The 72,089-nt window shown below is 42.6% G+C and overlaps 2 protein-coding genes across 3 annotated transcripts in view; both read right to left on the bottom strand.

Moving 5' to 3' along the window:
• Nucleotides 1-2,301, bottom strand: part of LOC111952286 (interleukin-34) — a 9,448-nt gene extending 7,147 nt beyond the window's left edge. Inside the window, exons 1-2 of one of the 2 annotated variants that reach the window (XM_023970844.3) lie at nt 2,175-2,301; nt 609-746 (exon numbers count right to left, since the gene is read on the bottom strand). In XM_023970844.3, the coding sequence (XP_023826612.1) occupies nt 609-648 (40 nt within the window). In that variant the 5' untranslated portion in view covers nt 649-746; nt 2,175-2,301. Of the gene's footprint in view, nt 1-608 lie in introns of both variants that reach the window. The other variant, XM_070435182.1, reaches the window with a different exon arrangement.
• Nucleotides 2,302-11,614: 9,313 nt separating this feature from the next.
• On the bottom strand, nt 11,615-55,448 carry LOC111952725 (splicing factor 3B subunit 3). The gene is given in 31 exon segments (XM_070435018.1): nt 11,615-12,917; nt 13,304-13,408; nt 16,401-16,544; nt 16,951-17,049; nt 17,235-17,376; nt 17,378-17,442; nt 17,988-18,113; nt 21,554-21,660; nt 21,663-21,700; nt 23,172-23,351; nt 23,693-23,847; nt 25,337-25,459; nt 25,747-25,890; nt 26,117-26,272; nt 26,468-26,573; nt 26,575-26,615; nt 26,902-27,023; nt 27,026-27,052; nt 44,086-44,188; nt 47,784-47,946; nt 48,071-48,174; nt 48,370-48,507; nt 48,663-48,713; nt 48,715-48,776; nt 51,486-51,618; nt 51,926-52,098; nt 52,638-52,802; nt 52,988-53,099; nt 53,101-53,144; nt 54,652-54,766; nt 55,086-55,448. Coding segments are annotated over 30 exon segments (3,339 nt in total). The 5' UTR covers nt 54,722-54,766; nt 55,086-55,448; the 3' UTR covers nt 11,615-12,776.
• Between the last annotated feature and the right edge of the window lie 16,641 nt (nt 55,449-72,089).

Raw genomic sequence — 72,089 nt, forward strand, 5'->3', positions numbered from 1 at the left:
ATGTGTGTCTCTCTCTCTGTTACAGGACGTGGTTAGATACAAAGATACCAAGATTTAACTGCTATCTTTTTTTTTGCAACAGAAACCGGACCTACGCAATAACTTTTTTGGGGGGGGGTTTCTCTATCTGAGATAGGAAATACCCATAGATGTTCTCTACTGTCTCTCTCCTTTGAAACTTTCTAGCTTGAGCTCTTTGCAATATACATTGTTTGTCAGTGATGATTTATGGTAATAGTTCTTCAGTTTACAGAGAGCACTATCATCTCTTAAATCTTAATTAGATTTAGCACTCTCACTCTCCAAAGACAAACTGGGGCTCAGTTGCTGAACGTGCGCATGGTACAAACAATTCTCAATGGTCTCCACTGACAGATGTACTTCCTCACACTATTAAGGGCCTCTTAGCTTTAAACTTATAAGTGGTTGATGTGATGAGGTCTCACCCAGCCCATTGCAACAAAAGCATAACTTATTCATGAAACCAGGAATAACATCCATGATGTTGGAAGCTAGATTATTTCCCAACAATATGTCAAGAAGACGCTAGCCTTTGGCTTGATACGTAATTCTTCACACATGAACATACACCACAGCACTTCTCTTACCGAATAGCCCACCCAGGAGCCAGGCTGTTGGCCGGCCCATACTCCAACTGAGGTCCCTGTCTAAACACGCTGGAGGCCTCCGACTCAGAGCCCACACTGTTCCAGAGCACCACCAGGCCCTTTTCGCTCCTTGTTAGCCTGTAACAGCAACACAGAGAGGCATTTTTAGACATTTCAACATTCACTTTCTTCATTGGTATTAATTTGATTTTTTCTGAATAGCTACAAACACTGTACCCTTGTCAGGTTGAAAGAACAGAGAAAACATAAGAAACCCCACACTGCTCTTGCTAGTATCACTGCTCTTTATTACGCTTTATGTATCAGCCTCGAGGCCTTCCTCAGAGATTTTGAGGTTGAACGGACAGGAAATAAGCAATGTACAGTTTAAGCTGATATTTCATGGCAGACACAAGTGTGTACATCTAGGGCACCAACCACTTTATGTCAAAAGGAGACATGGGTCATTAGCTGAGTTTGAACTTTAAAGTACTGCATTGCCAAAACCAGTGCATAAAGAACTCCACTCTAGTAATGACTTTCCCTCACTTAACCAGGAATTATTACAGTAAATGTCTGTAAATGCTCTGCCATCTTTGTCAATTAAATAATAATTCGAATAATGTATCTATAACGCACATTCACTTGCAACAAGGCCAATATAATACGGTTATTACAGACTTATAAATACAACGTTGTTAAGTAAGATTAATATATCAGTGATACAATCTATTAATAATTCATTTGCAATCTAGAGAGACCGTCATCAAGTTCAAATTTGGGTCTGTGTACACCGAATGTGAATGATGTGATTATTCATTCACATGTGAATTTCCATGATCAGTTTCCCCCCACCAAAATATGGAAAATTATAAAATTGTTATCAAGAAAATTAATCACACATCATAGCTGTAATTTATAGAAAGGTGGAGGACAGTGCCAAAATAAATGACACATGTCTGGACACACATGGTACTGTATATAACAATAAAATGCATAGCATAATATCGTCAGCATACACTGGCAAATAACAACGCAACACGCCTCTAAAGAATGAGGGCAAATGTTACATTCTCTATCCAATGGATGGATGGATCCCAGGAGTCTTTATTATATATCCATATAGCCTACAATATCAAAAGAGCACCTTCAGGTTTCCAGCGTCAATATTCCGTAATAGCCTGCTAGTCCTATTTATTATCTTTTAATAACAATATGTATGACTGTATAACAAAAGTGGGCAGCGCAGCAGCCTATGAAGCGCAGCAGTTCCAATATTTGCGCAAAGCGTTACAAATTCGAATTCAATATTCAAACTTGCACAATCACACCTGTAACAACCGAAACCCGTCACTTCAACACTCCAGTATCTTCAGAATAAGCCGCAGCAGCAATGATCAAAAGCACACATGCCCCACACAAATGATTTACAAGTCTGGGAAACAACGCATGCGTTAATCCGGTCAGTGACATTGGCAAAATGTGTCGTCTTCAACAGATTATCTGAGTGTGGCAACACCCAGAACAAACCCCCGTCTCAGACCAAAGCGAATTTTGGAAAATAACCTCCCTTTCTTGCCCTCTTTGGCCCCCAGCTCTCCAAAATGTGAAAATATTAATTGCGAATCTGTTCGTCTCCAGCAGCAGCTCCGAATGAGGGCAGAGCCTGTTAAAAAAACATGCTTCTACAGGCCCAGATGTCACGGGTTTTTACTTTCACTTTCCAACCAATGCACCTACCTCCGAAATAATGCTCTCTCATCCCTGACCAGACTGCCCTCTGAAACACATTCTTTGCGTTTAATAACTGTAGGTGAGGACAGGACTCCACGTTAGTGTCCATATAGGTTTACAACTTTTAGCATGTGCTCAAAAGTCACTGGTCCAGGCATGTATGCGATGTATTCACAATCACATCATTGCATGACATTCACACATCACTGTCTCGCATCTCTCTCTCTCTCTCTCTCTCTCTCTCATCCTAGGTTCCCGCATTTCTCGGGAGTTTTTACTAGCCCCAGAGCTTCTTCATCTGCGTTGCTTGCTCTTTGGAGTATTAGGCTGGGTTTCTGTATAAGCACTTTGTGACAACTGCTGATGTAAAAGGGCTTTATAAATACAACTCTAGGTCATCTGTGTGGCAAGCATACACTGTCTTTAAAAAAAAATAGTTGTTTCAACTGAAATATTATTATGTAACTGGTTCCACAGCTTTGTTTGTTTACTCAACTTTTCAGTCAAAGTATTACCTGAACTTAAAGGGATACTTTGCCATTTTGGCAATGATGCCATTCATCTACTTCCCCAGAGTCAGATGATACAATTCTTATGTCTATGTGTCCAGTATGAAGGAATTTAGAGGTTGTCTCACGAGTCAATGCTAACTAGCGTTGATGCAATGAATGGAAGTCTATGGGCATCTACTAGCATTCCAAACTTAGCTCTAACATGAAGAAATGTAGGAAAGAACATAGGCAAAAATGTAGTCAATTTAAAATTATGTGTTTGCTCAATTTGTCTGATATGTTCATTCCAGTATAAATTATTATTTTGGCATCTAGTTACACACACACAGTTACACACACACACACACACTAGTTACACACACACAGTTACACACACACACTAGTTACACACACAAACACAGAGCTTTTAACATACAATGTTTTCCATTTCCAATTTACATATTTGAATTCCGAGCCTTTACTTGGTACTTTGTTGAAGCACCTTTGGCAGCGATTACAGCCTTGATTCTTCTTGGGTATGACGCTACAAGCATGACACACTTGTATTTGGGGAGTTTCTCCCATTCTTCTCTGCAGATCCTCTCAAGCTCTGTCAGGTTGGATGGGTAGCGTCACTGCACAGCTATTTTCAGGTCTCTCCAAAGATGTTCAATTGGGTTCAAGACCGGGCTCTGGCTGGGCCACTCAAGGACATTCAGAGACTTGTCCCAAAGCCACTCCTGCATTGTCTAGGCTGTGTGCTTAGGGTCATTGTCTGTGCTCCTAAGTGCTCTAGAACAGGTTTTTGTCAAGGATCTCTCTGTACTTTGCTCCGTTCATCTTTCTCTCAATCCTGAATAGTCTCCCAGGCCCTGCAACTAAAAAACATCCCCAAAGCATGATGCTGCCACCACCATGCTTCACCGTATGGATGGTGCCAGGTTTTCTCCAGACGTGACGCTTGGTATTCAGGCCAAAGAGTTCAATTTTGGTTTCATCATACCAGAGAATCTTGTTTCTCATGGTCGGAGTCCTTTAGGTGCCTTTTGGCAAACTTCAAGTGGACTGTCATGTGCCTTTTACCGAGGAGTGGCTTTCATCTAGCCATACCATAAAGGCCAGATTGGTGAAGTGCTGCAGAGATGGTTGTCCTTCTGGAAGGTTCTCCCATCTCCACAGAGGAACTCTGGGGCTCTATGAGAATGGCCATTGGGTTCTTGGTCACCTCCTTGACCAAGGCCCTTCTCCCCCAATTGCTCAGTTTGGCCAGGCAGCCAGCTCTAGGAAGAGTCTTGGTTGTTCCAAACGTATTCAATTTAAGAATGATGGAGGCCACTGTGTTCTTCGGGACCTTCGATGCTGCAGAAACATTTTTGTACCTTTCCCCAGATCTGTGCCTCGATACAATCTGTCCGGAGCTCTACGGATAATTCCTTTGACCTCATGGTTTGGTTTTTGCTCTGACATGCACTGTCAACTGTGAGACATTTTATAGACAGGTATGTTCCTTTTCAAATCATTTCCAAACAATGAATTTACCACAGGTGGACTCTGATCAAGTTGTAGAAACATCAAGGATGATCAATGAAAACAGGATGCACCTGAGCTCAATTTCGAGTCTCATAGCAAAGGGTCTGAATACTTATGTAAATAAGGTATTTCTGTTTTGTTTTTATTTTTATACATTTGCAAAAATATGTAAAAACCTGTTTTTCGCTTTGTCATTATGGGGTATTGTGTGTAGATTGATGAGGATAAACAAATATTTTAGCAATTTTAGAATAAGGCTGTAACATAACAGAATGTGGAAAAATTATTAATACTTTCTGAATGCACTGTACAGTCGTGGCCAAAAGTATTGAGAATGACACAAATATTAATATTCACTAAGTTTGCTGCTTCAGTGTCTTTAGATATTTTTGTCAGATGTTACTATGGAATACTGAAGTATAATTACAAGCATTTCATAAGTGTCAAAGGCTTTTATTGACAAATACATGAAGTTGATGCAAAGAGTCAATATTTGCAGTTGTTGACCTTTCTTTTTCAAGACCTCTGCAATCCGCCCTGGCATGCTGTCAATTAACTTCTGGGCCACATCCTTACTGATGGCAGCCCATTCTTGCATAATCAATGCTTGGAGTTTGTCAGAATTTGTGAGTTTATGTTTGTCCACCCGCCTCTTGAGGATTGACCACAAGTTCTCAATGGGATTAAGGTCTGGGGAGTTTCTTGGCCATGGACCCAAAATATCGATGTTTTGTTCCCCGAGCCAATTAGTTATCACTTTTGCCTTATGGCAAGGTGCTCCATCATGCTGGAAAAGGCAATGTTCGTCACCAAACTGTTACTGGATGGTTGGGAGAAGTTGCTCTCAGAGGATGTGTTGGTACCATTCTTTATTCATGGCTGTGTTCTTAGGCAAAATTGTGAGTGAGCCCACTCCCTTAGCTGAGAAGCAACCCCACACATGAATGGTCTCAGGATGCTTTACTGTTGGCATGACACAGGACTGATGGTAGCGCTCACCTTGTCTTCTCCGGACAAGCTTTTTTCTGGATGCCCCAAACAATCGGAAAGGGGATTCATCAGAGAAAATGACTTTACCCCAGTCCTCAGCAGTCCAATCCCTGTACCTTTTACAGAATATCAGTCTGTCCCTGATCTTTTTCCTGGAGAGAAGTGGCTTCTTTGCTGCCCTTCTTGACACCAGGCCATCCTCCAAAAGTCTTCGCCTCACTGTGCATGCACATACACTCACACCTGCCTGCTGCCATTCCTGAGCAAGCTCTGTACTGGTGGTGCCCCGATCCCGCTGCTGAATCAACTTTAGGAGACGGTCCTGGCGCTTGCTGGACTTTCTTGTGCGCCCTGAAGCCTTCTTCACAACAATTTAACTGCTCTCCTTGAAGTTCTCGATGATCCGATAAATGGTTGATTTAGGTGAAATCTTACTGGCAGCAATATCCTTTCCTGTGAAGCCCTTTTTGTGCAAAGCAATGATGACGGCACGTGTTTCCTTGCAGGTAACCATGGTTGACAGAGGAAGAACAATGATTCCAAGCACCACCCTCCTTTTGAAGCTTCCAGTCTGTTATTCGAACTCAATCAGCATGACAGAGTGATCTCCAGCCTTGTCCTCGTCAACACTCACACCTGTGTTAACGAGAGAATCACTGACATGATGTCAGCTGATCCTTTTGTGTCAGGGCTGAAATGCAGTGGAAATGTTTTTGGGGGATTCAGTTCATTTGCATGGCAAAGAGGGACTTTGCAATTAATTGCAATTCATCTGATCACTCTTCTTAACATTCTGGAGTATATGCAAATTGCCATCATACAAACTGAGGCAGCAGACTTTATGAAAATGTATATTTGTGTCACTCAAAACTTTTGTCCACGACTGTACATGATTACATTGTGCATGTTAATTTATACAGTAATTCATATTCAACATGTCTTCAACTGGGATTTGATCTCACTACCTCTTGGTTCACAGCATTCCAATCTTCCTGCTACGCCACCATGTCTGTATCAATAACTGATGTCATCTGTATTGCTACACTTTGCACTTCGAAGTAAATCTCAGCTCTGTTAAAAGTACACTAAAAAACTGTTTTATTTATCAGAGTGATTAAGGAGTAACATTAAAACAAAGTAATTTGCCCCACTAACATTAGACAACTATACAGAAATAAATGGTACAGTTAGGGTACCAAATTATCCCACCTCAAACACACGTGGATCATTATGGATTCTTTGGCCTTTATCCCGCGGTAGTGAGTTGGGCAGGAATGACAAGATCTGGCAAATAATACAGTACCTCAATGGCTTCAGGAGTGGTTAGTTGGTTTTAGTCAAATTTCTAAAGCTGAATGTTGCAGTTTAAGGAATATTCAGTTATTGGCTGAAATTAATTTGCCCTCTGACCCAAGTCCATTCATTATTATAATCCGTTAGTTAGCTGTAAGATCAAAGTCTAGTCATAATTAGAATTTAATAAATGTCATCATCACACTAGTAGGAGTGGGTAGCTAACAGTCTTAAAGTGGCATCATCACCCCCTTGTTTCCTTCCCATCATTTGCTCTGTGTGAAAACATGCTGGTGAAAGCAAACACATCGGATACATAATATTGTTTTATTTTATGTTTTCACATCAAGATCAATGAAAATCAAGGAGAGGAAGCCCCTTTAGACAATTGAGATGCACCCTCATTTGAGATTTCAGGCAGCGGGCCAAGAGACATTCTCTTGACATCATCTGCTAGTCCAGACTAACTGACATCAGGGAAGTCCCAGAAGATGGAGACCAATGACTCTCCAGTGATGGAAATGTCCACCTTCAGCATCCTTACACCCTCAAAATAGGGGCAGGGTCTAAGTGGAACGACCCTGGTGCTCAGTAGTGTAGTTAGTCTTCTAATGTTTGAATTATTGCTTGCAGTTACAACATCAGGAAGTTTGAATAAAATTAAGTTACTTTAGAACACATTGAAGTAAATAAGAAGACATATTATAACCTATTGAACTGAAGAAATGTCTGAGACAGCTTATGAAGTACAACTTTTTATTTCCAAAAATGCATGCATTTGTGCATATTTGGTAAGTCTTTCCCTGGCCAGCAGAAATGATGTTTTAACATAATCTTGAGAGTACACAATGACATGGCACAGATCTGGTGAAGGGTACAAAAACATTTCTGCAGCATTGAAGGTCCCCAAGAAGACAGTGGCCTCCATCATTCTTAAATGGAATACGTTTGGAACAACTAAAACTCTTCCTAGAGGTGGCCGCCTGGCCAAACTGAGCAATCGGGGGAGAAGGGCCTTGGTCAGGGAGGTGACCAAGAACCCGATGGTCACTCTGACAGAGCTCCAGAGTTCCTCTGTGGAGTTGGGAGAACCTTCCAGAAGGACAACCATCTCTGCAGCACTTCACCAATCTGACCGTTATGGTAGAGTGGCCAGACTGTGCCTTTTACTGAGGAGTGGGTTCAAAGACAGCCCGCTTGGAGTTTGCCAAAAGGCACCTAAAGGACTCTCAGAACATGAGAAATAAGATTGGTCTGATGAAACTAAGATTCAACTCTTTGGCCTGAATGCCAAGTGTCACATCTGGAGGAAACCTGGCACTATCCCTACGGTGAAGCATGGTGGTGGCAGCATCATACTGTGGGCATGTTTTTTAGCGGCAGGGAGACTAGTCAGGATCAAGGAAAAGATGAATGGAGCAAAATACAGAGATTCTTCATGAAAATCTTCTCCAGAGCACTCAGGGCCTCAGACTGTGGCGAAGTTTCATCTTCCAACAGGACAACAACCATAAGCACACAGCCAAGACAACGCAGGAGTGGCTTCGGGACAAGTCTCTGAATGTCAGTGAATGGCCCAGCCAGAGCCCGGACTTGAACATCTCTGGAGAGACCTGAAAATAGCTGTACAATTACGCTCCCCCATCCAACCTGACAGAGCTTGAGAGGATCTGCAGAGAAGAATGGGAGAAACTCCCAAAATACAAGTGTGTTAATCTTGTAGCGTCATACCCAAGAAGAATCAAGGCTGTAATCGCTGCCTAAGGGGCATCAACAAAGTACTCAGTGAAGGTTCTGAATACTTGAGATATGTATTTTTATACATTTGAAAAAATGTATAAAAACCTGTTTTTGCTTTGTCACTATGGGGTATTGTGTGTAGATTGTTAAGGGATTTAAAAAAAATCTATTTTAAAATAAAACTTGAACATAACATTTGGAAAAAGTAATGGGGTCTGAATACTTTCTTAATGCATTGTATGTTCCTGGCAATCTCACCAACCTCAAGAATGGCACAACACAAACCTCAACAATGGCATGATAGTATAATGTTCTGCTGTTGAATGGCACGTTGAAATGAAAAGGAGAAGTGACTCAGCATAACCCACTGCTAAATCGATGTCAGTATAGTTGTTGGGCATCAGTGCCTTATCTGGAAATATAAAAGATGATATTTGAATGTCCTAATAATACACGTCACAACATTGACGAATTGCCTTAGTAACACCCACATTGATAATCAAGTTTAAAAAATGTTTTTTAAGTCACATGCTCTCACATTTGCATTTTATCTGACCTCATGACAATAGGTCTGTGTCGGTAAAATGAATTATGCTAGAAATGTCGGTTGAGATGCTTTAATGCGCAAATATTTATTTAATAACCATCATATTGAAGTAAACTTGTAGTCGAGGTGACATGTAGTCTTCCCACTATAGCCGTATTTGGACGGGATTACTTTTACTGGGGGAGTCCTCTGATAATACTAGTCCAGTGCAAATATACATCCCTATGGTTTGAGAGAAATGCCTGAGTTTGACAGGTGTTTTTCGTGGTTTGAACAAGAAAACAATAACTGAATCTATAAATTGAGGCAAAGTGCTGCGCATATCCTATATATGAATAGTCTACATGTATCAACTTTCAGTGAAGATCACCTCTACCTTACCTGTCACCCTAGACCCACTTCAATCTGTTTATGATGCCATCAATTTGCTTATAATCCACAGACGATGCCATCGCACTGCACACTGCCCTGTCCCATCTGAACAAGAGGAATACCTATGTTAGAATGCTGTTCATTGACTATAGCTCAGCATTCAACACCATAGTACCCTCCAAGCTCATCATTAAGCTTGAGGCCCTGGGTCTTAATCCCGCCCTGTGTAACTGGGTCCTGGACTTCCTGACGGGCCGCCCCTAGGTGGCAAAGGTAGAAAACAACACCTCCACTTCGCCAATCCTCAACACTGGGGCTCGTGCTCAGCCCCCTCCTGTACTCCCTGTTCACCCATGACTGCATGGCCACACACGTCTAAACTCAATCATTGAGTTTGCAGATAGTAGTAGGCTTGATTACCAACAATGACCAGACAGCCTACAGGGAGGAGGTGAGGGCTCTGGGAGTGTGGTGCCAAGAATATAACCTCTCACTCAACGTCAACAAAACGAGATGATCGTGGACTTCAGGAAACAGCAAAGGGAGCACCCCCCTATTCACATCGACGGGACCGCAGTGGAGAAGGTGGAAAGCTTCAAGTTCCTCGGCGTACACATCCCTGACAAACTGAAATGGTCCACCCACACAGACAGTGTGGTGAAGACAGCGCCTCTTCAACCTCAGGAGACTGAAGAAATTTGGCTTGGCACCTAAAACCCTCAAAGTTTTACAAATGCACAATTGAGAACATCCTGTTGGGCTGTATCACCGCCTGGTACGGCAACTGCACCGCCCGCAACCACAAGACTCTCCAGAGGGTGGTGCGGTCTGCCAAACGCATCACTGGGGACAAACGACCAGCCCTCCAGGACACCTACAGCATCCGATGTCACAGGAATGCCAAAAAGATCATCAAGGACAACAACCACCCGAGCCACTGCCTGTTCATCCCTCTATCATCCACAATGCCAGGTCAGTACATGTGCATCAAAGCTGGAACTGAGAGACTGAAAAACAGCTTCTATATCAAGGCCATCAGACTGTTAAATAGCCATCACTTGCACAATAGAGCAAGGGGGGGCAAAGTACAGCCCACGGGCCATATCCGGCCCGCCGGGCACTTCAATCCAGCCCGCGAGACATTACCCCTTTATTGTCCCCAATATCATGGTATCCAATTGGTAGTTCCCGAGTGGGCTCCTGAGTGGCGCAGCGGTCTATGGCACTGCATCTCAGTGCAAGAGGCATCACTGCTGTCCCTGGTTTGAATCCAGGCTGCATCACATCTGGCCGTGATTGGGAGTCCCATAGGGTGACGCACAATTGGCTCACTGTTGTCCGGGGTAGGCCGTCATTATAAATAAGAATTTGTTCTTAACTGACTTGCCTAGTTAAATAAAGGTACATTTTTATTTTTATTTTTTTAAGTTAGTCTTGTCCCATCGCTGCAACTCCCGTACGGACTCGGCAGAGGTGACGCTCGAGAGCCGTGTGTCCTCTGAAACACGACCCAGCCAAGCCGCACTGCTTAACAGAATGCCCGCTTAACTCGGAAGCCAGCCACATCAATGTATCATCCCTGCAAATTGATTTTAACAATTTGTCCTCCACAAAAATGGGGCCCTCTTGGATTTCAAAATCCCGATGTGGCCCTCGAACCAAAAAGTTTGCCCACCCCTGCATTAGAGGCTGCTGCCTACAGTATACACACTACTGTTCAAAACTTTGGGGTCAATTATATATACACACACACAACCATTCAAAAGTTTGGGGTCACTTAGAAATGCACCATTTCTAAGTGACACCATTTGTCCATTAAAGTTACATCAAATTGATCAGAAACAGTGTAGACATTGTTAATGTTGTAAATGACTATTGTAGCTGGAAACGGCTGATGTTTTATGGAATATCTACATAGGCGTACAGAGGCCCATTATCAGCAACCATCACTACTGTGTTCCAATGGCACGTTGTGTTAGCTAATCCAAGTTTATCATTTTAAAAGGCTAATTGATCATTAGAAAACTCTTTTGCAATTATGTTAGCACAGCTGAAAACTGTTGTCCTGATTAAAGAAGCAATAAACCTGGCCTTCTTTAGACTAGTTGAGTATCTGGAGCATCAGCATTTGTGTGTTCAATAACAGGCTCAAAATGGCTAGAAACAGAGACTTCCTGGAACTCGTCAGTCTATTCTTGTTCTGAGAAATGAAGGCTATTCCATGCATTCAGATAGACCAGAGTGGGCACACTCGCTATATAACGTAAACATTTTTTGTGAGAAAACCATCAGTAGTTGAAAATGCAATAGAATCCCATTTAAAAAATGTTTGGGGGACATGGGAATTTAATCGCAAAGGTATTTTTTTGTGCACCATCATGCACAGGCTTTTATCTGCAACAAGTCAATTTGATGGAAACATCTTTGGTGGGAAACTGCACATTATTATGGAGGATTTTAAAATATTCACATGAAAATCTTGCCAATTGGATGGAAACCTAGCTACTGTAGGTTGTGAAAGTATATTTTTTTGTGTGACATTACGACCAGCTGTTTTTATGGACAAGATAGTTAAATGGAAACACCCTAGCAGGCGGTTGTCACATTTTTTATGCAAACTTTCTAAAAAGAATTGAATAAAAAAAACACTAGGCTAGTTAATGGGACCATAGCTATAGTGACACAGACAAGGCAGTACTTTATTTACAAAATAGCCTGCTCCCCTTTTCCCATGACTAATATGGAATGGTGTCTCATCTAGTGTGGTGATTGTGGTTGTTATTAGAAGTTTACAGGACTATTAAGGGGAAAAAGGTTCACCATCCAGCTGTATTACTTGCTATTGTACACAATCCTGTAATTTTGTACAATAGATGTGGACAATTTGTCCAGCAAGGAATATACCTTTTAAGCCCATAAAAAAAGAGCTGTTTGAGAATCCAAAATCTTTTTAGGATTAAAATTGACATCAAAAAGAAAACAAAGTCCTTTTCATTTGTGGCACTCAATTACAGCAAAAAGAGTCAAAATGGATCGTTTCAAAAACAGTTGACCTAATTATATCAAAGGGTTTACTAGGCCATTAAAACCCAATCAATGCTCCGGTATGCGTCGATAGCACTGATGATATACACATGATACATTCTAAAGAATCCAGCTAGGTTTAAATGGCATCCTATGAGTGAAAACCACAGGGTAAATATTCACCATAGATTATTATTAGTATTATAGTATTTATAGGCCTAACAAACAAATCAGGGCCCAAAGGACAAATCTGAGCACCTACAGATGAAGACTTCGAGAAATTTGTTCTGCCGACTTCTCGTCAGCTCCCACCTCCTCTTCATGTTAACACAGCGGAACAGGTGTGCTGCTGATTTCCACCACGCAGCACAGTCTCAACATGTCAGTTGTTGTAAATTACAGTTTGTATGTGTGAGTGTATTTGTGCATGTACAGAACACGAGGGTTCTAGAAGGCATAACGTGTGCGGATGTCCTCCAGCTTCTTTGAGACCTCAGGTGGTGTACGGTCCAGCTCTTCAGCAACACTCTTCTGCTTGTGGGGGTCCATGGAGCTGAACTGCTCACACAGATCTCCATCTATCACATTCTGCAGACACACAGATAGACAGGACAGAGGAAGAAGATCAGATACAGTTGGCAGACTGTCTGGATGGCCAAAGAACAAGGCTTCTGATTTATTTCTGCTATCATGTTCGACACAGACTTAATTCACAGCATGTCTAATGATCTTGCCAAATGTACTGGACTTGGAAAGAGCCCCCCACACACACACACACACACAACAGTTGGTTCTTGGCATAACATTTCACCCAGTGGATTTGGTACCAGACACCATTTGTAAACATAGTGGTGTCCTCTGTACACATTCCAATTACATGCTGAGGAATTAGTAGCAGGGAGCATAATGTGTGGCTTTCTTTGTCCCACCATCCTATGGAAATAGTAAGTCATCTTAAATAAGTTAGTACCCACCTTTACAGGGAAGTAGTAGGAGCGGAAGCTGAGGTGGTCCCTCCCACACAGAGGGGGGAACTCTGAGCGCATGTGCATCCCTAAGTGCTGAAAGAAGTCATGGTCCTGAGGACAGATAAGAGGCACACCATAGATTAATAAGTGCCATCAATATATCAAAACATTCACATACATTATATTAAGTCAAATGGTTCAGGAATGAATGAGAAAAAGACGAGGGATGATCTGTGTATATGCTGACATCAGAGATGTTTAAGCTCTCTTCATTGGTTTGTCAGAGAAGAGACATGACATCACTTCAACAACATAGCCATAGCCTATTAAATTACTAGAGGGGCTATGTCATCAACCTTCAAAGTTCCAGAATGGGATGAAAATGGCAGCCATATTGGTCAGGGACAAATCCAAACCACTCTAATAGGAATTAATGGCAGTAGAGGCATAAATCCTGATTTTACTAAAAGGAAAATAAAATGCATGTGATAACAGAAATTGTGTAATAGAATTGTCAACCTAAAATAGTCATAATTATAAATACAGTTTATAAAGGTTTGATACAAATGTATACAAATAGCATCTAAAATATATGTAAACAAATTACAAATGTCAAAAGTGTTACTGTCTTGGAAAGCTGTGGGTACCATTATATGGTACAATATCAGTACTTGTTGCATTACAACTTGTCGAAGTCCCATCATCAACTGATTTCAGCCAGGCTGTGGATTGAATTTATTGTTTGAATGGAATATGTTGGCAGTTAATTAGAAAAATGTATGGAAACATTCCTCAAACTGTCTGGCTAGCTAGCTAACAAACATACGGTGCTGATAAATTCATCAAATTCATTATTTTACACAATATCTTATCACAGCACTGGCAAACCATGGTTGACCAACTCCCTGACCTAGATCCCATCATAAGAAGGTTCATGTACATTCTAGTATTCTAATTCCTTATTCTATGAACATAACTCCCCTGTTTTCAAGTTCTGCCAATGAAGACAGTTCTCAATACAGATGATGTGTACTTTAGGTCTTTAACTTCTTTGGGGTCGGGGGCAGTATTTTCACGTCCGGATGAAAAGCATGCCCAGAGTAAACGGCCTGCTACAAAGCCATAAAAGCTAGAATATGCATATTATTAGTAGATTTGGATAGAAAACACTCTGAAGTTTCTAAAACTGTTTGAATGATGTCTGTGAGTATAACAGAACTCATATGGCAGGCAAAAACCTGAGAAAAAATCCAACCAGGAAGTGGGAAATCTGAGGTTGGTCGATTTTCAACTCAGCTCCTATTGAAGATACAGTGGGATATTGGTAATGTTGCACTTCCTAAGGCTTCCACTAGATGTCAGTCTTTAGAACCTTGTCTGATGCTTCTACTGTGAAGTGGGGCCGAAGGAGAGGGGAATGAGTCAGAGGTCTGCCAGCAGCCACGAGCTGACCATGCGCGTTCACATGAGAGGTAGCTCCTGTTCCATTTGCTTTTCTGAAGACAAAGGAATTCTCCGGTTGGAACATTATTGAAGAATTATGTTAAAAACATCCTAAAGATTGATTCAATACTTCGTTTGTCATGTTTTTACGGACTGTAATATAACTTTTAAAAACTTTTCGTCCGTACTTTCCGCTGGACTTGCCCGCGCGTCGTGAGTTTGGAAAGTGTACTGAACGCTAGAACAACAAGGAGGAATTTGGACATAAATGATGGACATTATCGAACAAAACAAACATTTATTGTGGAACTGGGATTCCTGGGAGTGCATTCTGATAAAGATCATCAAAGGTAAGTGAATGTTTATAATGTTATTTCTGACTTCTGTTGACTGCAAAATATGGCGGATATATTTGTGTCTTGATTGGGCTCTGAGCACCGACTCAGATTATTGCATTGTTTGCTTTTTCCGTAAAGATTTTTGGAAATCTGACACAGCGGTTGCATTAAGGAGAAGTGCATCTAAAATTCCATGCATAACAGTGGTATCTTTTAGCAATGTTTATTATGAGTATTCCTGTAAATTGATGTGGCTCTCTGCAAAATCAAAGGATGTTTTTGAACTTCTGAACGTAACGCGCCAATATAAACTCAGATTTTTGGATATAAATATGAACTTTACCGAACAAAACATATATGTATTGTGTAACATGAAGTCCTATGAGTGTCATCTGATGAAGATCATCAAAGGTTAGTGTTATAGAATTTTGTAATCAATGTTCATAAATTTCAATTATCTTAAATCGGTCTGCACCTCAGAGGTTGTAAAGTTCTGGTTTTAAATGAAACAGACAGAATTCCCAGCTCACAATTGATCAAATCCAAGTTTATTTGCGAGAGCTCTCCTGTACATATACAAAGACGTTCCTTTTATAACCTTCTCTTAACCTACGCACATACATACACACTAACATTTGGATTCTCTCTTTTTCTCCTGGAGTCTCACCACAGTTTATTACCACTCAGCTGACAGTTCCAGTCCCCCCCAGATAGGACAGGGAGAGCCCCTCCAGGTTTCCCTATCTTATCTCCCCAGAGTTATAGCTGGGTCGGTTCAAACATAGGTTAAGGCTCCTCTTTGTTTTCTTTCGGCACACACATACATTCCTCTCTTCCCAGTCCAACCTATTTGGACTTAAGTTTATCAGCTTTAATTACTCCTTGTCCATGCTACATAACCTCTAATCCTAATGGTTAAGTTTCCGGGTAGAATTATTTAATCATTTATCTTAAACCTTGATAAAATCTTTTAACAGAGTGATTAATTTGATCTATATTTCTGCTTTTTGTGAATCCTCTCTTTGGCTGGAAAAATGGCTGTGTTATTCTGTGAATAGGCACTCACCTAACATAATCGTTTGGTTTGCTTTCGTTGTAAAGCCTTTTTGAAATCGGACACTGTGGCTGGATTTACAACAAGTGTATCTTTAAAATGGTGTAAAATGCATGTATGTTTGAGGAATTTTAATTATGGGATTTCTGTTGTTTTGAATTTGGCACCCTGCAGTTTCACTGGCTGTTGAAGAGGTGGGACGCTACCGTCTCACGTACCCTAGAGAGGTTAATGAATGTGTGTGTGTGTGTGTGTGTGTGTCAGGTACCTCATGGGAAGTGAAGGGCACCAGGATGCCGACGCCTCCAGACAGTGTTGTGTAGACCAGAGACTCTGAGCCGCCGGGTATCAGTGTGGTCTTCTGCAGTGACAGCACAGTCTCCCCGATGTGGTAGTTCATGATCACTTCAGCCTGACACAGAACAAGAGACATGGTACAGGGTCAGACAGACATGGCCATTACAGAAACATTCTTACTCACTTCACACTCCCCACCCAGAAAACACTGCTTACATGCACCCCTTTTACCACTTGCCCATAATAAGTCAAAGTGGAGGGAATTTCCCACTGACTACCTAAAAAAAAAGTTACTCATAAAAACAGTTGCTTCCAATAAACAGCTAATGGAAAACAGCATGTTAAACAGCAGGTCCGTTATAGGCCGGGTCTGGGATGAGGCAAACCACAACACCACCAAGACAAACTCTGATCCAGAGAGACAAACAGACAGAGTTCTTAATAAGACAAAAGCAGAGTTCCCCTGAGATCCTGTCTTTACAGAGCTGTGATGCTGTGACAGGGGAACAGAAAGACTATACCTTCTGAGAGGCTCCGTTCAGCAGACCCCTATCCCACAACGCCTGGTTCCCAGTTGGGTCCTCATCCACGTCGTCACTGGAGTTGGGGGGCAAACGCACCTAAGAAGGTACAAAGTGTAAGTACTATCATCTCCCGCAATAAAAGCCTTCAATATGTTTGTGGCATCATTGAAATATCATCAACTGGATCAAACTGTTAATGTGAGGCGTCTACAGAAAAGGTACAAAACAGTATAACACCCAACATCATTGTCAGAAAGGAACAATAAAGAGCGACCACATACAATGCTGATGTTGCCAAACTTGTCAGCTGAAGCCATGGTGTCGTAGTCCAGCAGGCAGGCGGTGGTGACCCAGCGAGGATGGGTGTTGTCGGCAGAGATGATCAGCTGATTCTCGCTACGCTTGTAGCGCACCCAGAACAGACTGTACGTCAGTCACTATGACCTGCTGACCGATGGTGTGGATGCCAGTCACCAGGTTGGGGACATGCTGGAAACGAGACAGATGACATCATTAAACAACTAAATATCAGTCATCAACTGACCTACTACTGCCATATGGATTTTATTTGAAAGGTGTGGAACCTAAACAAGAGGTTGACCATGGTAAAATGTCCTCTGGTACAATGCATAATAAGGTGGCCTTTTATCCTTGCCCTCTTTGCTTTTGAAAGGAGATTCTTACAAAGCAATCATCTTCCCAATCACTAATAATTCAAGTGGTTACCTTGATTACTTTGAGACCTTAACCTAAAGTTAGTATTTAGGTTAGTCTTCCAGCAGACACTTCCTCTTTGTCAACATTGTAACATGTAAGAATAGCAAACTTCAGGATCTATTGGTAATTGAGTGTGAAACCAAAAACATACCAGGGATAAAATCAAAACACAGTAGAGTCCCTCTCTCCCTCCCCCTATATATACACATAAAACATTTTTTTTGCATCTAACTTTCAACTGAGCCAACACTGGAGGTGAAGAACTCAGGACTGAGGTGTGTGTGTGTGAGAAAGAGACGTCAGTCTCCCCGTCTTACCTTGTTCTCACACTTGCGCAGCAGCTTCTTCTTGCCCAGGTCGTAGATGCGCAGCAGTTTGCCAACGCCCACCAGCACACGGCCCTGGAACGGAGCGATGGCCAGAGAAACGTTCTCCACTGGAGTCTGTCAAAACAACATTCATTTATAGGGATGTAACAACCCACCAATACGTATCAGTCCCTGTTATAAATGTATAAGATACACTACATAGCCAAAAGGATATGGACACCTGCTCCTCGAACATCTCACTCCAAAATCATGGGCATTAATATGGAGTTGGTCCCCCCTTTGCTGCTAAAACAGCCTCCACTCATCTGGGAAGGCTTTTCACTAGATGTTGGAACATTGCTACGGGGACTTGCTTCCAATCAGCCACAGGGGCATTAGTAAGGTCGGGCCTTCCCCAAACTGTTGCCACAAAGTTGGAAGCACAGGATCGTCTAGAATGTCATTGTATGCTGTAGCGTAAAGATTTCCCTTCACTGGAAGTAAGGGGCCTAGCCCGAACAATGAAAAAACAGCTCCAGACCATTATTCCTCCTCCACCAAACTTTACAGTTGGCACTGTGCATTCGGGCAGGTAGCTTTCTCCTGGCATCTGCCAAACCCAGAGTCATCCGTCGGACTGCCAAATGTTGAAGCGTGATTCATCACTCCAGAGAACACATTTCCTCTGCTCCAGAGTCCAATGGTGGCGAGCTTTACACCACTCCAGCCGACACTTTGGCATTGCGCATAGTGATCTTAGGCTTGTGTGCGTGCGGCTGCTCGGCCATGGAAACCCATTTCATCAAGCTCCAGACGAATAGTCCTTGTGTTGATATTTCTTCCAGAGGCAGTTTGGAACTCAGTATTGAGTGTTGCAACCGAGGATAGAACTTTTACGCGCTACAGCATTCCGCGATCCCGTTCTATTAACTTGAATGGCCTACCACTTCGCGGCACAGCCGTTGTTGCCCCTAGACATTTCCACGTCACAAGAACAGCACCTAATATTTACCGGGGCAGCTCTAGCAGGGCAGAAATTTGACAAACTGACTTGTTGGAAAGGTGGCATCTTATGGCGGTGCCACTTTGAAAGTCACTGAGCTCTTAAGTACGGGCCAATCTACTACCAGTGTTTGTCTATGGGGATTGCATGGCTGGGTGCTTGAGTTTAGCAATCACAGCAATCACTTTTGTGAGGAGCACTGCATGGCCAAAGTGAAAGGAGAAGATCACTCCATAAAAACTACCTAACGGTCAAAACCATTCGATTTTGAGATGGGGTGAAATCCAAAGTTGTGCTCATATTAGGGATGCACGATATATCAGAATCGGCCGATATTAGCTAAAAATGCCAACATCAGCCCGATGTCTAGTTTAACGTCGATGTGCAAAACCGATGTCAAAGCTGATGTGCATACCTATATAACGTAGGCTTAATGACGCCACGTAAAAGTTAGCGCAACACGTGCAACACAGCTTTTCTAACCCACAATGTCTGCTGTGTGGATCGAGCAGTCAACAAGTTGAGCAGTCATTTGAAAGAGTAACAACATTTCAGCGAGACAACTAAGGTGAAATCCATTAACGCCAAGATAATGGAATTCATTGCCCTTGACAATCAACCGTTCTCTGTCGTGGGTGATGTTGGCTTTCGCCGACTGGTCGAGCACTAGTACACACTAACATGTGCACTATTTTTCAGATGTTACCCTACCGGAGTTACACAATAATAGCGTCGCTGCTAACAAAAAAAAAAAGTGAGAGGCCCCGGTGCACAACTGATCAAGAGAACAAGTACATTAGAGTGTCTAGTTTGAGAAACAGACGCCTCACAAGTCCTCAACTGGCAGCTTCATTAAATAGTACCCGCAAAACACCAGTCTCAACGTCAACAGTGAAGAGGCGACTCCAGGATGCTGGCCTTCCAGGCAGAGTTCCTCTGTCCAGTGTCTGTTCTTTTTCCCATCTTAATCTTTTATTTTTATTGGCCACTCTAAGATATGGCTTTTTCTTTGCAACTCTGCCTGGAAGGCCAGCATCCCGGAGTCGGCTCTTCACTGTTGACGTTGAGACTGGTGTTTTGCGGGTACTATTTAATGAAGCTTCCAGTTGAGGACCGGGGCTTCCTACTCCTTTATATTCTGGTTAGAGACAGTTTGCGCTGTTCTGTGAAGGGAGTAGTACACAGTGTTGTACGAGATCTTCAGTTTCTTGGCAATTTCTCACATGGATTAGCATTCATTTGTCAGAACAAGTATAGACTGACGAGTTTCAAAAGAAAGGTCTTTGTTTCTGGCCATTTTGAGCCTGTAATCGAACCCACAAATGTTGATGCTCCAGATACTCAACTAATCTAAAGAAGGCCAGTTTTATTGCTTCTCTAATCAGAACAACTGTTTTCAGCTGTCCTAACAATTGCAAAAGAGTTTTCTAATGATCAATTAGCCTTTTGAAATGATAAACTTGGATTAGCTAACACAACGTGCCATTGGAACACAGGAGTGATGGTTGCTGATAATGAGCCTCTGTACGTCTAGGTAGATATTCCATAAAAATAAAATCAGCCGTTTCCAGCTACAATAGTCATTTACAACATTAACAATGTCTACGCTGTATTTCTGATCAATTTGATGTTATTTTAAAATGGACAAAAAAGTGCTTTTCTTTCAAAACCAAGGACATTTCTATGTGACCCCAAACGTTTGAATGGTTGTGTGTGTATATCTCACACACACACACACACACACACACACACACACACACACACACACAGAAGAGATAGTAATACTTTAGTAATACTAGTCCCATGCGAATAGGGCTTATGCCATAGCTAATTTGTAAACAATAAATATTGATACATTACTAGCACAAGTTAGTTAGCGGATGATGGTGATTTCAGAACCAAAGTGGGGGGCAACCCCCCCCCCCCCCAAAATAGGCTACATTGCCCCACCTAATCTGATAATGAGGTGATAGATGCCTAGTCTCCTTTATGGCTCAGCTAAGGTGCCTACATAGTACATACACCAAAGACATACATCACTTACACACACAGCCCATGAGCTCCATCAGCAGCAGATTTGAATTTAGAATGGAAAATTAATGTGTTTACGCAACAAATCTTCTCTCGTATCGCACTCGTTTCAAACTAAAACGTATTATTCTTATATTGTATCGAAGCCCATATATCTAGATATGTATCCAATAGTCTTGGAAGGGAAAGATGCATATCCCTATTAATGTACCATCTCAACAACAGTGTTTATTCGTCATTGACATGTGAATTAAACGTAATCTTTAAAAGACAGGGTCATATGTGAAAGCGTCAAGTTTCTGATTCTATTAATAAAGTGTAGAATACTGATATGACTGGAAAAGGGTTCAACAAAGTAACCATTGTCCCTCTGGGAGTTGGGTAAAGGGGAGGGGGTGGTGGCAAGTATGATAGTACTCTGACTCTCTCAGCACAATTATGACCTTTCTGAAATAACAGCTGGAGAATTCCTGTGCACACAGCTGTGGTCAACCAGCCAGAGCCAGAAACCACTGGATTAGTCATATCTTCTGTCACTCACCTTGTGCATAAACTCCAGCTTGTCCCCTCCCCCTCCCAGCCGATAGGTATAGATGAAACCACCTCCCACAGAGCGGGGGTTAAGGATCATGTCCCGGGCCACCCCCACCAGTCATCACCTCCACTGGCAAACCGACACACAGTCACACTGGAGGGACAGAACAGACAGATCAGCATGTGTAACCAAAGTATTTCCCATCAGTCTGATTCCCCATGTCAATTTCTGTGGCCTCTGTGTATAATGCAGTGATCAGAGGTATTTAAACTATCTCCATTATTATTTAGTCTGAGAAGAGACATGAGGACTCATTACAACAGCATGACATCCCTCTCATACCCTGCCCTGAATGACAGTTCTGATTACAAACTATGACAGCTTTGCAAACTTCTCATTCTCTCAACCAGCTTCATGGAGGTAGTCACCTGGAATGCATTTCAAATAACAGGTGTGCCTTGTTAAAAGTTAATTTGTGGAATTTCTTACCTTCTTAATGCATTTAAGACAATCAGTTGTGTTGTGACAAGGTAGGGGTGGTATACAGAAGATAGCCCTATCTGGTAAAAGACCAAGTCCATATTATGGCAAGAACAGCTCAAATAAGAAAAGAGAAACGACAGTCCATCATTACTTTAAGACATGGTCAGTCAATATGGAACATTTCAAGAACTTTGAAAGTTACTTCAGGTGCGGTCGCAAAAATCATCAAGCGCTATGATGAAACTGGCTCTCATGAGGACCGCCACAGGAAAGAAAGACCCAGAGTTACCTCTGCTGCAGTGGATAAGTTCATTGGAGTTACCAGCCTCAAATTGCAGCCAAAATAAATGCTTCAGAGTTCAAGCAAAACAGACTTCAGAGGAGACTGGTTGAATCAGGCCTTCATGGTCGAATTGCTGCAAAGAAACCACTACTAAAGGACACCAATAAGAAGAAGAGACTTGCTTGGGCCAAGAAACACAAGGAATGAACATTAGACTGGTGGAAATCTGTCCTTTGGTCGGATGAGTCCAAATTTGAGATTTTTGGTTCCAACCGCCATGTCTTTGTGAGACGCAGAGTAGCTGAACGGATGATCTCCGCATGTGTGGTTCCCACCGTGAAGCATGGAGGAGGTGGTGTGATGGTGCTTTGATGTTTTTACTATTATTCTACAATGTAGAAAATAGTAAAAATAAAGAAAAACCCTTGAATGAGTAGATGTGTCCAAACTTTTGACTGGTACTGTATATCTTTTGTTTAAAGGTGCACATTTTCTCCTCTACTCCGCTATTGACTGCATATACTGCAGGCATGGGGGCGTTGTCTAGGCAACCAAAGACTTGTTTGCTACAAGACCTTGCTTGTTTCAGCAAGGCGCAACAAAGAGTCCACGTTACTGTAGTCCATGTTACAGCAGAAACAGGACTCAACCGCACAAAAACAGTTAGAACGGTTATTTTACAGTCTTCATCCATAACCGTCGGTTACACAGTAATTGTGCCAGCCCTACGTATCTTATAACACCACTTTCATAATATCAGCCTACACAAGCTACAAAGCCTGGGTGTACAACATGTAGCCTCAGTCAAAGTCACCCTGTTCCCACCCTCTCAGTCCATCGAACCCTGTTGGTCAGAACCCTACCTCTGCCATTTGCTGCTTACGCTGGGCCTTGGTGGCCTCTGTGTAGGCATTGTGATCAGGCTCTATGAGGATCAAGTTGTTGGTCTCTGGGTGGATGACAAACTTGCGAGGTGTGTACTACAGGGGGAAGGCCACCTGGTTGAAAACGGCACCCAGCTTCTCCAAGGCCAGAATCCTAAGAGGAGACAAAGGCAGTATCACAAGATATTAATGGCATAACGGGAACATGAATAACTTGAGAAAAAGTAATGGGACATATCCCTCATAAGTTAAATATCAGTGCTATAATTGAGAATTACTATGCTTCAGGGGGAATGACAAAACGATATGTGATCTCTGTAAATGCTGAGATCAGAGATGTTTACGCTCTCTCCATTGGTTTGTCAGAAGGGACATGAAGACTAATTTCAACAGCATAACTTCCCTGTCTTCAAATCTTGCCAATGAAGACATCCTCATTATGGATGAATGCAAATGGAATTTAGGTTTTTAGTGAGTATGAGTGTGTCTGTCTACCTCAGGGTGTTGGTGGAGATGGCCACAATGTCCTCAGGACACTGTTCAGAGGCGAAGCCTGAGGCGTACTCCAGAGTCTCATAGGACAGGGGCGTCAGGTGGAAGCGGGACTGGTAAGAGTAACTCAGCCAGGAGCGGCTAGACATGGCCAACACCTAGAGGAGATAGAGGGGATATATGGCCGGAGAGTAAGGATGTAACTGTACACGTATTCGTACCTAACGGTATGGGGATCTCGGTGTGGTCCGCACTGTGAACCTGAATTAATACATAAATAAACACTGCATTGTAGGCTGTGCCTGTTGAGGCATAGCTGGCTGGAGCCTATGTGCCAATTGTAATCAAAATTCAAATTCTAACTGGCACATTTCAAACTGTCCTTTTGTGAGGCGCAGTGATGGGGTGGATAAACCAGGAGGATCCTCCATCATCGTTTAAATCTCCAGTTTGGGAACAGTTTGACTTCCTAGTAGATTACAACGGCGATGGACAGAGTTGTGGATAAAACGTTAACAGTATGTCGCCACTCAACGAGAATAGCCTACGCAGGTGCCAAAACCTCAAATATGTAGACACATTTACAGACATCACCCCAGTAAACTGGAGGAAGACAAACACAAAGAAACACATCGTCTCCCCTCTGCATTCAAGCAGCTGATTCTAACTGGGCCAAAGAAACTACAAGAGCGATAGGTAGGCTATATTTATAGTCTTTGGTTTATAGCCGTGGATATGCGCCTATTCTCTGTGTTTGAGAATAGGGGATTTTGGCACCTCGTGAAAGTGCTCGAGCCACGTTACGAACTTCCCTAATGCATCCATTTCAGCAAACAGCTAGTACCCGCTCTATATAAGCAAACCAAAGACTTCAATGAAAATGGCCAATGCTCCCTGTGTTGGGCTTCCTTAACAGTGACAGCCCATCACATTAGCCCGGAGTGGGAGATGTACTATGCTACAGATATGGCCCCTTTATGAGTCACAAGTGCGCATCTGCCACTGAAGGAGGCAGTGGCATGGTGGGTTCGTAACCAAGTGTGAATTTACCATGTATACACACACACGACTGGAAAGAATCCACTTGAATGGAATCCACTTAATTACTAGTGGGAAACTCATTCATCATCCTGAGAACCTACTTCTCCCACATCATCTACTAAGGAAATGGCCTTGATAACAGCATTCGACAGTTAAATGCAACAAAACATTATTTTATAAAAAGCAATCTATTGATGTGTTTTTTTTAACTATAATTTGTTTGCAAGCGTGATAGCTGCACTTTTAGTTTATGGTTGACAGCTTGTTGCCAATTAGTCAATCAGTGTTTCTCAGCAAGTTCAAAATCACATGAATGCATCCATCTGGTATTTATGACTTCACAACTAGTCAATTCCTACACGGTTACAAACGCAGCAACAAAGTGGAGTCATGAGGCTCAACATAACAATTCGGTCACAACAGAAATGCAAGGAACACTGTGAATGGCATTTACATTTTCCCACTGTACTGAAACGTGACCCCAAAACATACCGAACCATGGGTTTGGTGAACTGTTACACCCCTATCAGAAAGGATATTAATACAATGTTATGTTTCAGCTCCCAACCCCTGAAAATCACACCAACAAAACCGCATTCCACTTACAGCTTCCTGTCCCTGCATCCTGACCCGGAAGAGCGTCACAGGTCGCGACCCCAGGTATCGAGTACGAGTATCAGACAAGTCTCCAGTCACTGGGTCCAACACAGTCCTGAGCAACACACCGTTCTTAGGAAAGACATGTTACCTCTAGAATGTGTTCTAATAGAGCACAGACTATCAAGTAATACAGTGCCAGAATTAAACAGGCAGTCACACAGTGTATGTATGTATGTATGTATGTATGTATGTATGTATGTATGTATGTATGTATGTATGTTGACAGAGGCTTTTTAACATTCTCCATTATTATTTAGTCAGTGAAGAGACAAGAGAAACTCATCACTTCAAGAGCTACAGCATAACATCCCTCTCTTCAAACCCTGCCTCAAGACATCACAGGACAGATAGCTTACCTGCAGTCCGATGTTGAGGTAGAGGAAACCAACAGTGCCCTTCGCTCCTAGCTCATCTTCCTTCTCTACTCCTCCCATCTCCACTATACACAGAGACTCAGGCTGGGCTGGCAGGGCCTGCATACTGAGGGGCTGAAGACAGTTCTGCACCAGACAAACACAGCAGGGTTAGGGCTACATACAGTTTAGAGAGATTGTACAAACACCTACTAAAGAGGGCAAAATCAACAATATGGCTTTTGGAACCCCCCCACACCACTCGACTTAAATTGTGATTGATTGGAAACCGCAGCAGAGCAACTGAGCTCTGGATGAGTTTGGCTTTCAAAGAGAGAGGGAATGAAATACTGTAGCCTGAGAAGAGTCATACCGAGGGATCCAAAGAGATGATGCGGACTGTGTTGTCGACCAGCCCCACAGCCAGGAAACGGGAGCGCTGCTCGCCAGGCGGGACGTTGGCTAAGCTCATACACACCACATCAGCGGACATCTCCTTCCTTTCTGTGTACTCATTCAGCTGGCCAGACTGGGGAGGGGGAGAGAGAGGAGAGAGAAAGGTGGAAGGTTATCAAACATCTACGGTCCGAAGAAATATTAACTTTTCCCTGAGCAGGAGATTCTTCTGGATATCCTGAAAAAGATGATAAAAACAGGGTCAAACTAAAAGACAGTACCTGGCTGACTAAATAAAACACCCAGGGGATGAAGGTTCACTACTCACCGGGTCCATCTCAAAGTAAACCAGCTCTCCTCCAGTCAGAGCAATGACCACCTGCCTCTGGTTGACTGCACAGCGAATAATGGTCTTCTTCCCTGGAGTCTTCCACACGCTTATCAGCACAGATGTGACGAATCCCATCAGGATACACCTGCACAAGAAAATTCACAGTTTACACAGGGCTGGGGAAGGGGCCTGGCCAGGGTGTCTATGTCTGTGTATAATGCTGAGATCAGATGTGTTTAAGCTCTCTCCATCATTCTGTCAGAGAAGAGACATGAAGACTCATCACTTCAACAGCAATATTACATCTCCCATGCACTTAATCTCCCTTCAGCTTTATATCACTTTCACCATCAGCATTGTATTCCCTCCAGAACATAAGGAGCATGTTCAGGACCCTTCATAGGCATGTGTAGGGTGGGTGTTATACTGACCTGCACCAGAGCATCCTCCCCCAGCAGAGGGCAGGAGAGGGTGGGGGTGGTCCCCAGGACACCAGAATCTGTCACTTCATCTACAGTCTCTCCAATAGACAGAACTAGGGTGGCGTTGACAAGGACACAATGATGTAGGCATCAAACTCATCTGGAGGAGGTGTTTAAATGAGCAAGAGTTTCACACCAAGGGGTTACCTGGACAGTGAGTGTTCAACAGTATCATGAAGTGAATAATTTCTTCAGTATTCATCTGATACATGAAGCATAATATCATAACCTATATGTATTTATTTATTCATAAAGTGTGTCTGTATGTACATAGTGTACTAATAATGAGTTGCATCCCCTTTCGCCTTCAGAACAGCCTCAATTCGTCAGGGTATGGACAAGGTGTTCCACAGGGATTCTGGCCCATGTTGACTCCAATGCTTCCCACAGTTGTGTCATGTTGGCTGGATGTTCTATGAGTGGTGGGCCATTGTTGATACACACGGTGTGCCTGGCAGTTACTACCCTACCCCGTTCAAATTTTTTGTCTTGCCCATTCACCCCCTGAATGGCACACATACACAATCCACATCTCAAGCCTTAAACATCCTTCTTTAACCTGTCTCCTCCCCTTCATCTACACCGATTGAAGTGGATTTAACAAGTGACATCAATAAGGGATCATAGCTTGCACCTGGTCAGTCCATGTCTGTTTTAAACTCTATCAATGGAGAGTTTAAAACACCTCCCACACGGCATAAATACGTCTACGTTCCCCATTCCTTGAGGAGACTCTCCACTGATAGAGTTTGGTTGTGGCCATTTTGTTTGTTTGCTTTGGCACCTTTCAACACCCCTCATTATCACATTTATGCACGCAAACACACTACTGATGACTACACACACACACACCATTGTTAATTGTATTTAGTTTACTTCAAATAATAAATATATTTTGTTATCTCCACGTTCTCCCTTTTTGATACGAACTTTGAGCCGGTTCGTGACAACAGAGTGTACAGAACAGACATGGACTGACCAGATGAAAGCTATGATCCCTTACTGATGTCACTTGTAAGAGAGACATGAGAAATGAATCACAACATTCCCTCTCAAACTGTGCCCTGAGACTGCGGCAGAATCTCTCGGAATTTGGTACATGAAGCAATTACTAATCAGTACCATAGCTTTATTTGTATTCTTCACTAACCCAGTGCATTGCATAACAATCTTGAAATCTACTTCTGTAAACCAGTGTGTAGAAGGTACAATGCCTGACTTATGCAGGCCAACCAGCTGTATGGGCCAAGTCAAGGAGGAAAGTTAGAATGAAAAAGAGCCAGGCCACTGTACTACATACACTGTACTACATATATAAATATATTTTGTTATTCCTCATCTCCACGTTGTCTCCCTTTTTGTTACGAACTTCGAGCCGGTTCGTGACAAGCGGAGGCTCGTACGGGATCTTGAAGGTATTGTGTTTGGGAGAAACCGTGGAGTTCATGTTTGAAAACTCTGTAGGTGCTTTGTTTGAATCTTTTGTTACAGATTTTGAGTTGCAATGATTGGTAGGCCCAGTATTGGTTGCCTGTTTGGTAAACTTGCCACTGCGGTCGATAGTTCGTTGTGTGCTGCGTTGGAGAGAGTACATTGGTTTGTACATTGGTACATTTTGTTTGTTATTTTTGTGTGGTGTCCGTGGACTGAGCAGTTGTCTCGGGGGCACATCAGTGGCTTGGGGGAATCTGCCAGCGTGCTGGGTGTTTTTTTCCCTTGCCAGCGGGCTACAGTGCGTAATTACCCACCGTAAATCCGCACGAAGACTAGGGTTGAGTTATTGTAGGTTTTGGGGAAGCTCCATATACAGTTGAAGTCGAAAGTTTACATACACCTTAGCCAAATACATTTAAACTCAGTTTTTCACAATTCCTGACATTTAATCCCTGTAAAAATCCCTGTTTTAGGTCAGTTAGGATCACCACTTTATTTTAGGAATATGAAATGTCAGAATAATAGTAGAGCGAATTATTTATTTCAGATTTTATTTATTATTTCATCACATTTCCAGTGGGTCAAAAGTTTACATACACTCAATTAGTATTTGGTAGCATTGCCTTTAATTGTTTTTTACTTCGGTCAAACGTTTCGGGTAGCCTTCCACAAGCTTACCACAATAAGTTGGGTGAATTTTGGCCCATTCCTCCAGACTTCTGGAGGTCCACAATTTTTTTTCTTAGATCTTGGCTGATTTATTTGGATTTTCTCATGATGTCAAGCAAAGAGGCACTGAGTTTGACGGTAGGCCTTGAAATATATCCACAGGTACACCTCCAATTGACTCAAATGATGTCAATTAGCCTATCAGAAGCTTCTTAGGCCATTACATCATTTTCTGGAATATTCCAAGCTGTTTAAAAGCACAGTCAACTTAGTGTATGTGAACTTCTTACCCACTGGAATTGTGATACAGTGAATAAGTGAAATAATTTGTCTGTAAACAATTGTTGGAAAAATGACTTGTGTCATGCAAAGTAGATGTCCTAACCGACTTGCCAAAACTAGTTTGTTAACAAGAAATGTGTGGAGTGGTTGAAAAACGAGTTTTAATGACTCCAACCTAAGTGTATGTAAACTTCCGACTTCAACTGTATATATCTCATCTCTCTTCTGTGGTGCCCAGTGTGATTGTCATTTCTCTTGTGGTCTTGTCTGGTGTGCTCAGCAGAGGGGAAGAGCAAGATTTTTTGTTGTTGTATTTTCTTGTGACTATGGCGTCTTACGTAGACGAGTTAATTCGCTTTCCATAAGAAGAACTGTTAGAATTATGTACTAAAGAACAGCTGTTGAAGATTGCTGAACACTACAAGATTGAAATGAGAAATTAGTGATAAACATCTAAAAAAAATTGTGTTAGGTTGATATTGAAGGCCAATCTGATGGAGAATAGAATAAGAATACATCTGATGTATTCTTGAAGTTACCACTGGGGCAGCCTCTGCTGAGGACTCGCCGTCTCCCGTTTCATTACAATGACCGCTCCATCTGTTAGCCCTAGTAGTCTTCTTTTTGAACAGAAGAAAGAACTGCTTCTGTTACAGCTAGAGTATGATCGGGTAAAGTACGAAAAGGAATTGGAATTTAAACAGGATTTGGAGCGTGCTAAAATCAAGCTGCAACAAGAGCGGCTAGAGCTGGTTAGGGAAGGAAAGCTCTCAGGGGAGAGTTTGCTCTGGGAAGGTGACCCAGATTTACCTTGGGGTCGCTCCTCTTTTGGTCGTGCCCCAGACACATTTGATATTTTCTCCAAGAGGATGTCCTGATGGGTGTCTCATGGTAGTAGTTTTGTGGGGGGAGGCTATTAGTCAGGTTGTTGTACCAGTTAAGCTTCTTGAGTTGGTGTTGACAACTTCCCACAACGACGTTGCTGGACATATGGGTGTGAGGAAAACCTACAATCGCATATTAAGACATTTCTTTTGGCCTAGGTTAAAGAGGGATGTTTCTGAGTTTATCAAAACTTGTCACACCTGTCAATTAACTGGTAAACCTAATCAACCTATTAAGCCGGTACCACTGTTTCCTATTCCTGTACTCAGACAACCTTTTGTGTATCTGATTATTGACTGTGTTGGTCCTCTGCCTCGTTCTAATAAGGGTAGTAATTACCTGTTCACTGTGATGTATCAGACCACTAGGTTTCCTGCTGCCTATCCTCTCTGGTCTATCACCACTAAGTCTGTGCTAAAAGCTTTGACTCATGGATTCCAAACAGTGAGAGAAACTAAGGTCATTCAGAGTGATCAAGGATCTAATTTCACCTCTAGTCTGTTTGGTCAGGTTCTCCAACAGCTCCATATTAAACACAGTTTGTCTAGCGCCTATCACACGCAAAGTCAAGGAGCACTGGAAGGTTTCCATCAAACACAAGTCTTTGTTGAGAGCTTATTGTACTGAGATGGATAAGGATTGGGAGGAGGGGTTGCCTTGGTTACTGTTAGCCGCTAGGGAGGTTTCACAGAAGAGCACGGGTTTCAGTCCAAATGACCTTGTGTTTAGACATAGGGTGAGTGGACTTCTATCTGTTCTCCAGGATGACTGGAAGTCTCCCGAGCCCCCTCAGTCCCTGTTAACTTATTGTGTGATTTCTGGCGACGCCTGTACGCCACTGGTGAAATGGCTAAAGAGAAGCTATCATCTTCACAGGAGAGGATGAAGGGAATATTTGATCGGGGGAACTGAGCGTCGTCACTTTAGTCCAGGTGACCAGGTTCTTGCTCTGCTGCCAATTGTTGGTTCTCCTTTTCAAGCTAAGTTTCAAGGTCCATATACGGTTGTGCGCCAGTGCACTGAGCAAAACTATCTAGTTGCCACTCCAGAACAGCAAAAAGCACACCAACTGTGCCATGTAAATCTGTTAAAACCCTATTATGCACATTCCTCTGAGGCTGAACAGTGGGAGTCTACAGATGACGGTAAACCTGTTCTTTTGGCCGATACCGTTATTTCGCTGGTTTCTTGTCATGCTAGGTCTGTGCATGGGGAGGAAGATGTTCCTGGTCCCGGCGATTGCATACTGCAGGGTAGATTGAAAAATTCAGAGACACTGGATGTTTTAGACAGCCATCTCACTCATCTACCTGTTGATGGGCGGGAATAGATGGTCGGTCTGATTCTGAGATTTCCAGATTTGTTTTCTGATACACCTACAAACTTAATAGAACACGATATTGACGTTGGGGATGCTGAACCCATTCATCAGCGGTTCTATAAGGTTCCTTCAGAGAAACTGCGTTGTCTGGATGCTGAGTTCAGGTACATGCTGGAGAGTGGAGAAAGAAGGCTCTGCTATATCAGTTGGGCTTCTCCCTGTATCTTGGTTAGTAAACCGGATGGGACAAACAGATTTTGTACGGACTACTGTAAGGTAAACACTGTCATTAAGCCAGATTTATTTCCTCTTCCTCAGATGGAGGACTGCGTTGATCAAGTCGGAGCAGCTAAGTTTGTGAGAAAATTTGACCTGTTAAAGGGCTATTGGCAGGTGCCACTGATGAGTAGGGCACGTGAAATCTCTGCCCTTATTACACCCTCTGGTCTGTACTCGCATTCGGTTATGAGATTCGGCCTGCGTAATGCACCTGCCACTTTTCAGCGGCTTATGAACAGGGTTGTCTCTGGTCTGGCCAGGTGCACTGTTTATCTGGATGATGTAGTGATATATGCAGATACATCTGTCCCGTATTCAAGCCTTGTTTGACCGCCTAGCTGTGGGTCGCCTCACGATCAATCTGGCTAAATGTGAGTTTGCTCAGGCGACCGTTACATACCTTGGAAAGGTGGTTGGGCAGGGTGAAGTGCGTCCTGTTCGGGCTAAGGTGGTAGCTATTGATGCTTTTCCACCACCAACTACTAAAAAGGAAGTGATTCGTTTCTTGGGAATGATTGGTTATTACCGTAGTTTTTGTAGGAAACTCTCTACTGTGGTTGCTCCCTTGACAAATTTGCTGAAAGCTAAGGCTGTTTACGTATGGTCTTCTCGTTGTCAACAGGCTTTTGAAGATGCAAAGAGGTTGCTTACCTCAACTCCGGTACTGGCTGCTCCTCGCGTGGATTTGTAATTTACCTTGCAGGTGGATGCTAGTCATGCAGTTTAGGTGCAGTTTAGGTGCAGTTTTGCTGCAAGCAGATGTGTCTGGTGTTGAGAGGCCTGTTAGTTTCTTTTCCAAAAAGTTTAACCATTATCAGTTGAACTACTCGGTCATGGAAAAAGAAGCACTAGCCCTCATATGGGCGCTACAACACTTTGAGGTGTATGTCGGGTCGGGAGTAGTGCTGATTGTGGTCTACACCGACCATAACCCTCTCACCTTCTTGAGGTCCATGATGTGTCCTAACCGTAGGATAATGAGATAGTGTTGATTTTTACAAGCATTCCATCTCGATGTGTGGCACATCGGGGGACTGATAGCATGTCAGCAATGACATTCTCTCGTGKACCCTGTTCCTGAATGTCCACGTGACTGAGCCGTTATTTTATGTTTGGTATTGTCCTGTTCTATCGCTCCTGTCTGTTCKRTTCTGGTCTCGTTTTCTTCTTTCCTCTTAAAGGTTGCTTCCTGTGCGCAAAGGTTGCTGAGGTCTGGCGAGGACGAGGTTGGCTGGGGCAAGTGGAAGTGTGAACACGTACCCCTCTTATGGATTTGGGACGCAGGCTGGGTCTTCTATTAGGATCCAGGGCAGTATTTTGTTTGTGTGACTGGTATGGTGTTCCGGGGTCCTTGTTGGTCCCCAGTTTTATTGGGGGGGGGTGACGACCTTCCCACTCGGTCTGCTGAATTCTTTCTCTTTGCTCTTGTTTTCCTTAGCAGGATGTCGGTGGGCGGAGCCGGGAGGGTCGTCAGCGAAATGGGACACACCAGGGCTCGAGTGTGTCCCGGGATAAATACACCTCTTCCCCATTCATTGAGACTCTCCATGCAAACAGACTGATAGATTTTGGTTGTGGCATTTTTGTGGCCGTTTTGTTTGTTTGCTTTGGCACCTTTCAACACCCCTCATTATCACATTTATGCACGCAAACACTCTATTACACACACCAGTGTGTGTGTAGTGTCATTTCCGGTCACAACTTGCAGACTTGTTCACGTGCTGCTGTGCATTTTGTTGCTAACCTTACTTTGCTACCTGACAACTTTACGGTTTTTACTTTTAATTACCGTTTATATTTTTAGTTTTTCCCTCACTCAACTTTTTTTTCATTCAAATGTTTCACTACGGACGCTTTATCTGGACATGGTTCGTCAGGACCACCACCAGCCAAAGCTAAGTAGTAACATTAACATGATGCCTTCTAATTGCAATCGCTGTACTCATAATATACAGGAGAACGATCGCCTTACGGCGAGAATAGGGGGGTGCTGCAAGCCCAGCTTCAGACGCAATCGTTAGGCAAGGGTAATTTCAGTGTAGGAAAGGATGAAACAGCATCTGTGCCACCAGTAAGTACAGATAGTAATACAAATCCCCTCGCACAGTCCCCGCAGCCAGACAACTTTCTCATGGCTTCTGGAGGGAAATGCTGTAGGAATGCTCAACCGGCGTCGCTCATTCAGCCGACAGAAACTTTCAACCGATTCTCCCCATTAAGCAGCGAGTTGGAGTCAGAGGCCGAGCCTTCTCTGGTCTCTACTCCTCCCGTTACGGGGTCTGAGACGCCGAAGCCTCCCACCATTAGCTCTGACAAATTGAAAACCCTAGTCATTGGCGACTCCATTACCCCGCAGTATTAGACTTAAAACGAATCATCCAGCGATCATACACTGTTTACCAGGGGGCAGGGCTACCGACATTAAGGCTAATCTGAAGATGGTGCTGGCTAAAGCTAAAACTGGCGAGTGTAGAGAGTATAGGGATATTGTTATCCACGTCAGCACCAACGATGTTAGGATGAAACAGTCAGAGGTCACCAAGCGCAACATAGCTTCAGCGTGTAAATCAGCTAGAAAGATGTGTTGGCATCGAGTAATTGTCTCTGGCCCCCTCCCAGTTAGGGGGAGTGATGAGCTCTACAGCAGAGTCTCACAACAGTTTTCTGCCCCTCCCAAAATATAGAATTTGTAGATAATTGGCCCTCTTTCTYGGACTCACCCACAAACAGGAACAAGCCTAGCCTGTTGAGGAGTGACGGACTCCATCCTAGCTGGAGGGGTGCTCTCATCTTATCTACGAACATAGACACTCCCCTAGCTCCACAATGAAATGGGGTGCAGGCCAGGCAGCATGCTGTTAGCCAGCCTGCCAGCTTCGTGGAGTCTGCCACTAGCACAGTCAGTGTAGTCAGCTCAGCTATCCCCATTGAGACCATGACTGTGCCTCGACTTTGGTTGGGCAAAACTAAACATGGCGGTGTTCGCTTTAGCAATCTCACTAGAATAAAGACCTCCATTCCTGCCATTATTGAAAGAGATTGTGATACCTCACATCTCAAAATAGTGCTACTTAATGTTAGATCCCTCACTTCCAAGGCAGTGATAATCAATGAATTAATCACTGATCATAATCTTGATGTGATTGGCCTGACAGAAACATAGCTTAAGCCTGATGAATTTACTTAAGAGGCCTCACCTCCTGGTTACACTAGTGACCATATCCCTGCGCATCCCGCAAAGGCGGAGGTGTTGCAAACATTTACGATAGCAAATTTCAATTTACAAAAAAAAATACGTTTTCGTCTTTTGAGCTTCTAGTCATGAAATCTATGCAGCCTACTCAATCACTTTTTATAGCTACTGTTTACAGGCCTCCTGGGCCATATACAGCGTTCCTCACAGTTCCCATCGGACCTTGTAGTCATAGCAGATAATATTCAAATATTTGGTGATTTTAATATTCACATGGAAAAGTACACAGACCCACTCCAAAAGGCTTTCGGAGCCATCATCGACTCAGTGGGTTTGTCCAACATGTCTCTGGACCTACTCACTGTCACAGTCATACTCTGGACCTAGTTTTGTCCCATGGAATAAATGTTGTGGATCTTAATGTTTTTCCTCATAATCCTGGACTATCGGACCACCATTTTATTATGTTTGCAATCGCAACAAATAATCTGCTCAGACCCCAACCAAGGAGCATCAAAAGTCGTGCTATAAATTCTCAGACAATCCAAAGATTCCTTGATGCCCTTCCAGACTCCCTCTGCCTACCCAAGGATGTCAGAGGACAAAAATCAGTTAACCACCTAACTGAGGAACTCAATTTAACCTTGTGCAATACCCTAGATGCAGTCGCACCCCTAAAAACATTTGTCATAAGAAACTAGCTCCCTGGTATACAGAAAATACCCGAGCTCTGAAGCAAGCTTCCAGAAAGTTGGAACGGAAATGGCGCCTCACCAAACTAAGTCTTCTGACTAGCTTGGAAAGACAGTACCGTGCAGTATCGAAGAGCCCTCACTGCTGCTCGATCATCCTATTTTTCSAACTTAATTGAGGAAAATAAGAACAATGACATTTATTTTTGATACTGTCGCAAAGCTAACTAAAAAGCAGCATTCCCCAAGAGAGGATGGCTTTCACTTCAGCAGTAATAAATTCATGAACTTCTTTGAGGAAAAGATCATGATCATTAGAAAGCAAATTACAGACTCTTCTTTAAATCTGCGTATTCCTCCAAAGCTCAGTTCGGTGTCTGCACAACTCTGCCAGGACCTAGGATCAAGGGAGACACTCAAGTGTTTTAGTACTATATCTCTTGACACAATGATAAAAATAATCATGGCCTCTAAACCTTCAAGCTGCATACTGGACCCTATTCCAACTAAACTACTGAAAGAGCTGCTTCCTGTGCTTGGCCCTCCTATGTTGAACATAATAAACGGCTCTCTATCCACCGGATGTGTACCAAACTCACTAAAAGTGGCAGTAATAAAGCCTCTCCTGAAAAAGCCAAACCTTGACCCAGAAAATATAAAAACTATCAGCCTATTTCGAATCTCCCATTCCTCTCAAAAATGTTAGAAAAAGCTGTTGCATAGCAACTCACTGCCCTCCTGAAGACAAACAATGTATACGAAATGCTTCAGGTCTGGTTTTAGACCCCATCATAGCACTGAGACTGCACTTGTGAAGGTGGTAAATGACCTTTTAATGGCGTCAGACCGAGGCTCTGCATCTGTCCTCGTGCTCCTAGACCTTAGTGCTGCTTTTGATACCATCGATCACCACATTCTTTTGGAGAGATTGGAAACCCAAATTGGTCTACACGGTCAAGTTCTGGCCTGGTTTAGATATTATCTGTTGGAAAGATCTGTCCATTTTTCTGTCCAAAAATTATGCAGAAAAATGTATCCATGCTTTTGTTACTTCTAGGTTAGACTACTGCAATGCTTTACTTTCCGGCTAAAGCACTAAATAAACTTCAGTTAGTGCTAAATACGGCTGCTAGAATCCTGACTAAAACCAAAAAAATGGATCATATTACTCCAGTGCTAGCCTCCCTACACTGGCTTCCTGTTAAGGCAAGGGCTGATTTCAAGGTTTTACTGCTAACCTACAAAGCATTACATGGGCTTACTCCTACCTATCTTTCCGATTTGGTCCTGCCGTACATACCAACACGTACGCTACGGTCACAAGACGCAGGCCTCCTAATTGTCCCTAGAATTTCTAAGCAAACAGCTGGAGGCAGGGCTTTATCCTATAGAGCTCCATTTTTATGGAATGGTCTGCCTACCCATGTGAGAGACGCAGACTCGGTCTCAACCTTTAAGTCTTTATTGAAGACTCATCTCCTCAGTAGGTCCTATGATTGAGTGTAGTCTGGCCCAGGAGTGTGAAGGTGAACGGAAAGGCACTGGAGCAACAAACCGCCCTTGCTGTCTCTGCCTGGCCGGTTCCCCTCTCTCCACTGGGATTCTCTGCCTCTAACCCTATTACAGGGGCTGAGTCACTGGCTTACTGGTGCTCTTCCATGCCGTCCCTAGGAGGGGTGCGTCACTGACGTGGTCTTCCTGTCTGGGTTGGCGCCTCCCCTTGGGTTGTGCCGTGGCGGAGATCTTTGTGGGCTATACTCGGCCTTGTCTCAGGATGGTAAGTTGGTGGTTGAAGTTATCCCTCTAGTGGTGTGGGGGCTGTGCTTTGGCAAAGTGGGTGGGGTTATATCCTGCCTGTTTGGCCCTGTCCGGGGTATAATCGGATGGGGCCACAGTGTCTCCTGACCCCTCCTGTCTCAGCCTCCAGTATTTATGCTCCAGTAGTTTGTGTCGGGGGGCTAGGGTCAGTCGGTTATATCTGGAGTATTTCTCCTGTCTTTCTGGTGTCCTGTGTGATTTTAAGTATGCTCTCTCTAATTCTCTCTCTCGGAGGACCTGAGCCCTAGGACCATGCCTCAGGACTACCTGGCATGATGACTACTTGCTGTCCCCAGTCCACCTGGCCGTGCTGCTGCTCCAGTTTCAACTGTTCTGCCTGCGGCTATGGAACCCGGACCTGTCCCAGACCTGCTGTTTTCAACTCTCTTAGAGACAGCAGGAGCGGTAGAGATACTCTCAATGATTGGCTATGAAAAGCCAACTGACAGTTACTCCGGAGGTGCTGACCTGTTGCACCCTCAACAACTACTGTGATTATTATTTGACCATGCTGGTCATTTATGAACATCTTGGCCATGTTCTGTTATCTCCACCCGGCACAGCCGGAAGAGGACTGGCCACCCCTCATAGCCTGGTTCCTCTCTAAGTTTCTTCCTAGGTTTTGGCCTTTCTAGGGAGTTTTTCCTAGCCACCGTGCTTCTAAACCTGCATTGCTTGCTGTTTGGAGTTTTAGGCTGGGTTTCTGTACAGCACTATGATATATCAGCTGATCTAAGAAGGGCTATATAAATACATTTGATTGTTAATTGTATTTAGTTTACTTCAGTTAATAAATATATTTTGTTATTCCTTATCTCCACGTTGTCTCCCTTTTTGATATGAACTTCAAGCCGGTTCGTGACAACTGAGTGTACAAAACAGACATGGACTGACCAGATGAAAGCTATGATCCCTTACTGATGTCACTTAAGAGAAATGAATCACAACATTCCCTCTCAAACTGTGCCCTGAGACTGCGGCAGAATCTCTCGGAATTTGGTACATGAAGCAATTACTAATCAGTCCCATAGCTTCATTTGTATTCTTCACAAACCCAGTGCATTGCATAACAATCTTGAAATCTACTTCTGTAAACCAGTGTGTAGAAGGTACAATGCCTGACTTATGCAGGCCAACCAGCTGTATGAGCCAAGTCAAGGAGGAAAGTCAGTGAAAGTGAGCCAGGCCACTGTACTACACTATGACAGGATAAAGCTCTGAAATCACATGATTTCTGGGAATATACTGGCAGAGCAGGGTTTCCATTAGGAAAATGTGGTGACAGACGACTTGACTAAATGGTTCCAGTAACTGTACCAATATGCATTAGGTGCGTAACCCATTAAGGGGTCCACCCACATTGCCTTCCTCTTGTGATTTAGTTGATAACTTTAATAGCAAATTAAGAGCAACCATTAACGCTACAGCTCCACTAATGTTGAGAAAAGCTCTTTGGATAATCCATTTAAAAAAAGACAGGCAGAGCGGAAGAAGTCAAAATTGCAGGTCCATTATGCTGCTCAGATCAATTAGAAATGCCAGACAGAAAAATGAGCCTAACTTGATTACTAATAAATCCTGATAATTTGAGAGCACTCTTCGACCATTGATGGCCAGATAAATCTTACTTCTGCAAACCTTCTACTGGTCAAAAGTTCTAGAACACCTACTCATTCAAGGGTTTTTCTTTATTTGACTATTTTCTACATTGTAGAATAATAGTGGAGACATAAAAAACGTGAAATAACACATATGGAATCATGGAACCAATAAAGTGTTAAACAAATCAAAATATATTTTATATTTGAGATTCTTCAAATAGCCAGCTTTACACACTTGTCATTCTCTCAACCAGCTTCACCTGGAATGCTTTTCCAACAGTCTTGAAGGAGTTCCCGGATATGCTGAGCACTTGTTGGCTGCTTTTCCTTCACTCTGCAGTTCGACTCATCCCAAACCATCTCAATTAGGTTGAGGTCAGGGGATTGTGGAGGCCAGGTCATCTGATGCAGCACTCCATCACTCTCATTCTTGTTAAAATAGCCCTTACACATCCTGGAGGTGGGTTGGGTCATTGTCCTGTTGAAAAACAAAATGATAGTCCCACTAAGCCCAAACCAGATGGCGTATCGCTGCAGAATGCTGTGGTAACCATTATGGCTAAGTGTGAATTCTAAATAAAATCAGACAGTGTCACCAGCAAAGCACCCTCAAACCATACCTCCTCCTCCATGCTATACGGTGGGAAATACACATGCAGAGATCATCCATTCACCCACACCGCTTCTCACAAAGACACGGCGGTTGGAACCAAAAATCTCCAATTTGGAATCCAGACCCAAGGATAAATTTCCACCGGTCTTATGTCCATTGCTTGTGTTTCTTGGCCCAAACAAGTTTCTTCTTCTTATTGGTGTCCTTTAGTAGTGGTTTCTTTGCAGCAATTTGACCATGAAGGCCTGATTCACACAGTCTCCTCTGAACAGTTGATGTTGAGATGTGTCTGTTTTGCTTGAACTCTGAAGCATTTATTTGGGGCTGGTAATTCAAATGAACGTACCCTCTGCAGCAGAGGTAACTCTGGGTCTTCCATTCCTGTGGCGGTCCTCATGAGAGTCAGTTTCATCATAGCGCATGATGGTTTTTGCGACTGCACTTGAAGAAACCTTCAAAGTTCTCGAAATGTTCTGTATTGATTGACCTTCATGTCTTAAAGTAATGATGGACTGTCATTTCTCTTATTTGAGCTGTTCTTGCTATAATATGGACCTGGTCTTTTACCAAATAGGGCCATCTTCTGTGTACCACCACTACCTTGTCACAACACAACTGATAGGCTCAAACGCATTAAGAAGGAACGAAATTCCACAAATTAACTTTTAACAATTGAAATGCATTCCAGGTGAAAACCTCATGAAGCTGGTTCACAGAATGCCAAGAGTGTGCAAAGCAGTCAAGGCAAAGGGTGGCTATTTGAAGAATCTCAAATATATTTTGATTTGTTTAACACTTTTTTGGTTACTACATGATTACATGTGTTATTTCACAGTTTTGATATCTTCAGTATTATTCTACAATGTAGAAAATAGTAAAAATAAAGAAAAACCCTTGAATGAGTAGGTGTTCTAAAACGTTTGACAGGTAGTGTACATGAACCTTCCTCTACATCTACAGTGCATTTTCTGAATGAGTAGGTGTTCTAAAACGTTTGACAGGTAGTGTACATGAACCTTCCTCTACATCTACAGTGCATTCTGAATGAGTAGGTTGTTCTAAAACGTTTGACAGGTAGTGTACATGAACCTTCCTCTACATCTACAGTGCATTCTGAATGAGTAGGTGTTCTAAACGTTTGACAGGTAGTGTACATGAACCTTCCTCTACATCTACAGTGCATTCTGAATGAGTAGGTGTTCTAAAACGTTTGACAGGTAGTGTACATGAACCTTCCTCTACACTCTACAGTGCATTCTGAATGAGTAGGTGTTCTAAAACGTTTGACAGGTAGTGTACATGAACCTTCCTCTACATCTACAGTGCATTCTGAATGAGTAGGTGTTCTAAAACGGTTGACAGGTATGTACATGAACCTTCCTCTACATCTACAGTGCATTCTGAATGAGTAGGTGTTCTAAACGTTTGACAGGTAGTGTACATGAACCTTCCTCTACATCCAGTGCATTCTGAATGAGTAGTGTTTCTAGAACGTTTGACAGGTAGTGTACATGAACCTTCCTCTACATCTACAGTGCATTCTGAATGAGTAGGTGTTCTAGAACGTTTGACAGGTAGTGTACATGAACCTTCCTCTTCTACAGTGCATTCTGAATGAGTAGGTGTTCTAGAACGTTTGACAGGTAGTGTACATGAACCTCCTCTACATCTACAGTGCATTCTGAATGAGTAGGTGTTCTAGAACGTTTGACAGGTAGTGTACATGAACCTTCCTCTACATCTACAGTGCATTCTGAATGAGTAGGTGTTCTAGAACGTTTGACAGGTAGTGTACATGAACCTTCCTCTACATCTACAGTGCATTCTGAATGAGTAGGTGTTCTAGAACGTTTGACAGGTAGTGTACATGAACCTTCCTCTACATCTACAGTGCATTCCGAATGAGTAGGTGTTCTAGAACGTTTGACAGGTAGTGTACATGAACCTTCCTCTACATCTACAGTGCATTCTGAATGAGTAGGTGTTCTAGAACGTTTGACAGGTAGTGTACATGAACCTTCCTCTACATCTACAGTGCATTTGGAATGAGTAGGTGTTCTAAAACGTTTGACAGGTAGTGTACATGAACCTTCCTCTAAATCTACAGTGCATTCTGAATGGTAGGTGTTCTAAAACGTTTGACAGGTAGTGTACATGAACCTTCCTCTACATCTACAGTGCATTCTGAATGAGTAGGTGTCTTAAAACGTTTGACAGTAGTGTACATGAACCGTCCTCTACATCTACAGTGCATTCTGAATGAGTAGGTGTTCTAAAACGTTTGACAGGTAGTGTACATGAACCTTCCTCTACATCTACAGTGCATTCGGAAATTCCAAATGTTGTTACATTAGAACCTTATTCTAAAATGGATTAAATTATCCCCCCCTCAATCTACACACGATACCCCATAATGACAAATTAAAAACAGGTTTTTAGAAATGTTATCAAATGTATTAAAAATACAAACTCTGGCTGGGCCACTCAACGGCATTCAGGAGACACTCCTGCATTGTCTTGGCTGTATGCTTAGGGTCATTGTCCTGTTAGAAGGTGAACTTTTGCCCCAGTCTGAGGTCCTGAGCGCTCTGGAGCAGGTTCTCATTAAGGATCTGTACTTTGCGTCATTCATCTTTCCCTCAATCCTGACTAGTCTCCCAGTCCCTGCTGCTAAAAAAACATCCCACAGCATGACTGGGGAATTTTTCTGAATAAAAAAAAAAAAAATCAACTGAATGGAGCTAAGCACAGGCAAAATCCTATATGAAACCCTGGTTCAGTCTGCTTTCCAACAGACACTGGGAGATTAATTCACCTTTTAGCAGGACAATAACCTAGAACACAAGGCCAATCTACACTGGAGTTGGTTATCAAGAAGACAGAGAATGTTCCTGAGTGGACGAGCTACAGTTTTGGTTTAATGGTCAACCACCAATTTGACAGAACATGAAGAATTTTGAAGATAAATGTACAAATGTTGCAGAATCCAGGTGTATAAAGCGCTTACAGACGTACCCAGAAAGACTCACAGCTGTAATCTCTACCAAAGGTGCATTAGTTAATGAAATATTTCAGCATTTAATTTTTTATAAATTTGCAAATGTCTAAAAACATGGTCTTCCCTTGGTCATTATGCAGTATTGGGTGTAGATGGGTGAGAAAAATATTTAATCAATTTTTCATTCAGGCTGTAACACAACAAAATGTGGAAAAAGTCAAAGGGTATGAATACTTTGAAGGCACTGTAGCTGTGGATCTTTCAAATCATAAGATATTAGGCCTCTATTTGGGAAGCCCACAATTTGAGCAGAGCGCGTGCCAGTAAGCCTAGCTGATTATTGAGTTGCGGCTGTAAGTGAAAAGTATCTAAAATATGTGTGAAGATAATGCGTCTTGAGTATAATTAATAAATGCTCATGCATTGAATCTGCTCAAGGACATCATGGCACTGAAAACAATGGATACACTCTATAAGAGAGCCAAGGAAATGGTTAGGTATGTGAAGGGTCATCAAGTTATAGCAGCAATCTACCTCACCAAGCAAAGTGAGAAGAATAAGAGCACCACATTGAAGCTGGCCAGCAACACCCGTTGGGGTGGTGTTGTCAACATGCTTGACAGTTTCCTGGAGGGGAAGGAGTCTCCAAGAAATGGCCATATCAGTTTGCCGATATGGACAGCCCCATCAAGAAGATCCTTCAGGATGATGTATTTTGGGAGAGAGTGGTAAGCAGCCTGAAACCTATAGCAGTAGCCATTGCACGGATTGAGGGAGACAATGCCATCCTGTCTGATGTTCAGACTCTGCTTGCAGATGTAAGGGAAGAAATCCGTACTGCCCTGCCCACTTCAATGTTGCTCCAAGCAGAGGAAACTGCAGTTCTGAAATGCATCAAAAAGCGTGAAGACTTTTGCCTGAAGCCCATACACGCCACAGCGTACATCTTGGACCCCAAGTATGCTGGCAAGAGCATCCTGTCTGGTGCAGAGATCAACAAGGCCTATGGTGTCATCACTACCGTGTCTTGCCACCTTGGCCTGTATGAGGGCAAAGTTCTTGGCAGTCTGGCGAAGTACACTTTGGAACTGCGAGAGCTTTGGGATGGAGATGCAATATGGCAGTCGTGCCAACATATCTCATCAGCCACCTGGTGGAAGAGACTTTGTGGATCTGAGGCTCTTTCCCCTGTTGCCTCCATCATCCTCCAAATCCCACCAACATCAGCTGCCTCAGAGCGCAACTGGTCCTTGTTTGGGAACACACACCAAAGCATGCAACAGGCTGACCAATACAAGGGTTGAAGAATTGGTGGCTATCCGGGCAAATTTGAGGATTTTTTAGTCTGACAACGAGCCATACTCAACTAGGTTGGAAAGTGACGGTGAAGATGAGGCATCAGTCTGATGTTCAAGAGGTGGACATTGAGGAGGTCCAGAAGACATGGAAGCCTGAGAGGAAGACAACCAAAGCTTTAGTCTAGAAACTATCATTTTACAGATGCATGTTGAAAACCTTTTTGGGAGATGCGATGGATCATTGGGGAACATTCAATATTCCCTTTTGTTGAGTCAATTAATTTAATTGCAGTTCAATTCGTAACAACTGGAATATTGGAACGATTTAAATCATTGCAATTATGTCTACTTATGATAAGGTATAAGGTTTATGTTTGTCTCCATATAATATGGTAAATATGGGCGGCAGGTAGCCTAGTGGTTAGAGCGTTGGACTAGTAACTGAAAGGTTGCAAGATCGAATCCCCGAGCTGACAAGGTGAAAATCTGTAGTTCTGCCCCTGAACAAGGCAGTTAACCTACTGTTCCTAGGCCGTCATTAAAAATAAGAATTTGTTCTTAACTGACTTGCCTAGTTAAATAAATGCATATATATGCATATTAATATGCATATATTCCCGTTAATTCCCTACGGAAAGTTTTCACCTCTGAATATTCCCCAAAACGTGCAACCCTAAATAGATGACATTCATATTCTGAAACTCACTTAGCAATACAAGGTCATAACATGTACAGAAAATATATAAATGGTGGAGGTGTTGCTGTTTATATTCAGAACCACATTCCTGTAAAGATTAGAGAGGATCTCATGTTAAACATGCTGAAGTAATATGGCTACAGGTTCATCTGCCTCAACTAAAGCCCATTCTGGTGGGAAGCTGCTATAGACCACCAAGTGCTAACAGTCAGTATCTGGATAAGATTTGTGAAATGATTGATAATGTATGTGATAAACAGAGAGGTATATTTTCTGGGTGATTTAAATATTGACTGGCTTATATCAAGCTGCCCACACAAGAAAAAGCTTCAAACTGTAACCAGTGCCTGCAACCTGGTTATCAGTCAACCTACCAGGGCAGTTACAAACAGCACAGGAATTAAATCCACATCTATTAGTCACATCTTTACTAATGCTGCAGAAAGTTGCTTGAAAGCAGTATCCAGATCCATCGGATGTAGTAATGACAATATAGTAGCCATATCTAGGAAAACCAAAGTGCCAAAGGCAGGGCCTAATATAAGAGGTCTTACAAGAGGTTTTGTAGTGATTCCTATGTTATTGATGTAAAGAATATCTGTTGGTCCGTGGTGTGTAGAGGAGCAAACAGATACTGTACTTGACACAATTATGAAATTGCTTATTCCAGTTGATAATAAGCATGCACCCATTAAGAAAATGACAAAACGTAAATCCCTGTGGATTGATGAGAAATTGAAAAATGGTATGGTTGAGAAGGATGTGGCAAAAAGGAACGGCAAATAAGTCTGGCTGCACAACCGATTGGCAAACTTATTGCAAATTGAGAAATCATGTGGTTAAACTGAATAAAAAGATTTAACTACACTATGAAACAAAGATAAATGAAATAAAGAATGATAGTAAAAAGCTTTGGAGCACCTTAAATTACATTTTGGGAAAAAAGGCAAACTCCATTCATTGAATCAGATGGCTCATTCATCACAACATCAACTGATAATGTCCACTACTTTAATTATTTTTTAATTGGCAAGATTAGCAAATTTAGGCATGACATGCCAGCAGTAGATACTGACACTACACATCCAAGTATATCTGACCAAATTATGAAAGACAAGCATTGTCATTTTTAATTCCGTAAAGTTAGTGTGGAAGAGGTGAAAAAAGTATTGTCTATCATCAATGACAAGCCACCGGGGTCTGACAACTTGGATGGAAAATTACTGAGGATAATAGCGGACGATATTGTCACTCCTATTTGCCATATTTTCAATTTAAGCCTACTAGAATGTGTGTGCCCCCAGGCTTGGAGGGAAGCAAAAGTCATTCCGCTACCTAAGAATAGTAAAGCCCCCTTTACTGGCTCAAATAGGCGACCAATCAGCCTGTTACCAACCCTTAGTAAACTTTGAAACAATTGTTTGACCAGATGCAATGCTATTTTACAGTAAACAAATTAACAAGACTTTCATCACGCTTATAGTGAAGGACATTCAACAAGATCAGCACTTACACAAATGACTGATGATTGGCTGAGAGAAATAGAATCTAAAAACATTGCAGGGGCTGTTTTGTTAGACTTCAGTGCAGCTTTTGACATTATCGACCATAGTCTGCTGCTGGAAAAACGTACGTGTTATGGCTTTACACCCCCTGCTATATTGTGGATAAAAAGTTACCTGTGTAACAGAGCACAGAGGGTGTAATTAAATGGAAGCCTCTTCAACATAATCCAGGTAGAATTAGGAATTCCCCAGGGGAGCGGTCTACTTTAAAAATAATCTTTACTAACGACATGCGTAAAGCCAGTGTGTCTATGTAAGGGAAAGGGGAGGATACCTAATCAGTTGTACAGCTGAACGTATTCATCTGAAATGTGTCTTCTGCATTTAACCCAACCCCTCTGAATCAGAGAGGTGCGGGGGGCTGCCATAATCGACATCATGTCTTCGGCACCCGGGGAACAGTGGGTTAACTGTCTGGCTCAGGGGCAGAATGACAGATTTGTACCTTGTCAGCGCGGGGAGTCGATCCAGCAACCTTCCTGTTACTGGCCCAACCACTAGGTTACCTGTCGCCCCTATGAGGACGACTCAACACTATACATGTCAGCTTCTACAGCGACTTAAATGACTGCAACACTTAGTTTCAGAATGGGTGGCAAGGAATAAGTTACTCCTAAATATTTCAAAAACTAAAAGCATTATTTGGGACAAATCATTCACTAAATCCTAAACCTCAACTAAATTATGTGGAAATAGAGCAAGTTGAGGTGACTAAACTGCTTGGAGTAACCCTAGATTGTAAACTGTCATGGTCAAATCATATTGATACAACAGTAGCTAAGATGGGGAGAAGTTGGTCTATAACAAAGCGCTGCTCTACCCTCTTAACAGCACTATCAAAAAGACAGGTCCTACAGACCCTAGTTGTCGCACGTGGACTACTGTTCAGTCGTGAGGTCAGGTGCCACAAAGAGGGACTTAGGATAATTGCAATTGGCTCAAAACAGGGCAGCACGGCTAGCCCTTGGACGTACACATTAATAACATGCATGTCAATCTCTCATGGCTCAAAGTGGAGGAGAGATTGACTTAATCACTACTTGTATTTGTGAGAGGTATTGACATGTTGAATGCACACCCCACAAGACATGCCACCAGAGGTCTCATAAAAGTTCCCAAGTCCAGAACAGACTATGGAAGAAGCACAGTACTACATAGAGCCATGAATACATGGAACTATATTCCACATCAAGTAACTCATGCAAGCAGTGAAATTACATTTAAAAAAACGATGAAAATACACCGTATGGAACAGCAGGGACTGTGAAGCAACACAAACATAGGCACAGACACATGTATATATATATACATGGTAACATACAGACATAGATTCTGTGTTGTAGATATGTGGTAGTAGAGTAGGAGCCTGAGGGCATTCTGTTGTGAATGTATTGTAATGTTTTTAAAATTGTACAAGTGTCTTAATTTGACTGGACCCCAGGAAGACTAGCTGCTTCCAACGGAGATCCATCATAAATACACACACCTGGCAGGACATGATGGGGGAGAAGTTCTCCTGCTCGTCCACCAGCACCAGGTTCTTGAGGGGGCGTGGCTGGAAGAAGGTATCTCCCTCCTCCAGGGGCATGGCAGAGGAGAATTCTGTCTCTTCATCGTCATCTCCAAGATGGGCTATCTGGTAAAGGTAACTAGCAGAGAGAGAAGGGAGGAGACTATGAACACACCGATTCACACAGAAGAGCAAGATGATAAAGATTGATGTCTCAGTAATGTGTGGTATTGAGGTGGATTCTAGCGAAATGAATGACTTACGGGTTGCCGAACTGTGAAGAGACAAATAAGAAGCCAGTCTTCAGCACACACACGGCTGTGGCTACAGGGATGGTGTCAAAGTACTTCATCCTTATCTCTGTAACCTGAGGAATACAAACGTTTATTTGAATGAGAAGGAATCCCATCAGGTGAACACTGACCTGTGTGTGTTTGTGCTGAGATCAGGTGTTTATGCTATCTCCATGTTGTCAGAGAAGAGACATGAACTCATCACTTAAACAGCACTCTTTGCTGCCCTCCCCCAGTTTCCATCTCAGACTGCACCCTGCTGCCCTCACCATCTCCTCATCCGTCTCCAGGGTGACCTTGAAGATGTCCCCCTGCTCCGTTTGGGCCAGGAAGAAGAACATGGACTGGGTCTTGTGGGTGGCTGAGCAGACGAAGATCATGCCTCTCTCAGGATCATCCAGGTCATTCTGTGTTTAGGGCAAAATAAAGAATGAGGGCACTGTGTGGATAGTACCAATAACTTAAAACTGATCCATACAAACATTCACAAATTCAACACGACTGGTCTGGTTAGCCAAGTCCTTTGTTGGTAAATTTTTTACTAAACTTTACAGAAACTCACCCTTCTGCGTGGGATGGTACAGCGAATGTCAGGCTGATCGCCAAAGTTTTTTGTAGATGATGTAGTTCTCTGAACAGATGAGAACTCCACTGGGACCATCAGAGCCTCCAGGAACTGGACAAAAGAGGGGGTCATGATGACACAATGTTTACACTAGGGATGCAAATTTCGGGAAATTATGCTGCCGACGAACTGACCCGCATTAACCGGTCAACAAACAGTATTTTACTGTTTGGGAAAAAAATGTCAGAGACCTGTATATAATGATGAGATGCTTATGTCTCCACCCTAACAATAAGAGTTATTCCAAGGTGGGGAGGCAGGCGACAAGTTTAGGCCCCAAAAAAAGACCACAGAAACGCATTGGGATTATTTGGGACCAATTTTGGTCGAGAGCGAAACCTCTCTGATACCAAGCATACACAACGTTTTTCATTAAGAGTTTAACAGAAACATGCAACAATAGCAAACCTACAGTCTTCCAGTCAAAAGACTACAACCTATTACTAAACATGCAACTGCTGTAATGAAGAAGCTACTAAAACATAATTTTCAAACATTACCAAAACACAATTTATGGGAAAACAGTTCTAAACAGCACATCTAACCTAAATCTCAGTTAGAAAGAGGGGAATTTAATAGTAACTAGAATTCGGAAAGTATTCAGACCCCTTGACTTCCCCACATTAGAATACGGCTGTAACGTAACAAAAAAATTGATTAAATTGTTTCCCCCCCTCGATCTACATACCATACCCCATAATGACAAAGCAAAAACAGGTTTTTAAAAAAGTATATGGAAATGTCACATTTACATAAGTATTCAGACCCTTTACTCAGTACTTTGCTGAATCACCTTTGGCAGTGACTACAGCCTGGAGTCTTCTTGGGTATGACGCTACAAACTTTGCACACCTATATTTGGGGAGTTCCTCCCATTCTACTCTGCCGATCCTTTCAAGCTGTCAGGTTGTATGGGGAGTGTCGATGCACAGCTATTTTCAAGTCTCTCCGGAGATATTCGATCAGGTTAAAATGTGGGCTCAGGCTGGGCTACTCAAGGACACTTGTCCCGAAGCCACTCCTGCGTTGTCTTGGCTGTGTGCTTAGGGTTGTTGTCCTGTTGGAAGGTGAACAGTCGCCCCAGTCTGACGTCCTGAGCAGGTTTTCATCAAGGATCTCTTTCCTTTGATCCTGACTAGTCTCCCAGTCCCTGCCACTATAAAACATCCCCACAGCATGCTGCCACCACCATGCTTCACCTTTGGGATGGTGCCAGGTTTCCTCCAGACATGACACTTCAGGCCAACGAGTTCAAGCAGGGTTTCATCAGACCAGGGAATCTTGTTTCTCATGGTCAGAGACCTTTAGGTGCTCCAAGCTGGCTGTCATGTGCCTTTTACTGATTAGAGACTTCCGTCTGGCCATTCTACTGTAAAGGCCTGATTGGTAGAGTGCTGCAGAAATGGTTGTCCTTCTGGAACTCAGGGTGCACCTGAGTTGAATTTCGAGTCTCATAGCAAAGGGTCTGAATACTTATGTAAATACAGTATGTTTTTATTTTTAATAAATGTGCAAAAAAAAAAAAAAACGGTTTGCTTTCTCATTATGGGGTATTGTGAGTAGATTGATGAGGGAAAATGTTTTAATTAATCAATTTTAGAACAAGGCTGTAACGTAACAAAATGTGGAAAAAGTCAAGGGCTCTGAATACTTTCCGAATGCACCGTATGTGTACAACTTCATGAGCTGGATTGCTCGTCTTCGCATTTTGTTTATTTTCATTTGCGGCCATTAGCATATTTAGCTAGCCGCCTCCATGGAAATTTGCTATTACTTGTGCTAATGTGTTAGCATTCTGGTAACATATGCTTAATCGTCTATTTTGTGTTTTTATGACGATATGAAAATCTYGAAACTGTCCAACCCTAGTTTCTAATATGACTAGGACTGTGCCTTTGGCTTCTGGACAACAAAATAAAGTTTATATGAAACCAAATAGAACAGGAGAGAAATGCTGGTTAATGGCATGAGGAAGTCTTGATAAAATAATTGCCTCAACATTTATGGCTAGATTTTCGCAAGGCTACTTTGAAGCAAGACATGCCTCATTATTTGACATTAAGTAAAAGGTTTAGCTTTCAAACAATTACTGCCTCAAGCTCACATTTTAATTGTGCCCATCAAAGTTCAACATGCGATTGCATTTAGAATTGTTATTTGTTGCTCAATGATTGGGCTTACAGAAGCACGTTTCACTCCAGTACATGCATTTTGATGAGCTCTCGCGCTATTCAGCTCCTCAAACTAGGCTCTAAATGCAATAAATAAGATGCATGATGACTAACAAAAATACACGCGCCAATTTAATTCCACACAYTTATGCAAATGAACCTAGAGACCAATAAACACAACCAGTCAAATGTATTTGCAGGTAACTGATTAACATACCTGGTTTACACTGTAGTTTTACAAAAACAATCCAGGCTTAGAAGGCACTAACAGAACAGCTACAACAGTGAGCTTGTTTGTGTTGAAATCAGAAGCGCTCTTCAGTGGATAGTCAGGGAAGAGACATGATAATCACATGTCAACCCAAATTTTCTGCACAGATTCTCTCTCTATATAGTGGCACTGTGGCCATTTCCCAGCCAGTGGGTGTGCAGTCATCCAAACAACATGAGGACTAATCTTCACCCCAGCAGGAAGAAGTGAAGAGCAATGCGCAAGGGCAGACCTCATCAGTAGAACACAAGAGGGAAGGCTGCAAACAACTCATAACCTGGCTCTGACCACCCTCTACTGGAAATAATAAGTAGCTACCTGTGATTAGGAAGTTGCCATGCTCCTCGCTGTACTTGCACACCACGTGGTTCAGACCCAGGTCCAGCTCATAGAAGGTCAGTGTCTGCTGGGTGTTGGATGCAGCCTCTCCAGTGGGGTCATTGTCAGCTTCCTGGACGGAGGGAGAAGTAATAGGTCACATACTGTGGGTCAGTGTAAACAAAGAGTACGGGATGAGGATTTACAGGACAGCTGTAGTAGCAGAGCAGCTGTGTTGGGATCAGAGGTGTTTAAGCTCTCTCCAGTGGTTTGTCAGAGAAGAGACATGAAGACTCATCATTTCAACAACACTTGGGTGGGTAGAGCGCGAATAAAGTAACAGCACATCTGAGCCTGTGTAAAGAAGTCCAGATATGTGGAACGTAACAAGAGTGCATGAGCCAATTCACATATCATAGGGGTCAGTGCTGGGCTCTCACCTCATAGTCCATCTCTAGACAGGTGAACATTGGGTTCTCAAAGCCCACGTCCACTCCTACCACGTGGTACACCAGCGTGTTGGCCTTGTGAGCCTCCAGGGGAGAGGAGCTGGTGAGACGTGCTGCTGCATCTCTGTTCAGGATGTACACCAGCTTCTGCTTCTCAATGGCACCTGGAAACACAGAGGTTATCAGTAAACTACAACACCTGGAAACAGAGGTAATCAGTAAACTACAACACCTGGAAACACAGAGGTAATCAGTAAACTACAACACCTGGAAACACAGAGGTAATCAGTAAACTACAACACCTGGAAACACAGAGGTAATCAGTAAACTACAACACCTGGAAACACAGAGGTAATCAGTAAACTACAACACCTGGAAACACAGAGGTAATCAGTAAACTACAACACCTGGAAACACAGAGGTAATCAGTAAACTACAACACCTGGAAACAGAGGTAATCAGTAAACTACAACACCTGGAAACAGAGGTAATCAGTAAACTACAACACCTGGAAACAGAGGTAATCAGTAAACTACAACACCTCGAAACAAATAGGTAAATCAGTAAACTACAACTCGGGAGATGAAAAACGTTCATTGCAATAGGGGCTTATCCCATCAAGTCACAGATGTCAACAACAAAAAATGACCGTTACCAACTCTTTCCAAAACAATCTCTCTCTCAGTTCTCTGAACTTATTTACCTATCATGACTGCCCTGCCCTTGGGGTCGACGACAAGGAACTGTCCAGGGACAATGCGACGACAGCCACTGTTGCCAAAGGTCTCCTGGTGAATCTTCTCAAACATGTTCTTGGAGGGGTGGTACTCCAGGATGCGGCCTGAGTCACTGCCCACCACAATGTAGTCTAGGGATGAAAAGCACAAATGTCTCAAAAGAGATTTCAAAATCATAGCTTTTCAACCACATACATAGAAAATATGAATCTACATTACACACAGCAACTACTCTTTTGGCGCCAAGATTGAGTCATATCTATATACCAAAATGCAATCTCAGGTGTACAGGCAGACACACATACATAACACACACCTTTAGTTCCTCCAGTCAGCCTGAAGGTCATAAGGAAGCGGATAATGCCAAACACCTCCATGGTGAGCAGGGTATGAACCTTCCCTGTGTTGGCATCTGGACGCAGGACCTCAAATGATCTTCCCCCTGGAAACAACTATCTTCTGCATCTTGGTTCCTGCAAGGCAAGTCAATAAATATTCCCAAAAATGATCATAGGTGACATCAATCTTATACAGTATATACTCGGGATGAAAGTAGGTTTCTTCCTGGTACGGGACCTCTTCAGTACACACGCTTGCACTTTTCTATGTTTCATTCTAAACATAGTATTACATATAGAATCCATATTAATTTAATAGGATCTCTGTGGGCCTAATAGTAAAGATTAGTCATTTAATTAAAACATATACTACCTTTAAATGTGGCATTACCAAAACCAGTTATGTTTTCATCTGATTGTCAATCATTTCAAAAGGCACCTGTAAGCCTGGCTACCTACCCACTTTTGTACACTAAAATAATTCCAGCATCCATACAGTGCACTGTGCACCTACCATTTTAGAAATGCAAAGACATCTCTTATAAAAGACAAGTTTCATGAATGACATTCAGTGATGGCCATTCATCAAGCATACACTTGCAACCTGAATTGATGCATCAACTGCACATTCAAGTCCATTCGCTCATTTTCCATGCGACTGACATGCAGTAATGATAGTGTGAAAGCTTCCAGTTCTTGGCATATTTGTTTTAATTATTGTGATAGGCTCATGTTCAACCGGTATGGTGTAGCTACGCTATTTATTTTGACGTTACTCTGTTTCGGCTTATTTTCACCTCATATATACTCAGGGATGAGCGAGCACAAGAGGGGATGTTACACTACATGCCCAAAAGTATGTGGACACCTGCTCATTAATATGAAGTTGGTCCCCCCTTTGTTGCTATAACAGCCTCCACTCTTCTGGGAAGGCTTTCCACTAGATGTTGGAACATTGGTGCAGGGACTTGCTTCCATTCAGCCACAAGAGCATTAGTGAGGTCGGGCACTGATGTTGGCCGATTAGGCCTGGCTTGCAGTCGGTGATCCAATTTATCCCAAAGGAGTTTGATGGGGTTGAGGTCAGGGCTCTGTGCAGGCCGGTCAAGTTCTTCCACACTGATCTCGATAAACCATTTCTGTATGGACCTTGCTTTGTGCACTGTGGCATTGTTATGCTGAAATAGGAAAGGGACTTCCCCAAACTGGGCATGGTGATCTTGGGCTTGTATTGCAGCTGCTCGGCCATGGAAATCCATTTCATGAAGCTCCCGAAGAAGTTATTGTGCTGACGTTGCTTCCAGAGGCAGTTTGGAACTCGGTAGTGAGTGTTGCAACCGAGGACAGACGATTTTTAAGTGCTACAGCACTCGGCGGTCCCATTCTGTGAGTTTGTGTGGCCTATCACTGCTCATAGACATTTCCACTTCACAATAACAGCACTGACTTGTTGGAAAGGTGGCATCCTATGACAATGCCACATTGAAAGTCACTGAGCTCTTCAGTAAAACCATGCTACTGACAATATTTGTCTATGGAGATTGCATGGCTGTGTGCTCGATTTTATACACCCATCAGCAACGGGTGCGGCTGAAGCAGCCAAAAGGGTGTCCACATACTTTTGTATATAGTGTGTATGTACCTGAGAAGTTGCCATGGATGGCGTGGGTGACGCCAGTGGCACGCTGCAGGGTCAGGTTATACAGAAACATAGTGGCTGTTTCTCAACCTTCAGGTACAGGTCAAATAGGCCACAGCTGTGGGAGAAAAGATTAGTAAATTGTTGCACACAAAAAAGTTTAGCATTGTTGGAAGTGTTTAAACATAACTAGTAACGTAGCTTTTATATGAAAGGGTATCTATTGGCTAGAGAACTCAGCTATTATAATGCAACAAAGTAATGATCGTCGTTGATACTGCACACAAATTTGTAAGAAAAATCATTTCGTCATCTGTTGACGATAGTTAGCTAGTCAACATTGATTACAAACAAAACCGTAACTATTTAGCTAAGTTAGACTACTGTAGTTAGCTAAGGTTAGCAAGCCAACTTTGTTAAGTGGATTGTACACAAACCCACTGGTCGCTGCTGCAACTAGCCAGGTCCGACTTTACCACCGAAAACACAAGAATAACAGGAGCCTACCATTACAAAAATACTTCACGAAATAGACAAAGCAACTTTGCAATACTTGGCTTGCATACTAGCCTAAAAAAACTGCTGTGCTAGGCTTTCATTCTGCCAGTCGTCTACCCAAAACCGGTCATCTTCAAGATTGAGAAACACGTAACCATTTTTCTATTGATATATATATTTTTCAATATTGTATTGTGGGGATACTGTATGCAAATGATTTACGGTGTAGCATCTGGGATGACGCTAATATCAACTTTCATTCACACCGTTAATGTATTGACACTTTTACGGGTAAACGCTTGCTGTCGATCTTGGGTCCTTCATGATCTGCGACGTCATTAAACAAATTCGGTCCACAACGTGCCTGAAACCTAGCGACACAATTATAAGGACGTAACATGGAGCTCAAAGATGTTACGCCATATAAGTTTTATTTGATGTATCTATCGAAAATGGAAAATCTGCTATCAATTGTTTAAATTATCAAAATAATTATGAAAAGGCGGCCAACAACACATTTAACAGTTGACAAACTATTCCACTAGGTGGCGACAATGCATATGCTTTGCTTAGAAACTGAGGTGGCTCAGTGGGATGAAATATGCAGGCAAATACAGGAACTATGATGCAGGTAGTCAGTGCAGACTCGAAAAAAGATGTCCCCCTCATAAAACTCCACTGTGTTAGAATAAATCACTGTAGCTCACAAAAACGAAATGTAAAGATTCTGAAATAGAATATGTGTAGCAGCATATACATTTTTTGGGAAAAGTTAAATGTACATAATGAAGAGCCGCCTATAGCAGGGTTTCCCAAACTCGGTCCTATTGTCCATTGCTCATGTTTCTTGGCCCAAGCAAGTCTCTAATTATTGGTGTCTTTTAGTAGTGGTTTCTTTGCAGCAATTCGACCATGAAGGACTGATTCACACGGTCTCCTCTGAACAGTTGATGTTGAGATGTGTCTGTTACTTGAACTCTGTGAAGCATTTGTTTGGGCTGCAATTTCTAAGGCTGGTAACTCTAAACGCTCTAATCAAATCTAGAATCGGCTTTCTATTTCGCAACAAAGCCTCCTTCACTCACGCCGCCAAACTTACCCTAGTAAAACTGACTATCCTACCGATCCTCGACTTCGGTGATGTCATCTACAAAATAGCTTCCAATACTCTACTCAGCAAACTAGATGCATAGTGCCATCTGTTTTGTTACTAAAACACCTTATACCACCCACCACTGCGACCTGTATGCTCTAGTCGGCTGGCCCTCGCTACATATTCGTCGCCAGACCCACTGGCTCCAGTCATCTATAAGTCCATGCTAGTGTAAAGCTCCGCCTTATCTCAGTTCACTGGTCACGATAAACAACACACACCCGTAGCACGCGCTCCAGCAGGTATTATCTCACTGATCATCCCCAAAGCCAACACCTCATTTGGCCGCATTTCCTTCCAGTTGTCTGCTGTCTGTGGACTGGAACGAATGCAAAAAATCGCTGAAGTTGGAGACTTTTATTTCCCTCACCAACTTTAAACATCTGCTATCTGAGCAGCTAACCGATCGCTGCAGCTGTACATAGTCCATCTGTAAATAGCCCACCCAATTTACCTACCTCATCCCCATACTGTTTTTATTTATTTACTTTTCTGCTCTTTTGCACACCAGTATCTCTACTTGCACATGATCATCTGATGATTTATCACTCGTGTTAATCTGCTAAATTGTAATTATTCGCTCCTATGGCCTATTTATTGCCTACCTCCTCATGCCTTTTGCACACAATGTATATAGACTCTTTTTCCCCCTACTGTGTTATTGACTTGTTTATGTTTACTCCATGTGTAACTCGGTGTTGTTGTCTGTTCACACTGCTATGCTTTATCTTGGCCAGGTCGCAGTTGTAAATGAGAACTTGTTCTCAACTAGCCTACCTGGTTAAATAAAGGTGAAATATATACACTGCTCAAAAAAAATAAAGGAACACTAAAATAACACATCCTAGATCTGAATGAATGAAATATTCTTATTAAATACTTTTTTCTTTACATAGTTGAATGTGCTGACAACAAAATCACACACAAATTATCAATGGAAATCAAATTTATCAACCCATGGAGGTCTGGATTTGGAGTCACACTCAAAATTAAAGTGGAAAACCACACTACAGGCTGATCCAACTTTGATGTAATGTCCTTAAAACAAGTCAAAATGAGGCTCAGTAGTGTGTGTGGCCTCCACGTGCCTGTATGACCTCCCTACAACGCCTGGGCATGCTCCTGATGAGGGATCTCCCAGACCTGGACTAAAGCATCCGCCAACTCCTGGACAGTCGTGGTGCAACGTGGCGTTGGTGGATGGAGCGAGACATGCTGTCCCAGATGTGCTCAATTGATTCAGGTCTGGGGAACGGGCGGGCCAGTCCATAGCATCAATGCCTTCCTCTTGCAGGAACTGCTGACACACTCCAGCCACATGAGGTCTAGCATTGTCTTGCATTAGGAGGAACCCAGGGCCAACGCACCAGCATATGGGCTCACAAGGGGTCTGAGGATCTCATCTCGGTACCTAATGGCAGTCAGGCTACCTCTGGCGAGCACATGGAGGCTGTGCAGCCCCCCAAAGAAATGCCACCCCACACCATGACTGACCCACCGCCAAACCGGTCATGCTGGAGGATGTTGCAGGCAGCAGAACGTTCTCCACGGCGTCTCCAGACTCTGTCACGTGCTCCAGTGTGAACCTGCTTCATCTGTGAAGAGCACAGGGCGCCAGTGGCGAATTTGCAATCTTGGTGTTCTCTGGCAAATGCCAAACGTCCTGCACGGTGTTGGGCTGTAAGCACAACCCCCACCTGTGGACGTCGGGCCCTCATACGACCCTCATGGAGTCTGTTTCTGACTGTTTGAGCAGACACATGCACATTTGTGGCCTGCTGGAGGTCATTTTGCAGGGCTCTGGCATGCTCCTCCTTGCACAAAGGCGGAAAGTAGCGGTCCTGCTGCTGGGTTGTTTGCCCTCCTACGGCCTCCTCCACGTCTCCTGATGTACTGGCCTGTCTCCTGGTAGCGCCTCCATGCTCTGGACACTACGCTGACAGACACAGCAAACCTTCTTGCCACAGCTCGCATCGATGTGCCATCCTGGATGAGCTGCTCTACCTGAGCCACTTGTGTGGGTTGTAGACTCCGTCTCATGCTACCACTAGAGTGAAAGCACCGCCAGCATTCAAAAGTGACCAAAACATCAGCCAGGAAGCATAGGAACTGAGAAGTGGTCTGTGGTCACCACCTGCAGAACCACTCCTTTATTGGGGGTGTCTTGCTAATTGCCTATAATTTCCACCTGTTGCACATTTGCACAACAGCATATGAAATTTATTGTCAATCAGTGTTGCTTCCTAAGTGGACAGTTTGATTTCACAGAAGTGTGATTGACTTGGAGTTACATTGTGTTGTTTAAGTGTTCCCTTTACTTTTTTGAGCAGTGTATATATTTTTTTAAATACTCTGAAGCAGAGGTAACTCTGGGTCTTCCTTTCCTGTGGCGGTCCTCATGAGAGCCAGTTTCATAATAGCACTTGATGGTTTTTGGGACTGCACTTGAAGAAACTTTTAAAGTTCTTGAAATGTTCCATATTGACTGACCTTCATGTCTTAAAGTAATGATGGACTGTCATTTATCTTTGCTTATTTGAGCTAATCTTGCCATAATATGGACTTGGTCTTTTACCAAACAGGGCTATCTTCTGTATACCCCCCCTACCTTGTCACAACACAACTGATTGGCCCAAATGCATTAAGAGGGAAAGAAATTCCACAAATTATCTTTTAACAAGGCACACCTGTTAATTGAAATGCATTCCAGGTGACTACCTCATGAAGCTGGTTGATGCCAATAGTTTGCAAAACTGTCATCAAGGCAAAGGGTGGCAACTTTGAAGAATCTCAAATATAAAATATATTTTGATTTGTTTAAAACTATTTTGGTTACTACATGATTCCATATGTGTTATTTCATAGTTTTGATGTCTTCACTATTTATTCTACAATGTAGAAAATAGTAAAAATAAAGAAAACCCCATGAATGAGTAGGTGTGTCCAAACTTTTGACTAGTAATGTATTTAATCATCATCATTAATCTGTTATTTGCGCGTGCCTGTATTTTCAGGACAGCGACCGCGTCTTGATGAACATGATGAAACTACAGTTCCCTTGAAGTACACAACTTACCATGGATTTGCCAAATTCACACATCTGTGGCGTTGAAAAGAATGTGTATGCTGTGATGCCAATTTAGCAATTATGTTGTTAGATTTAGCAACTTTTCAGAGTACCCTGGCAACTTTTTTTCAAACAGCACCTAGCAACAAATTTAGCTACTTTTAAAAATGTATTTGGAGCTTTTAGCAACTTTTGAAAAGTGACTCAAACGCTAAAATGCACTCATTTTCCCTCAAAATGACACAAAAACGATTTTCTCTGTCACATACTCAGTCACAACACACGTCCTGGCTGCAAAAGTGCATTGTGAGTGACATCAGCAGCAGCAGGCCAGCAGCAATTTCAGCAAATTAAAAATCATTGTTGGCTGACTGCAGCAGCAGTAGTATGCGTTCGACGAGACAAACCCAATGAATATAGTTGGTCACAAATGTTTGATCTTGAACAGAACTTACAACATCAATCAACATGTCTCAATCAAAATTGTACAGAAAAGAGTGGGAGTCTGTACCTGAATTTAAAGGGTGGCTGAAGCCAGTAATTGGGGATGATTGTCGGGCGTACTGCAAATCAGATATGCTTGCAAAAATGTATGACATCAAAAAACATTGTGCTACAGCAAAGCATATAAATAAATCAAAACCGTACAACCCCACAAKGCAGTCTACATTAACACAGTTGGTTAAAAAAGTGGATAACTGCAAAAGCGCAGAAGTTACTATGGCAATGGCTACCGCAGAGCATTGTTCGCTGCTAGCATGCGACCATTTAGGTATGGCTTGCAAAGCTGCCTTTTCAGATTCTGTGGCAGCAACAAACTTCCAAATGCACCGCACCAAGTGCACAGAAATGATTAGGGGAGTACTGGCTCCTTATTTTCTCAAAAGGGTAACATCAGATGTGGGGGATGAGAAGTTCAGTCTCCTTTTGGATGAGTCCACTGATGTCAGTGTCTCGAAATACCTGTGTGTGGTGGTGATTTGGTATTTCAGTGCAAAAAAAATAACCGTTGTGTCCACATTTCTCGGGCTGGTTGAATTGGAGGGGGGCGATGCCAGATCAATAGCAAAGGCGGTAGTTGAGTTTCTTGAGAAAAGTAACCTTAAAAAAGAGAATCTTCAGGTTATTGGCACTGATAATGCGTCCGTGATGACTGGGGTGCACAACGGGGTGCACATGATTTTAAAGGAAGAATGTGCATTGCCCAATTTGGTACTCATCCGCTGTGTGCGCCAGTTTTTACAATTGGCTGTCTGTGCAGCATCCAAAGAAACCATCCCTAGGAGTGTTGAGTACTTAATCAGGGAAACCTACAACTGGTTTTCCATTTCCCCAAAACGGCGCGAGGCGTACAAAGCAGTGTATGCCACCATTAATTGTGGCCAGAAACCCCTGCAGAACACCAAAGTGTGTGCCACACGTTGGCTATCGATTGAGCATGCGGTAACTCGTATATTGAGCCAGTGGGAAGAACTGAAACTCCACTTTGAGTTGACCAAGGCCAGTGAGCGTTGCTACATGGCGGATGTGCTCCACACCATGTACATGGACAAGACCAACTATGTCTACCTGACGTTCTTGAAATCAATTCTGTCTGATGCACAAGTTGCAGTGAAGTCATTTGAGGGAGAGCAAACAGATCCTGTCAAGCTTTTGGACTATCTGGTACACCTCTTAACATCAATTTGCAGCAGAGTAGTCAACCCTATGGCAAAAATGTATGTCCTGAAGGATGCCATTGATGGACATCTCAGTCCATCACCATACCTTCGGTACCTTTTCAAGAGCACGGTGTACCAACTCAGTCTTGCGCCAGAGGACAAAAAGGTCATTCGGAGACAGTGCATCAACTACATTGTTGCTTTAAGCAAGGAGCTGCAAGCAAGGCTCCCAGACAACCTTGAAGCCTTGTGAAACATAGCCTTGTTCAGTGTTAAGGAAACGCTAAAGCACAATAAAGGCATCACTGAAATGATTAAAGTAGCTGAGCTACTGGGATACCAGCCACAAACAATTGATAAAATTGTTTCCCAAAGGAGAAACATCCATCTGTTTAGGTGGGACTCAACTGAAAATACAGTCGAGTTTTGGAGTGAAGTCAATAACTACACGGACTCTTCCGGGTCAAATCCATTTGAAGAACTGTGCACAGTTGCACTCGCTGTCCTATACTTGCCACACTCAAATGAGGAGGTTGAACGCCTGTTCAGCCAAATGAGTGTGGTCAAGTCAAAGTTAACCTCTTGACGCTAGAGGTCTGATTCTTTTTTTATAAAAAAAAAAAAAACTTTCCCAAGGTAAACGGACTATTTCTCAGGTCCAGATCTTAGAATATGCATATATATTACAGATTAGGATAGAAAACACTCCAAAGTTTCCAAAACTGTCAAAATATTGTKTGCGAGTATAACAAAACTGATTCTGCAGGCGAAAACCTGAGGAAATCTAACCCGGACGTGATTTTTTAWTTTTTTTATCTGTGTTTCCTGGCTCGTCTTTCTTCCATTTTAAAGGGGTATCAACCAGATTCATTTTCCAATGGCTTCCTCAGGCTGTGACCAGGCTTTAGACATAGTTTCAGGCTTTTATTTTGAAAAATGAGCGAGATTTTTCAAAACTAGTCAGGTGTCCTCTYATTAGTTCCTGCGCGCGAGAGGGGTAGCTCTCCATTTTCTTTCTCTCTTTTATTGAATAGGTTACGGTCCGGTTGAAATATTATCGATTATGTTTGTTAAAAACAACCTGAGGATTGATTATAAAAAACATTTGACATGTTTCTACGAACATTACGGACACTTTTTGGAATTTTCGTCGAACGGAACGAGGCTTTGGTTTTCTGAACATAACGCACAACCCAAATGGCGTTTTTTTGTTAGAAAAGTAATATTTATCGAACAAAAAGAACATTTGTTGTGTAACTGGTAGTCTTGTGAGTGCAAACATCCGAAGATTATCAAAGGTAAGCGATTAATTTTATTGCTTTTCTGACTTTCGTGACCGTGCTAATTTGGGGCTAGCTGTTGTAGCATTGATTGATACACTCACAAAAGCTTGGACTGCTTTCGCTGCAAAGCATATTTTCAAAATCTGACACGATAGGTGGATTAACAACAAGCTAAGCTGTGTTTTGGTATATTTCACTTGTGATTGCATGATTATAAATATTTTTAGTAATATTTTGCGCCCTGCAATTCAGCGGTTGTTTAGGAAAATGATGCCGCTAAAGGGATCCGTAGCGCAGAGAAGTTAAGAAATAGAATGTCACTGCACACTCTCAACTCCATACTCCTGGTGCGGTATGGACTGAAGTGGCTGGTGATACCTGTTACCAGCATAAACTACCAAGTGAAGTTCTGCATCAGTTTGGCACCATAGCAGCATACAGCTTTAAAACTTCTTGCGGATCATTGGGACGCTAGCGTCCCATCTGGCCAACATCCGGTGAAATTGCAGAGCGCGAAATTCAAATTACTATAAATATTTTACTTTCATGAAATCACAAGTGCAATACATCAAAATAAAGCTTAACTTGTTGTTAATCCAGCTGCAGATTTCAAAAAGGCTTTACGGCGAAAGCAAACCATGCGATTATCCAGCTCCGTGACAATGCAGTTGGACAGTGAAGATGAAGAYGATTTCCTTGCCAATCTATGATTCATCATATTTACAGTACGTATGCAAGGAGTGGACTTTCTGGAACTGGCGGAGACACACAGCTGATGGTGGCAGTGTGTACTGCAGTGTGTGCGAAAACAGTGGCAATATCTGGAGGAAACCATTGAGCAGCTAGCCAGCCAAGCAGCACAACAACCTGGAGAGAGCTGGAGAGAGATGCCTAGCGCATACATCATTATTTGAGTTAATTTGCTTGTTCAATAAGATAGCATATATACCTTGTTATTAGCCTGTACCTGTAATTGTTGATCAGTTAGGTAGCATGTTAACTAACTACCAATACACTGCTTAAAACTATAATGTTCAGAATGTGTAGGTTTACTAGTTAAAAATAAAATAAATAAAATGTAATTGTTCAATGATGTGTATTTGTTCAATAATTCAATGTGTTGTGTTTAAAAATATTATCATATAAAAATGTGTTGTGCTTATATTACTTTTACAAATAAAAATATATGATAATAAACAAACAAATCTAAACTAACAAATGTCAAATCATATTTTTTGCCGAGATGGCCAGTCAATTTGAGTAACGTTAGTGTGTATTCTACGTAATGACGCAGTTTTACGTTATTACGCAATGACATTACAACGTCATTTAGCAACTTTTAGCAAAAATTGACCTGCCTCTAGCAACTTCCCCTGAAAATTAGTTGGCAACACTGCGTGTATGACCAGTAGGACTACAAATCCCAAAACCCTTTTAGCGCGTTTGAGGAATGCGGGGTGGGCTCATTTTTCCGGGGCTACCACTATGTATATACCACAGCCATCGTGGTTTCTAGCCATGACCGGTTTGAGCTGAGCTACGCGGTCCTTCCTCGCTTTAAACACTGCCCGACCTGTCGAATTTAAGTCCGTGAAACCGCCTCCAAATCTGTTTTATTTTGCCTATTTTGCATATCACAATACAGCCTCACATCTGGATACGGCACAGGCTGAAACAGACATATCATCTCTCACTCTGATGCATTGTTGCGTAAAATAGAAATGCAGTTATATTCCCGACAACATGAGTGCACAGAAGCAAAAACATAGGCTAGATGCATAAAATAATTTAAATCAGAATATCATTATTTTTTTGGGGGGGGGGGACGCAGCACACATAAAGGGATTGCTTTCGAGTTTTATACACTGGCGAAATCAGAAGATTTACAAGGTAAGACTCAAGAATATTGTTTAAATTACATTTTCATTAGACTATACACTAGGCTGTGTTGGGGATGAATAGCCTATATTTGTGAATGAATGACGAGATGTTGGGGATATAGGCTAGTCTATTTCTATTGAATGCATCTGTTGTAACCCCCTGCTCCTGTTTGTCCCCTTACCGTCACTGGTCCCCCATGCAGGAGGGAGATATCGTATATTGTTCTCAGCCCAGCTAGCATATAACGTTCCGAATTCTAAATGTAAAATCGGTGCGCAGTACTGTTGTCTACACTTGACACTTACAATCAACTTCTGCTGTCAGAATTCGAAGCTTGCATTGAAAAGACGGGTTTAGACGCACCAAAGTCGCTTTGTCGTCTGATTGTGTTCAGATCTGAGGTAGTCAGGGATGCATTATGTGAGGATTTCTCCTCAGTCTGGACCGTAGGCGATTTTAGCATGTAAATCTTGGTGGGGCAACAAAAAAAAGTGGGAAGCATGCCAGCAAAGCCACTACACAACACAACACTAAACAATACATTAATTACACTATAACGGTGACAAACGGTGCCCACAAACTGTTAGGGCCTACATAAAGCTGTCCCAACAGCAGTCCCAACACCTTACCACTGCTACACCTGGCTATCGGTGGAATCTTGTCTGGCAGCGAAGCAGTTCATTCTGCCTCATTTACTGTTTAAAAAAAAAKCATAGCTGATATGGCTGACTTGCTTAAACAAATGTGGATTCTACTGACAATTGAGATGTACAAACTATAGCATAAGGGAACGACAAGCGGATAAGAGGCAATCTGTAGTTTCGATTAAGACATTAATGAGCGAGCTAGGACAGACGTAGTCAATATAACTATTTGTTCAGCACATTTGAAATGTATAGTGACAGAATTCAGAACATGGACGTTCTTACAGTGTACTCCCTGTACAACAAGTCAGAACCATAGGAAAAATAAAGGGGGCATATAAGCAGACAATGAAAGCTCTGTAATCAAAAACCGGTTATAGGCTACATGAGCACCACCAAGTCAGAACAGTAGGTGAAATTAAGAGGTGAAAATAGACCAAATTATTAGGGTGAGGCACATGGGCTACTAACAGCTTACTACACAACATACACTTAGTATTACTTTCTTAGCTACAGTATACGTATCACCCTGGCAGATTACATTTTATGCAGCAACATACAATACATTTTTGGACTCACCTTGTTGTGCTTTGCTCACTTGAACAGAAAGGTGGTGCGGCGATCCTTCATGGGCAAATTTTGTCCTCAAACTTTGTCATCAAAGTCTGGCATTCTCTGCATTTATGGTGCTTTCAAGACAACTGGGAACTCAGGGAAGAAAAAGGTTGAATCATGATGCCGTCGGTGATTTTCAGGTCGTAGCTATAGAAAGAGGCCCGAGTTCCGAATGTACAATTCTGAGTTGTTTTGAAAGTTCAAAATTTATTTTCCCAGTCATAGCTCGTTTTTCCTGAGTTCCCAGTTGTCTTGAACTCACTAAAGTCAGATTTTGCAGTTGCGAGATAACAGTTGTTTTGAGCGTGGCACAAATCATGCTTCATTGACAGCATGGCCAATGTTGAATGTTTATAATTTTAAACTAGGAAAATATACCCTTAATCTTAGATTTGGGACCACACAGCCACTCCACTGAATAGCAAGCTAATAGTTGCTTTGCAATGCTTGCAGTTAGCCACTGATTCCTTCCAAACCACTCATTGTTGAATTTCAATTTTGTTGTGTAATGTAGTCCCGGGTGGCGCGGTGGTCTAGGGCACTGCATCGCAGTGCTAGCTGCGCCACCAGAGTCTCTGGGTTCACGCCCAYGCTCTGTCGCAGCCGGCCGCAACCGGGAGATCCGTGGGGCGACGCACAATTGGCATAGCGTCGTCCGGGTTAGGGAGGGTTTGGCCGGTAGGGAGGGTTTGGCCGGTAGGGATATCCTTGTCTCAGTATGTATAAAAATAAAAAAAATAAAAAAATGTAATAAAAATTTATGCACTCTACTGTAAGTCGCTCTGGATAAGAGCGTCTGCTCTTGGCCGGTAGGGATATCCTTGTCTCAGTATGTAAAAATGTATGCACTCTACTGTAAGTCGCTCTGGATAAGAGCGTCTGCTAAATGACTAAAATGTAAAAAATGTAATGTTTATGTCCAATCGCCGATGAGCACCGAAATGTTTTATCTATCATTTCTCTTCATTATTTATGACAAGGATTAAAAAGGATTTGCCAGTAGATTGTCGACTTGATTCATGATGACTGCTAGCTAAGATTTTGAAAGTATGATGTTGACATGATGAGTCCAATCAAAGCTACTGTAGATATAATGTGATTTGATGTCATCTTATCTGTGGCCAATGACCTTAAGTTTTCTTGGATGGGCACTTCTAATGTAACTATGGTAGTACCCAAGGGGCATTAATTMTCTATCTCTACCCATAGACTTGGCGATGACGTGGTGTTCCCATGAGTGACAGAACACTGAGCCAATCACGGCGCAACGCTACCTATTTTCTGCTGGCTTGCATTTTAGAGCTGCCTTACTCAAGAAAACAAAAAAGAGACCATGTTTGTATGCGGCTTTATTAACTCAATMATATATATATTTTTGTACAATGTTTGTAAACTGATATGTGACACATATTAATGCCAAAATAACATGCAAAATGATGATAATAATAGTTGCCCCACCTGCCCTGAATGACGGGTCGGCACTGGTCTGGACACAATCATACTACCGAAAGCACATACAGTGGTCGACGTCATCAGCAGGACCGCGGTTTCATGACATACCAGATAAGCGAAGAATTTGACTTTGAACATAGATTTTTGCGTGTGTTTTTTGTGTTCAATCATAACATTCGGTTTCGGAAGTGAACGCAGTGGTGCGTTTGGTTAGCGGATCTAGACAGCTGTACTGAGACTAAGGTAGGCATGGCAGGTAGCTCAGATGGGAGTAAGTCTGAGTAGGATGAAGGTAGTAGGATCAGTGGTGAGTCTACCTACACGATGGTGCGGGGAAAATGAAAAGGTTCAGAAAAGGGGACAAGGGTGGATTACCACAGATGGAGACATAGACGAGGGTGGATTTACCACAGATCGGGACATAGACGAAGGTGGATTTACCACAGATGGGGACATAGACGAAGGTGGATTTACCACAGATGGGGACATAGACGAAGGTGGATTTACCACAGATGGGGACATAGACGAGGGTGGATTTACCACAGATGGGGACATAGATTCCCCCCTTCCGTCTATGAGAGCAAACCGGCAGGGAGATGAGGTACAGGAGAACAACCACTAAAATGTTACATCCGATAATGTTGTCAAAGGCCATCAAATCAGATATAGAACATGTAAAAGATGCAAGGTGCGTAGGGAAAGGAAAGGGAATGATATTAGTGGTTAATATAGTTCAGAGGGTCAAGATACTGAAAATGGAGGTAAGGTGAGATGCCATATCCCTGGCAGTAGGGCGAAAGTGAGAGGGGTGATTGCTGATTGCGGGAGTTCTGATGAAGGTGTCAATGGAGGAGTTTGAGGGAGATGACCYGGGGGAAAGTGGATGATGCGAAGCGAATGAGCAGTAAGAAAAGAGAGGGTGGAGTAGAAAGCCCTATGGCGCTGTTAGAGTTTGAAGGGAATCTTCTGAGACGAGTACATCTAGGATTCATCAGCTTCTATGTTAGGGATTTTGTGCCAGTGCAGACATGTTGTGCGGAGTGTGGGGGGCCACATGATTATGGCAGGTGTAGGGTGGAGTCCAAGGCAAGATACTGTGGGGGGAACATAGTGAGGTACAGAGATATAAGATCACAAGCAAGGTAACGTATGCTGAAGCAGTACGGCGAGTTCAACGGACATAACCTGTGAGGAAATTGATGCACCAGCCTCCAATGGAAGGGGGAGATTAGGGAGTAGTACAAACTGGGGTCTTCAAGACATGTGACCATCAGTGTGCGGTCAAAAAATAATTGTTGGTGGTGAACTGGGTTGACTTCTTGGCTTTCATGTGTAGTGTGATGAATATGAGGTTAAGAATAATTCTACACGCATAGTGGTATGCGTGGCCAAAGATTTTCTGGGAATTACAGAAGCAACTGAAGTAATGATGCATGAGATTTTGAATCAGCCAAGAGGTGATGGTTTGGAACAACCTATTTAGGTCCTTCAATTGAACACTAGAAGCTTAATAGCTAACGGGCAGGAGTTTAAGAAGTTTGTATATGACATGGATGTAGCACCAGATGTACTGTGTGTACAAGAGACATGGCTCACACCTCAACTGAAGTTTGTGATTCTGGGATTCAGTTTGGTACGGTGTGATAGAATTGGAGGGGTCAGGTGGGGATTGTTCTACGTTTGTTTAAGAGGTGGTGGAATACAGTGTATTGGAGATAGAAATATGTAGGAGTAGAGGTAACATTGTTATAGTTAATTTCTATAACCCCACCAAACCTCTCATGTTAGCACAGTTCGACGTAATTGATAGGATGTGTAGGGGTAGGAAGGTAATATGGTGTGGTGATTTTAATGCCCATGAAATCTGGGGAAGTAAATATAAAGAACAATGGGAGTATAGTTGAAGGATTTATGGATAACAGGGGATTAGTATGTGTTAATGATGGGAGGGGGACAGAGTCATATAGTTGAAGGATTTATGGATAACAGGGGATTAGTATGTGTTAATGATGGGAGGGGGACAGAGTCATGCTTGGACTTGACATTGGTATCTGCAGTGGTGGCAGGGAGGTGTGAATGGGAAGAGAAACCACGGTAGGGAGTGATAATTTTCAAGTTCGATGTAAGGTCAATGTGGATGTTTGTATGCAGAGTAGAGGCAATAACATGAGATGTTGCTTTGAGAAAGCTAACTTGAAGATGTTCAAGTATCTGTGTGAGCGGGTGGGACAAAAGTTATCAATGTAGGGGTCTGTGGATGAGTGCGCTGAGGCAGTAAAGTCTATAATTACAGTGGGGAGAACAAGTATTTGATACACTGCCGATTTTGCAGGTTTTCCTACTTACAAAGGATGACTTTAACTGTGAGAGACGGAATCTAAAACAAAAATCCAGAAAATCACATTGTATGATTTTTAAGTAATTAATTTGCATTTTATTGCATGACATAAGTATTTGATCACCTACCAACCAGTAAGAATTCCGGCTCTCACAGACCTGTTAGTTTTTCTTTAAGAAGCCCTCCTGTTCTCCACTCATTACCTGTATTAACTGCACCTGTTTGAACTCGTTACCTGTATAAAAGACACCTGTCCACACACTCAATCAAACAGACTCCAACCTCTCCACAATGGCCAAGACCAGAGAGCTGTGGAAGGACATCAGGGATGAAATTGTAGACCTGCACAAGGCTGGGATGGGCTACAGGACAATAGGCAAGCAGCTTGGTGAGGCAACAACTGTTGGCGCAATTATTAGAAAATGGAAGAAGTTCAAGATGACGGTCAATCACCCTCGGTCTGGGGCTCCATGCAAGATCTCACCTCGTGGGGCATCAATGATCATGAGGAAGGTGGGGGATCAGCCCAGAACTACACGGCAGGACCTGGTCAATGACCTGAAGAGAGCTGGGACCACAGTCTCAAAGAAAACCATTAGTAACACACTACGCCGTCATGGATTAAAATCCTGCAGCGCACGCAAGGTCCACCTGCTCAAGCCAGCGCATGTCCATGCCCATCTGAAGTTTGCCAATGACCATCTGGATGATCCAGAGGAGGAATGGGAGAAGGTCATGTGGTCTGATGAGACAAAAATAGAGCTTTTTGGTCTAAACTCCACTCGCCGTGTTTGGAGGAAGAAGAAGGATGAGTACAACCCCAAGAACACCATCCCAACRGTGAAGCATGGAGGTGGAAACATCATTCTTTGGGGATGCTTTTCTGCAAAGAGGACAGGACGACTGCACCGTATTGAGGGGAGGATGGATGGGGCCATGTATCGCGAGATCTTGCCAAACAACCTCCTTCCCTCAGTAAGAGCATTGAAGATGGGTCGTGGCTGGGTCTTCCAGCATGACAACGACCCGAAACACACAGCCAGGGCAACTAAGGAGTGGCTCCGTAAGAAGCATCTCAAGGTCCTGGAGTGGCCTAGCCAGTCTCCAGACCTGAACCCAATAGAAAATCTTTGGAGGGAGCTGAAAGTCCGTATTGCCCAGCGACAGCCCCGAAACCTGAAGGATCTGGAGTCTGTATGGAGGAGTGGGCCAAAATCCCTGCTGCAGTGTGTGCAAACCTGGTCAAGAACTACAGGAAATGTATGATCTCTGTAATTGCAAACAAAGGTTTCTGTACCAAATATTAAGTTCTGCTTTTCTGATGTATCAAATACTAATGTCATGCAATAAAATGCAAATTAATTACTTAAAAATTATACAATGTTTTAGATTCCGTCTCTCACAGTTGAAYTGTACCTATGATAAAAATTACAGACCTCTACATGCTTTGTAAGTAGGAAAACCTGCAAAATCGGCAGTGTATCAAATACTTGTTCTCCCCACTGTATATCAGATGCAGATGTGACCGTTCCAGTGTGTTCAGGGGAGGAAGACAGCGGGTGGTGCCATGGTGGACAGATGAGTTCTCAAAGGTGGTGCAGGAAAGGGATATACAGTAGCTCTACGGGTACTTAAGAATGGCTTATCAGTTAAGGAATCTCATGGAGTATCAAAGAAAGAGAGCGATGGCGAGAAGAATGATTTAAGACCGCGAAAAGGGAGGCATGGAGGGAATCTGCACCGAAATTGGTGCAGTTTGGAAAATGTTTTTTAAAATAACTGGAAAGGGTAAAAATGCTGGAATTCCGGTGTTGGTAGTGTCGTGGAATATCACCACTAAAGACTCAAAGTCAAAGTACTGCTACACAAACAAGTCATATAAGCATGGTTTGTTCCTGTATGTGACTGATTTATACCACACAAGGCTTCTTACTTTGGAACTGAGATATTATGTCACTCCTTCTAGTTCTAGTTCCCAGAGCAATGTTCTGGGCGTACTGCCAAATTGCTTATGAGTGATAATGTGGTTTACTCCTTTGTGCAGTCAATCCGTCACTCGCATGAATCCAACCAAGACAGGTTATTATAAAACAGCATTGTGCTAAACACAATTATATGCACACAAAGAAATGTCCATCACACTCCCTCCTTTTATCACTCTGTGATAACTATTGTACATTTTTAAGGTAAGCATTAGATTATGGCTTAAACTATCAAAGGAGGTTCTATTAAAATACTTCTAATAAAAGTCTGCGAAATCACCACAAAACCAGACACTTTATCCTTTCAAACCCTTAATTCTGGGTTGTACAATTACAACAAAAACTTCTCTAGGATAGGGGGCAGCATTTTCACTTTTGGATAAATAGCGTGCCCAATTTCAACTTCCTTCTACTCATCCCCAGAATATAAGATAWGCATATTATTAGTAGATTTGGATAGAAAACACTCTGAAGTTTCTAAAAACGGTTTGAATCATGTCTGTGAGTATCACAGAACTTATGTAGCAGGCAAAACCCCGAGGACTAACCATTCAGATAAAAAAAAAAATTGAGGTCACTGTCTGTTCAATGAGTTTTCATTGGGATACTAGATTTCTAATCAACCTGTTTGCAGTTCCTACCGCTTCCACTGGATGTCATCAGTCTTTGGAAATAGGTTGAGGTTATTCCTTTGTGCAATGAAGAAGAACGGCCATCTGGAATCAGTGTAACGTTATGTTGCGCAAGACTAGACTAGAAAAGTATCGTTAGTTTGTTGTCCTCCTGTATTGAAAACAGATAGACCCGTCTTCAATTTGATCGATTATTAACGTTTAAAAATTCCTTAAGTTGTATTACAAAAGTAGT

Source organism: Salvelinus sp. IW2-2015, linkage group LG26 (genome assembly GCF_002910315.2).
Source record: "Salvelinus sp. IW2-2015 linkage group LG26, ASM291031v2, whole genome shotgun sequence".
In the NCBI taxonomy this organism is placed as follows: Eukaryota; Metazoa; Chordata; class Actinopteri; order Salmoniformes; family Salmonidae; genus Salvelinus; species Salvelinus sp. IW2-2015.